General features: G+C 45.1%; 2 non-coding genes and 1 pseudogene across 2 annotated transcripts; 1 reads left to right on the plus strand and 2 right to left on the minus strand.

Moving 5' to 3' along the window:
- The first annotated feature begins 22119 nt into the window (after positions 1-22119).
- Positions 22120-22193, plus strand: trnat-ugu (transfer RNA threonine (anticodon UGU)). The gene has a single exon. It is a non-coding gene; the product is annotated as a tRNA-Thr (tRNA).
- A 27692-nt stretch (positions 22194-49885) lies between these two features.
- Positions 49886-49957, minus strand: trnat-cgu (transfer RNA threonine (anticodon CGU)). The gene has a single exon. It is a non-coding gene; the product is annotated as a tRNA-Thr (tRNA).
- An 11490-nt stretch (positions 49958-61447) lies between these two features.
- LOC137358905 (U2 spliceosomal RNA) lies at positions 61448-61604 on the minus strand (annotated as a pseudogene).
- Positions 61605-72089: the final 10485 nt, after the last annotated feature.

The raw sequence follows: 72089 nt of genomic DNA on the forward strand, positions 1-72089 counted from the left end.
GGATATAAACATTAGTACTGAACACAAAATGGCTCCTTTGGTCATGTGTGAATTATAAAATGGCTTCCTTGACCTTATTAGTTATTACAATGGATACATTATAAAAATGGTCAAGTTAAACTGAGATCGAACTGTGTCAGCTTCCCTCCATCCTCCAGTCCTTTGGCATCATTCCCATATTAGAATTAGAATTAGAATTAGAATTAGAATATTACAGCGCAGTACAGGCCCTTCGGCCCTCGATGTTGCGCCGATCATCTGACCTACACTATTCCATTTACATCCATATGTCTATCCAATGACCACTTAAATGCCCTTAAAGTTGGCGAGTCTACTACTGTTGCAGGCAGGGCGTTCCACGCCCCTACTACTCTCTGCGTAAAGAAACTACCTCTGACATCTGTCCTATATCTTTCACCCCTCAACTTAAAGCTATGTCCCCTCGTGTTTGCCATCCTCATCCGAGGAAAAAGACTCTCACTATCCACCCGATCTAACCCTCTGATTATCTTGTATGTCTCTATTAAGTCACCTCTCCTCCTCCTTCTCTCTAACGAAAACAACCCCAAGTCCCTCAGCCTTTCCTCGTAAGACCTTCCTTCCATACCAGGCAACATCCTAGTAAATCTCCTCTGCACCCTCTCCAAAGCCTCGACATCCTTCCTATAATGCGGTGACCAGAACTGCACGCAATACTCCAGGTGCGGCCTCACCAGAGTTTTGTACAGCTGCATCATGACCCCGTGGCTCTGAAACTCGATCCCCCTACTAATAAAGGCTAACACACCATATGCCTTCTTAACAGCCCTATTAACCTGGGTAGCAACTTTCAGGGATTTATGTACCTGGATACCAAGATCTCTCTGCTCATCTACACTACCAAGAATCTTCCCATTAGCCCAGTACTCTGCATTCCTGTTACTCCTTCCAAAGTGAATCACCTCACACTTCTCCGCATTAAACTCCATTTGCCATCTCTCAGCCCAGCTCTGCAGCCTATCTATGTCCCTCTGTACCCTACAACACCCTTCGACACTATCCACAACTCCACCGACCTTCGTGTCATCCGCAAATTTACTAACCCACCCTTCTGCACCCTCATCCAGGTCGTTTATAAAAATGACAAACAGCAGTGGCCCCAAAACAGAACCTTGCGGTACACCACTAGTAACTAAACTCCAGGATGAACATTTGCCATCAACCACCACCCTCTGTCTTCTTTCAGCTAGCCAATTTCTGATCCAAAGCTCTAAATCACCTTTAGCCCCATACTTGCGTATTTTCTGCAATAGCCTACCGTGGGGAACCTTATCAAACGCCTTACTGAAATCCATATGCACCACATCCACGGCTTTACCCTCATCCACCTGTTTGGTCACATTCTCGAAAAACTCAATAAGGTTTGTGAGGCACGACCTACCTTTCACAAAACCGTGCTGACTATCGCAAATGAACTTATTCTTTTCAAGATGATTATAAATCCTGTCTCTTATAACCTTTTCCAACATTTTACCCACAACCGAAGTAAGGCTCACAGGTCTATAATTACCAGGGCTGTCTCTACTCCCCTTCTTGAACAAGGGGACAACATTTGCTATCCTCCAGTCCTCCGGCACTACTCCTGTCGACAATGACGACTTGAAGATCAACAACAACGGCTCTGCAATCTCCTCCCTGGCTTCCCAGAGAATCCTAGGATAAATCCCATCTGGCCCAGGGGACTTATCTATTTTCACTCTTTCCAAAATTGCTAACACCTCCTCCTTGTGAATCTCAATCCCATCTAGCCTAGTAGGCTGTATCTCAGTAATCTCCTCGGCAACATTTTCTTTCTCTACTGTAAATACTGACGAAAAATATTCATTTAACGCTTCCCCTATCTCCTCTGATTCCGCACACAACTTCCCACTACTATCCTTGATTGGCCCTGTTCTAACTCTTATCATTCGTTTATTCCTGATATACCTATAGAAAGCCTTAGGGTTTTCTTTGATCCTATCCGCCAATGACTTCTCGTGTCCTCTCCTTGCTCTTCTTAGCGCTCCCTTTAGATCCTTCCTGGCTAGCTTGTAACTCTCAAGCGCCCTAACTGAGCCTTCACGTCTCATCCTAACATAAGCCGCCCTCTTCCTCTTGACAAGCGCTTCAACTTCTTGAGTAAACCACGGCTCCCTTGCTCGACAACTTCCTCCCTGCCTGACAGGTACATACTTATCAAGGACACGCATTAGCTGCTCCTTGAATAAGCTCCACATTTCGTTTGTGCCCATCCCCTGCAGTTTCCTTCCCCATCCTACACATCCTAAATCTTGCCTAATCGCGTCATAATTTCCTTTCCCCCAGCTATAATTCTTGCCCTGCGGTATATACCTGTCCCTGCCCATCGCTAAGGTAAACCTAACCGAATTGTGATCACTATCGCCAAAGTGCTCACCTACATCTAAATCGAACACCTGGCCGGGTTCATTACCCTTTACCAAATCCAATGTGGCATCGCCCCTGGTTGGCCTGTCCACATACTGTGTCAGAAAACCCTCCTGCACACACTGGACAAAAACAGACCCATCTAAAGTACTCGAACTATAGTATTTCCAGTCAATATTTGGAAAGTTAAAGTCCCCCATAACAACTACCCTGTTACTCTCGCTCCTGTCGAGAATCATCTTCGCTATCCTTTCCTCTACATCTCTGGAACTATTCGGAGGTCTATAGAAAACTCCCAACAGGGTGACCTCTCCTCTCCTGTTTCTAACCTCGGCCCATACTACCTCAGTAGACGAGTCCTCAAACGTCCTTTCTGCCGCTGTAATACTTTCCTTGATTAACAATGCCACACCCCCCCCCCCCTCTTTTACCCTCTTCTCTGTTCTTTCTGAAACATCTAAATCCCGGAACCTGCAACATCCATTCCTGCCCCTGCTCTACCCATGTCTCCGAAATGGCCACAACATCAGGATCCCAGGTACCAACCCATGCTGCAAGCTCACCCACCTTATTCCGGATGCTCCTGGCGTTGAAGTAGACACACTTTAAACCAAGTTCTTGCTTGCCAGTGCCCTCTTGCGTCCCTGTAACCTTATCCCCTACCTCACTACTCTCAACAGCCTGTACACTGGCACTGCAATTTAGGTTCCCATTCCCCTGCTGATTTAGTTTAAACCCCCCCGAAGAGCACTAACAAATCTCCCCCCCAGGATATTGGTACCCCTCTGGTTCAGGTGAAGACCATCCTGTTTGTAGAGGTCCCACCTACCCCAGAAAGAGCCCCAATTATCCAGGAAACCAAAACCCTCCCTCCTACACCATCCCTGCAGCCACGTGTTCAACTCCTCTCTCTCCCTATTCCTCTCTTCGCTAGCACGTGGCACAGGCAACAACCCAGAGATAACAACTCTGGTTGTTCTCGCTCTAAGCTTCCACCCTAGCTCCCTGAATTTCTGCCTTAAATCCCCATCTCTCTTCCTACCTATGTCGTTGGTGCCTATGTGGACCACGACTTGGGGGTGCTCCCCCTCCCCATTAAGGATCCCAAAAACACGATCGGAGACATCACGTACCCTGGCGCCTGGGAGGCAACACACCAACCGTGAGTCTCTCTCGTTCCCACAGAACCTCCTATCTGTTCCCCTAACTATGGAGTCCCCAATGACTAATGCTCTGCTCCTCTTCCCTTTTCCCTTCTGAGCAACAGGGACAGACTCTGTGCCAGAGACCTGCACCCCATTGCTTACCCCTGGTAAGTCGTCCCCCCCAACAGTATCCAAAACGGTATACCTGTTGTTGAGGGAAACGGCCACAGGGGATCCCTGCACTGCCTGCTGGTTCCCTTTCCTTCCCCTGACGGTAACCCATCTACCTACTTCTTTTACCTGAGGTGTGACTGCCTCCCTATAACTCCTGTCAATAATCCCCTCCGCCTCCTGAATGATCCGAAGTTCATCCAGCTCCAGCTCCAGTTCCCTAACACGGTCTGCGAGGAGCTTGAGTTGGGTGCACTTCCCGCAGATGCAGTCAGCAGGGACACTCTTGGCGACCCCTACCTCCCACATTCTGCAGGAGGAACATACAACTGCCTTTACCTCCATTCCCACTATTCTAGATTCCCAATAAATCTACTGAAAAACCAAACGAAAAAAAAAAAGTCAAAACTTGTTCGCTTAGCAATCCGACGGACTGAAGTTTTAAATAAAAAGCTTACCTTATCAACACCCTAGAGTCCTTTTTTTTTGGTTAGAGGAGGAGGGTGGTTGGGAGACACTACACGTGTAGTGTCTCGGGTACTGCCACTGCCCAAATAAATAGTTTTCCCCTACCCAGCAGTCCCCGGTCCTCCGAAACAAAAAAGGGATTAACTTGTAACTCACTGAAATTGACCGCTCAGCTGAAAGTCCGCTCCGCACCCCGTTCTATCAAGGCTGCTCCTCGCAAAAGACAAAAATTTTAAAACTGCCCAAATAAATAGTTTTCCCCTACCCAGCAGTCCCCGGTCCTCCGAAACAAAAAAGGGATTAACTTGTAACTTACTGAAATTGACCGCTCAGCTGAAAGTCCGCTCCGCACCCCGTTCTATCAAGGCTGCTCCTCGCAAAAGACAAAGATTTTAAAGATATTCAAGGAGGATTGAAGATTGTGGATCAAGTCTCCGCTATTTCCACCCTTACTTCCCTCAGCAACCCAGGATGCAGCCCATCCAGACCGGGTGACTTTTCTACTGTGAGCACTACTAACCTTGTAATTATCTCCTCTTAATCTATTTTCATCCCCTCCAATTTCTCCACAACCTCCTCCTTTACTGTGACATTTGCACAATCTGCTTGTTTTGTGATAGATGCAATGTACTTAATTAGTACCTCAGCCACGCCCTCTGCCTCCACAGAATCTCCTAATTGATCCCCCCTTTCATTGACTGTCCATATGTTGGTAAAAGACTTCAGTGTTCGCAGTTATGTGACCCACTAATCTTTTCTCACACACTCTCTTGCTGATCTAATTTCCCTTTTCTGCTGTCCTCTGTACTTTCTGTATTTTGCTTGTTTCTCCTGAATATGAATCCTCACATGATTTCTATATTAATGGTTTTCGAACTATTTTGTTGAAGGATTGAGTTTTCTAAATTTCTCCCCAGCTCCGCAAAGCCTGTCCACTATCTACAAGGCACAAGTCAGGAGTATGATGCAATACTCTCCACTTGCCTGGATAGGAGCAGCTCCAACAACACTTAAGAAGCTCGATGCCATCTAGGACAAAGCAGCCCACTTGATTGGCTCTCCATCACCGATGCACTGTGGTAGCAGTGTGCACCATCCACAAGATGCACTGCAGCAAGCCTCCTTCGACAGCACCTTCCAAACCCGTGACTTCTACTACCTAGAAGGACAAGGGCAGCAGATGCATGGGAACACCACCACCTGCAAGTTCCCCTCTAAGCCAGACAACATCCTGAATTGGAAATATATCACTGTTCCCTTACTGTTGCTGGGTCAAAATCCTGGAACTCCCTTCCTAACAGCACCACATCGACTGCAGTGGTTCAAGAAGGCAGCTCGCCACCACCTTCTCGAGGGAATTAGGGATGGGCAATAAATGCAATAAATAAAAATAAAATCAACAAAAAATGACAATATCCTCTAATCCCCAAAAGTAGAAAATACATATGAAAATGAAAACATAATAAAGCACAGTCAGCATGGATTTCACAAAGAAAGACTAGATTAACCTTAACTTTGAAGAATCAACAGCAAGAGTAATACAGCAGATGTAGAAGAGTTTAAGTTAATAAAGCCTCATCCTTTTATGTGCTTAAACCAACAAATTGTGGGTTAACAAACAAGCACACTAACTGACAGAGCTGGGTGTTGTTCTTTCTAGATTGCCCGAAAGCAGGGTGTCAATGAGTTAAATCTTTAGGTTGCTGCAACCAGAATAGCCATTGTCCACTATCAGTTTTACTGTTGCAGATAAAAGGTGGAACATTCATTGTGAATCTATAGAAACAGTCTGGTCCTGCACACTGCAGACACATCCACGTCATCACCAACTTGCTCTCCGATAATTGATGCAGTTATTTGACTTTTCCCCATTAGCTCCATGGAATTACTTTTAAAAGATTTAAATTCTAAGAAGTTTTGTTAATATTCAGCCCTTGAGAAGAAATCATTCCCTGGCCAAAGTGGAGAGAGCATTGAATATAAAACAGTAGACTACCAGGTAACACAGAGAGAGCTGATCAGCTAATCTACAATTGCTTAGTTTTCTTACTTTTGCTCTTGCTATTCGTTTTTCATCCGTTTCAGCTCCTGACTGTGGATATTGTTGTGATTAAATGTGAAACGATGCACTGTGTCTCAGCCCCGGTATATTGGCTCTTTCTCTGTGCAGTGCTGGATACACTCAGATACTGACAGTGTCTCTCCCTCCCTCAACTTTCCAGCCCTGACGGTGCAGAAAGCGCTGCTCAAAGTTTCACATTCTGACTGTTTGCAGTTGATTAGTGAGATATTATTAACGTATCCTTCTGCAGCGCTGCCTCGGTTAATAACAGCAGATCTAAGTCACATTTCAGATACAGAAACAGATGCATCAATTATTCACTCTTTCCCAGAGTGAGTGAGGCCGGGACAAGTAGCAACATTCCAGCCCCACGCTCTGAAATTACCCAGCACCAGCGGAAAGCAGTGAAAACAGATTCTATCAGTGGGTTAATGTCCATTACAGGGATGCAAGATTCCACGGCCCAGGACAAACATCCCCATACACCGAGAACAAGCTCAGGAAAACCCGGGGGAGTTAATATCCCAATCACTAAGCATTCCAGCAACATTGAACAAGTTCCTGAACTGAGTGAACCTTTCAAAGTACAGAAGTGATGACGAGGTCAAAAAGGTCTGAACAGTTGAGGTGACTGAGCGGTTTCAGCTTCTCTGTTCAGGTTGCAGCTTTCACTGGAGGCATGTGTTTAAATCCCACTTCTGACAACTTGATTTTCAGTTACTTTGCAGAGATTCCTTGAAGGTTTGAGGTAGAGTAAATACTGAGGAACTGTTTCTAACTGCTGAACGGTCAATAACCGAAGGTTACAGATTTAAGGTGACTCACAAAACCAGAAGGAACTTGAGGAAAAATTCCTTTCAGTTAGGATTTCAGTTATGTGGATAGATTGGAGAAGCTGGGGTTGTTCTCCTTAGAGAGGAGATTTGATAGAGGTGTTCACAATCATGAGGGGTAGTGACAGACCCGATAGAGAGAAACTGTTGGTAGAAGGATTGAGACTCAGGTAAAAGATGTAGCTCAGTTGGTCACACTCACCTCGAAATCACAAGCTTCTGGGTTCAGATTTCACAGCTGACACTCCAGTGCAGCACTGAGGGTGTTGAAGGTGCTGCCTTTCAGGTGTGATAGTTTAGTTTAGAGATACAGCACTGAAACAGGCCCTTCGGCCCACCGAGTCTGTGCCGACCATCAACCACCCATTTATACTAATCCGACACGAATCCCATATTCCTACCACATCCCCACCTGTCCCTATATTTTCCCAACCACCTCCCAAGACTAGGGGCAATGTCTAATGTCCAATTTACCTATCAACCTGCAAGTCTTTGGCATGTGGGAGGAAACCGGAGCACCCGGAGAAAACCCACGCAGACACAGGGAGAACTTGCAAACTCCACACAGGCAGTCCCCAGAATTGAACCTGGGTCGCTGGAGCTGTGAGGCTGCGGTGCCAACCACTGCACCACTGTGCCATTAAACCAAGACCCGGTCTGCATGTTTGGGTGAATGTAAAAGATCCCATGCTGCAATTTCAAACAAGTGAAGAGCAATTTTCCCTGGTGTTGTGATCAATATTTGCCCCTCAATCAGATCAGTTAGACATTATCACATTGCTGTTCGTGGGTATTAGCTGCTGCATTTCTGACATTGCAACAGTGATTGCACTTCAAAAGTATTTCATTGTCTACAAAGTGCTTTGATATGTCCAGTGGTCTTGAAAGGTGCTATATAAATGCAAGTCTTTTCTTTCTTTATCACAACACATGGCTGTGTAAAACATTGTTCTTCATGTCACCTCTGGTTCTTCTGCCAATCACCTGATATCTGTGTCCTCTTCTTACTGGCCCTTTTACCACTGGAAACAGTTTATCCTTATTTAAACTATTGAAAACCTTCATGATTTTGAACAAATGTGTCAAATCTCTTCTGAACTTTCTCTGCTGCAAGGAGAACAACCCCAGCTTCTCCAATCTCTCCACATAACTGAAGTCCCACACCCTGCTACCATTGCGGCAAATCTCTTTTTTATTCTTTCATGGGATGTGGGCATTGCTGGCAAAGCCAGCATTTATTGCACATCCCTAATTGCCATTGGGAAGGTGGTGGTGAGCCGCCTTTTTGAGCCGTTGTAATATGTGCTGTTAGGAAGGGAGTTCCAGGATGTTGATCCAGTGACAGTGAAGGAACCATGATATAGTTCCAAGTCAGGATGGTGTGTAGCTTGGAGGGGAACTTGCAGGTGGTGGTGTTGCCATTCATCCAATGTCCTTCTAGGTGGTCGAGGTGGTGGTCAATAAAGTGCTGATCAAGTGAGCTGCTTTGTCCTTTAGTTTAGTTTTTTAGTTTAGTTTAGAGATACAGCACTGAAACAGGCCCTTCGGCCCACCGAGTCTGTGCCGACCATCAACCACCCATTTCTACTAATCCTACACTAATCCCATATTTCTACCACATCCCCACCTGACCCTATATTTCCCTACCTATACTAGGGACAATTTATAATGGCCAATTTACCTAACAACCTGCAAGTCTTTTGGCTTGTGGGAGGAAACCGGAGCACCCGGAGAAAACCCACGCAGACACAGGGAGAACTTGCAAACTCCACACAGGCAGTACCCAGAATTGAACCCGGGTCACTGGAGCTGTGAGGCTGCGGTGCTAACCACTGTGCCACTGTGCCGCCCTGGATGGTGTTGAGCTTCTTTGGTGTTGTTGGAGCTGCACTCATCCAGGCAAGTGAGGAGCCTTTCATCACACTCCTGACTTGTGCCTTGGAGATGGTGGACAGGAGGTGAGTGATTCACAGTGGAATTCCCAGCCTCTGACCTGCTCTTGAAGCTATGGTATTTATATGGCTGTTCCAATTCAGTTTCTGCTCATTGGTAACCCCCAGGATGTTGATAGTGAGGGATTCAGCAATGACAATGCCATTGAATGTCAAGGGGAGATAGTTAGATTCTCTCTTGTTGGAGATGATAATTTTGGGAATTGATAGGAAGCTGCTTCATGGTTGGTGGAACAAACGCCCGCCCTTGGGGTGGAGCCAACAGCTGCATCCGTCCAATAACAGACAGAGTAGAAGTACTGTATCAGGCCTTGTTAGCTCAGTTGGTAGAGCAGGAGACTTTTAATCTCAGGGTCTTGGATTTGAGACCCATGTTGTGTGGTTGTTCTTCCCTTTTTCAGACTTCGTCAGCAGAGAGTTCAAGGAGTGTGTCTGGTCCATTTCCCACACATCTGCCCTCCCCTCTTCCCCTCCCTCCCAGAAACGCCACAGGTTTCCCCTTGTCCTTCCTTTCCACCCCACCTGTCTCCACATCCAAAGGATTATCCTCCGCCATTTCCACCACCTCCAGCGTGATGCCACCACCAAATGCATCTTCCCCTCACCTGTCAGCATTCCGAAAGGATCGTTTCCTCCGCAACACTCTGGTCCACTCCTCCATTATCCCCAATACCTCTTCCCACGGCACCTTCCAATTCAATCGCAGGAAGTGTAATAGGTTCCCTTTTACCTCCTCTGTCCTCACTATCCAATGCCCCAAACACCCCTTTCAGGTGAAGCAGTGATTTACTTGTACTTCTTTCAATTTAGCGGACTGTATTTTCTGTTCACAATGCGGTCTTCTCTAAACTGGGGAGACCAAACGCAGATTTGCTGACCGCTTTGTAGAACACCTCCACTCAGTCCGAAATCATGGCCCTGAGATTCTGGTTGCTTGCCATTTCAACATTCCCCCCTGCTCTCATGTCAACATTTCTGCCTTTGGCCTGCTCCAGTGTTCCAGTGAACATCAACGCAAGCTCGAGGAACAGCACCTGATCTTTCCATTCGGCACTCTACAGCCTTGTGGACTTAACCTTGAGTTCAATAACTTCAGAACATGACTGGTGTCAGGCAAACCCCCCCACCCCACCTGCCAAGACTGAGGCACACATGAATTTTGCCACATGAACATTAAAACTTAAAATTGCAAGCGCCTGACTGGAAAGAAATTCGCATAGTAGCAAACAGCATTGAAACAAAGGGACGCAGTCTTTTGCTTCCCCAATACACAGCAGAAGTGGTCAGACCAGTTTTAGTCACATGACTAATTGGCTGTTGGTTTTTTGAACTTGCCACAGATTTGAACTCAGAACACCGTGTGCTCCCGGATGGGGCAGACCCTCTCCAGTCCTGCCTGCCTCCATCTCTTTCCCACAGAACTGAACCTTGTGAAAACATGTGAATCTCAAATAGACAAAAATCTCCAACATGTACAAAGTTTAAGTAGAATACTGGGCCCCACGAAATGCAAGAATTACCTACAAAAGTGCTATACCGTGAGCTCGAAGCACAGGAACAAGATATTGCCTCAAACTGTTCCACTTTATCTTTTCTTCTTTTTTCTGTCCCTAGCTGCATCTGTATATCACGTGTGCATGCTAGCATGGGTGCATTGTATATCTGTAGGCATGAACCGTATTAAAGTTTAAGCAAGTTTCATAAGTTTCCCTTTTCTTCTTTAAACCAAAGAAAGCCTGTTTCTGTTCATTTCTTTGCATTATAATTGGAAAGCTGTGAACAAGGATTCGCAAAAGGGGGAGCACAAAACACAGTGTGTTTGAAACCATGTGCCTGTTTTTCATGTCGTCGGAGCTGCTCATTATTCTGCTATTAACACTCTCTCTGGACAAATGCTTTGTCTTTGACCACAAGCATTAACGGACTCTTTGCCTTTGTCCCAGGACAACTTTGTTATTTAATCTTTCCTGCCCTCTGCCCCATCAAACACCTTCTCCTTTGTTCTCTCCCACACGCCCCTCTCCTTCACTTGTTTAAAACCTAATTCTTTTCTAACCTTTGCCAGTTCTGATGAAAGGTCACAGACTTGAAACGTTAACTCTGTTTCTCTCTCCACAGATGCTGCCAGACCTGCTGAATATTTCCAGCACCTTTGTTTTTATTTCAGATTTCCAGCATATGCAGTATTTTGCTTTTACTATATCAGAAAGTCTCTCCTTGATTCAGGACTCTTCCGTCTCTCCAGCGTCTCACTGCTAAAGATTGAACTTTATCTCATTTCACTCACAACTCGGGGTCAGTGCAGCTCAGTGGGACTCCTGGCTGTCTCCCGCTTCACAATCCATCAGTGCTGAGAAAACAATGGGAAATATCACTCATGTTGTGTTCTGTAAATTTTGACAAACACTTGAATGTAAACATTGTCTTCCAAAGCAATGAGCGAAGGCTGGTTTTGGTGTGTGGCTGAAATAGTTCAGCTGGATTTGCATAGTACTAAAAATCACAGTTCTTGGTTCAATACCAGGTTTGGTACTTTCAACCTCTCCTGCCTTTTTCTTTGACTCCAATTGTCAAGCTGCATGATTTACTCTGAAATTAGCACCAGAGAACCAAGGCACCAGCGAGCATGAGGAGCTGAAATTAGCACAGATCGAAACCACTTAATATTTCTGACTGAAGATGGTTGCAAATGATTCAGTTTTGCCTTTTGCACTGACGTGCTCGGCTCCACCATCATTGAGGTTGGGGATGTTTTTGGAGCCTCCTCATCTTGTTAGTTATTAAATTATCCACCACCAGTCACGACTGGATGTGGCAGGACTGTGGAGCTGTGATCTCATCCTGAGGGAGATATCCGTGCGTGGAGTGGCGGGATGTATGGACAGTGATCTTGAAGAGGGTGTCCGAGCCTGGAGTGGAAGCTTTCCGTGGAGGTGCAGGAGTAGGCCATTCAACCCCAGTGTTTTATAAAGGTTTAGTATAAGTTATTTGCTTTTACTCTATGTCTCTAGTAACAAAGCCAAGTGTCCTGTTTGCTTTTAGCAACATTTTCAAACCTTCTAAGATTCATGCACATTGTCTCATTCTTCCTCCCAAACCTTATCACTTTACACTTCTCTGTGGAAAATGTTATCTGCCATGTGAAAGCCCATTTTGACAGTTTTTTAATCTTCTCCTGAAGTGTGTTACTGTCACTGGCATAAGACGAAATTCCCCAGCATTCTTTGATGCTATCTCCATGGAAAGAGCAATCTTACACGCTAGCTGAAATGTAGGATTTTGCGTGTTTAGTATCTTTTCTCATCCACCAATAAAAGCACAAATCTGTCTCATAATGCACGGTCTAAGAATGTGCCAAAGTTGCAATGTAGTAATAAATTCTTCAGTGCCATAATGTACTCACCAACTGTTTCACTACTTTTCTGCTTTCTGGTTCCAAATCTCTCGCTTTCTCCGATCTCTAGTGGCTTCGGGTTGAAATGTTCCTACAACTTGGTGATGATTGTTTTGAATTCACATCTTTTGCCTTGATGGGAGCAGGAAGATTTGTTAGCATGTCATACACTTCCAGGATAATTTCCATTCGCAAAATTACTTTCTTGCCCTCAAGAATTGCCTTATTCTGAGTCTCGACCTCTTCACTTTGACCTTCAAGTTCCAAAAAGTTATTATCTCTGAAAAACATGTCCATTCTTTCAATATATGAACTGAATGGGTCTCGCGCCCTCTCATATGTTCATCGCCTTCCAATGTATCCCTTGGGTGCAGCCATATTGTCCCAAATAATCACTTTCAATCAGATGCACACTAAGACCATGTGGTAAAGGCCTGCTCATTCATGAAATTGAAACCCAACCCGGCCCGACCTGACCACATCCAACGTGAACTCAACCCGGGCCCGAGTCCTTTGATTTTTTTCCCGCACCCGACCCGACCCGACCCGACCCGACTACCATAATAAAGTTAATTATATCAAACATACCTTGTCCAAATGTTGTGATCCTCCATTCCGAAAGTTGGCTATTCCTGCGGAATCATGCAGAAGTTCCCTCCCTGAGCAAGGCAGCACTGTGTCCGCCTCCAGCCTGACCCATCACGAACCCGAATGCCGGACATGGAAGAGAGACCCGACCCGAACCTGACATGTCATCGGGTCTGGTCGGAGTCGGGTCGGGTAGCCATGCTTTACCCTAGGGCATCTCATTCAACTGAGGAGACAGTCTGTAGTAAAGGCTTCACACAATCCACCCAAAATCTCCACCATCCGAGCAGGTAGGTCACCAGGAGCTGGCTGTTCTTGTTCACTGCAGTCGCTGCTGCTGTTTGCTGCCTATATTTACAGACTTTTATCTCATCCTCATCACCATTTTCTCCAATATATTCAGGGGGCATCAGCAGAGAAAATGGAGACCAAATGTGACAAGTGCAAGGAAATGTTTATTTGCAATATTACATCATAAACGTAATATACAAAAACATTACATGTGTGAATCATGTCCTGATCAAGATGTATCTGAATAAATGGATCCCCAAACACTGTAACCTTTCAATGTTCAGTGGACGAGTGTGAGGGCCAGATGTGTGTGATTCCCACAGTAATGTGTTTGTTCAAAGTTCAGGAAATGATGGAGATATGAATAATTTACAGGGAAATCTTTGAAGCATATCTCCATGTCTCTCACTCACAAAGATCTGCAAACTTATGGATTCAGAAAGAACCCAGAGACAGATAGTCCTGCAATAACCTGTAACTCCAGCAAAGGATGTGTTTGAGGTTTTGCCCTGTAGCTTAGTTGGTTAAAGCCTCTGTCTAATAAACAGAAAAACCTAACTTCAAACCCCAACAAAGCCTTACTGCAGTAAAGAAACGGAAAGTTATGATTGAAAGATTACTCTGTCAATCATTCACATCTCTGTCTTCCCCTGAACTTCGAGTTTAAATTTGTTTGTGAAGTTGAGGGACACGTTAAGACAGCACAGTCTTTGTCTTTGTGAAAGAAGTGATTCGGGAATGGCTGTTTGAAACTGTCCCTCCTTGCACAGAAATTCAGTGCAAATACTCAAATCACCCACAATTTCCACGAGAGAAATTTGTTCACAATTGCATTTGACGTGAAACCGCCTCAACATTAATCTCACTGAAGCAGAGTGTGACCATGTTGTATGTTTCAGAGTGTTGGTGCCATTATGTGTCGCCTTTAACCGAGACTGGGACACAGGGCAATGTTGATCCGAGGTTTAGAATATATTATCAATCAGGAGCAAGAAAAATCAAAAGGAACCAAATAAGAAAACCCAGTCCCCAGAATTGAGAATCTGTAGATCCGCTTTGGGAAAGTGAATCACAGCAGAATGAGGGGTGAACTGTCCGACTGCCCAGAAGAGATGAAGACACAACTCAGTCAGCACGTTCCCCTGGTTTATGATGCTGGAACATTCCTCACACAGAAATTATTCAACCCAATGACAAACATTCTTACAGCCGATAATTTATGCTAACGATTGAAGGACTTTCTCGTGTGGTTCCGAGTGGTGAGAAGATATTAAACTTAGTTTCAATCAATCCAGCTGCGATGAACTTTGAATTTTTCTGCCTTTTATAAACATTATTTGAAGGGTCTCAGTGACAATGTTCAATATTGATGAGAGTGGGGTCTGGGTGAGCAACTGCTGAGCGTGACAGGGTCAGGACTGGATGCAGGAAGTTCTCTGACACTCTCTCTCTCTCTCTGATGGGTTTGAGTTGGTTGACAACTGGCAGCTGTTTGGTGTTTCGATAAATGAAGGAAGTTCCCTCTAACCATTTTTTATGATTAACAGTGTAGTATAAGGATGTAAAGGGTTAATGCTGAAGACAGTGGGATCAACCTCTCCCACTGTCATAGTGATGATGTAACAGTCACATGGGATGAGGTTTGGGAGAAGAGAGAGCAGCACCAAGGATGCCAGCTTAGGAGGCGTGATGAGTGTGCATGTCGTACTGTGTAAATTCGAAAAGAGTTCTTAGTTCTTTCAGCAGGAAATGTGTCCAGATAATATCTAGAAACTCACAATTTTATTATTCAGGATTCGGAACACAGATATTAACTCCAAGTGACAGTTCTGGGTTCATTCAACAAAAAAAATAGAGAATAATATTGCTTACTGATTGAAATCCCCCATTGAGGAGACAGTTAAACAGTTGGGACATCCTTCGATCCAAGGTTTTGGCAGCATTTGCAATTTTTGCAACTTTTTTTTCTCCAGCTTTGATGGACGAGTGAAAAAACTGAACAGTTCCATTCTTCCTTCTTCCCTTCTTTCTATCAGTTTCTCTTTTCTGTCCCAGATCAATATCATGATGAGAATCCCAATTTAATCTGCTGTTTCTGGTGTTTTATCGATTCCAATCAAAATTCAACATTCCAATCAAATCTATTTGTTATTCCACAGTGTCTCTCCATGTGTTTTATTCTGTTGTATTCTCTCACAGTCTGTTTGATGATCGATGTTACATCTCACTCTCTGTTCTGGTGAAGATCAGAAGCAGTAATATTTGTTTCCACCAGCTGACAAGTCGGCTGAGGCTGTGCCTCGCTGATCACGTGGAGTTGAAGCAATTCTTCCAGTCAGTTTTCTCAGTTGTCATTTCATGAGAAATTCGAAGTCACCATGACTTCGTCAGTGACCTAATGGTTCTGGTGTCTGAGTGATGTTAATCATGATGTGATCAAATGATTGTATGTTCCAGTGTTTCCGTGGTGGATTTTCACACTGAGTCGAAACGTGTTGGACATGGTCTGGAAATGTTTCACACCGCTCCATTCCCAACAGGCCATGACCTGATGTGATGGAAATTTCATTTACTTACAGAAGCCACATTTCCATCATTGCACATCTGGCTGCACAGCCAGGATCTGAGCTGAAGGTGATGATTGTGCTTTACTTGTTTGCTGGGTGGCGAAAGGCTGAGAGGTTAAGACAATGGATTATTAATCTATCGTGATGTGCACGCGTGGGTTCGAATCCCATCCTTGTCGTTAGTTTATCAGCTGCCTGTTGCATTCTTGTTTACAGCTTCGATGTGTAGTCGGCCTGGAAACCTGTTCTTGTCAGTATCTTGACTGTGATTCCAGAGTTGTTTATACTATATTAAAATTGAGACAGACAATTGGAATTCTTCACCCAAATTGGACTGGAATGAAGATCAAATAGGGATCACGAAATGGAGCAAGATTTTCCCTCCCTCCCTTCCTTCCATCTATACTTTCTCTGGATTTACACCAAGTGAAAGACTAACGGGAAAAGCAAACGGCGAGGGAGCAGAAGCAGAACATTATCCTTTGGCAAGAAATTTATTTTCAAATCTTCTTGATAGATTAAGTGAGTGAGCAATGTTTTGGCAGATGGAGTTTAAAATGAGGGGTCATCTGGTACCTAAGAAAGATAGAGCAGAGTGTTTTTTGTTAAGTGGTGAGATGATAGAAACTGCGGAGGTGCAGAGACCCGAGTACTGAATCACTAAAAGCGAGTGGACTGGTAGAAAATAATGTGAAAAGTGAACGGAATATGAAGATTGGAACTCATGTTGCAGTTATATAAAGCTCTGTGCTCCTGAAGTAAATGTCCAAGCCCAGATTGTGGGAATCTGTGGAGAGTGATTTGGTTTTTATTCATTAATGGGCGCGAGTATCGCTGATAAGGCTGGCATTTATTACCCATCCTTAATTGCCCTTGGGAATATGGTGCTGAGCTGCCTTCTTGAACTGCTGCAGTCAATGTGGTGCAGGAACACGCAGAGTGCTATTGGGGAGGGAGTTCCAGGATTGTGACCCAACAACAGTGAAGAAATGGCGATACAGTTCCATGTCAGGATGGTGAGTGACTTGGAGGGGAACCTGCAGGTAGTGAGTTCCCATGCATCTGCTGCCCTTGTCCTTCGAGGTGGTAGTGGTCACGGATTTGGAAGGTGCTGTTGAAGGATACTTGGCGAATTGCTGCAGTGCTTATGGAGATGGTACACACTGCAGCCACTGTGTACTGGTGGTGGAGGAAGTGAATGTTTAAGGTGGTGGGTTAGGTGACGATCAAGTGGGCTGCTTTCTCCTGGATGGTGTTGAGCTTCTTGAGTGTTGTTGAGTGGGATGTATTCCATCCCACTCCTGACTTGTGCCTTGTACATGGTGGACAGGATTTGAGGTGGCAGGAGGCTAGATACTTGCTGCAGAATTCCTAATCTCTGACCTGCACTTATAGCTGCAGCATAGATGTGACTGGTCCAGTTTAGTTTCTGGTCAATGGTAACACCCAAGATGTTGATGGTGGGGGATTCAGCGATGATTATGCTGATGAATATCAAAAGGTAGATGGTTTGATTCTCTCTCAATGGAGATGTTCACTTCTTCGTACTTGTGTGGCCAGAAAGTTGCTTGTCACTTATCAGCTCAAGCCTGAAGTTTGTACAGGTCTCGCAGCTTGTGGGCACAGACTGCTTCAGTATCTGAAGAGTTGTGAGTCATCAGCGAACATTCCCATTTCTGACTTATGTTGAAGGGAAAGTGATCAATGAAACAGCTGAGGATGTTTGGGCCGAGGACACTTCCCTGAGAAACTCCTGAGGCAATGTCCTGGGCTGAGATGATTGGCCTCCACTAACCACAACATCTTGCTTTGTGCGAAGTATGACTCCACCAAGTGGAGAGTGTTCCCCCTGATTCCCATTGACTTCAATTTTGCTCGGGATCCTTGATGCTACACTCTCTCAAGGGCAATCACTCTCACCTCTCCTCTAGAACTCCACTCTTTTGTGTCTGTTTGAACCAAGCTGCAATAAAAAATAAGAAAAGAAGAAATATTAGCAGGAGCAGGCCATTTGGCCCCTCGAGCCTGCTCCACCATTCAATAGGATCATGGCTGACCTGATCATGGCCTCAACCCCACTTTCTTGCCTGCCACCCATAACCCTTGACTTCCTTGTAGATAAAATTCTGTCAAACTCAGTCTTGAAGACATTCAATGACCCAGCCTCCACTCCTCTCTGTGGAAGATAATTCCAAAGATTAATGACACTCTGAGAGAAGAAATTCCTCCTCATTTCCTTCTTAAATGGAAGACCATTATTCTGAAACTGTGTCCCCTAGTTCTAAATTCCACCATGAGGGGAAACATCCTCTCAGCATCCTCCCTGTCAAGCCCCCTTAACATCTTAAATGTCTCAGTACGATCACCTATCATTTTACTTAACTCCAATGAGTATAGGTCCAACCTGATCAACTCTCCACATAAGACAACCACTTCATCACAGGAATCAATCCAGTGAACCTTCTCTGAACTGCCTCCAATGCAAGCATATCCCTCCTTAAATAAGGAGACCAAAACTGTACACTGTACTCCAGGTGTGGTTTCACCAATACCCTGTACATTTGCAGCAAGACTTCTCTTCTTTTATACTCCATCCCCGTTGAAATAAAGGGCAATATTCCATTTACCTTCCTAATTATTTGCCCTACCTGCATGGTAACTTTTTGTGATTCATGTGCGAGGACACCCGGATCCTTCTATACCGCAGCATTCTGTAATCTCTCACAATTTAAATAATGTTTTGCTTTTCCATTCTTCTTACCAAAGTGGATAACCTCACATTTTCCCACATTATACTCTACCTGCCAAGTATTTGCCTGGAGTCGAGGAACCCTGGCAGAACCTAAACTGAGCATCGATGAGCAGATTATTGCTAAGTGTCTGGTGCTTGATAGCACTGTTGATGACATCTTCCATCACTTTGCTGATGATTGATAGTTGACTGATGGGGCGGTAATTGGTCAGATTGGATTTGTCCTGCTTTTTTTAATGGAGTGGGCACACTTGGGTAATTTTCCACATTGTCGGGTAGATGCCAGTGTTGCAGCTCTACTGGAACAGTGTGGCTGAGGGCGCAGCTAGTTCTGGAGCACAAGTCTTCAGTACTAGAGCCGGGATGTTGTTGGGGCGTATTGTCGTTGCTGTATCGAGTGACTTCAGTTGTTTCTTGCGATCATGTGGAGTGAATCGAATTGGCTGAAGACTGGAAACTGTGATGCTGGGGACCTCAGGAGGCCGAGATGAATCATCCACTGAGCAATTTCTGATGGAAGATGGTTGTAAATGATTCAGCTTTGGCTCCACCATCATTGAGGATGGGGATTGTTTGGAGCCTCTTCATCTGGTTAGTTATTTAATTGTTCACCATCATTCATGACTGGATGTGGCAGGACTAAGGACCGATGATCTGATCATGAGGGAGATATCCATGCGTGGAGTGGTGGGATCTATGGAAAGTGATCCTGAAGAGGGTGTCCGAGCCTGGAGTGGCGGGATCTGTGGAGAGTGATCCTGACGAGTGTGTGCAAACCTGGAATGGAAGCTTTATGTGGAGGTACAGGAGTAGGCCATTCAGACCCAGTATTTTATAAAGGTTTATCATAACTTATTTGCTTTTACTATATGTCTCTATTAATAAAGCCAAGTGTCGTGTTTGCTCTTTGAAGCCTTTTCAAACACTCTAAGATGGGTGCACATTGTATCTCTGTTCCGGTACCCACTTTAGAATTGTAACATTTCATTTATATGGCCTCTCCTTATTCTTCCTCCCAAATTGTACCTCTTCACAATTCTCTATGTAAATTTTATCTGCCATGAGAAAGCGCATTTTACCAGTTGTTTTAAGCTCCCCTGAAGTGTGTTACAATCACTGGCACAGGCTGAAATTCTCGAGCATTCTTTGATGCAATCTCCATGGAAAGAGCAATCTTACATGCGAGCTCGAATGTGAGATTTTGTGTGTTTGGTATCTTTTCTCATCCACCAATAGAAGCACAAATCTGTCTCCTAATGCACGGTCTAAGAATATGCCAAAGTTGCAATGTAGTGAAAAATTCTTCATGCCACAATGTACTCACCAACTGTTTCACTACTTTTCTGATTTCTGCTTCCAAATTTCTAGCTTGCCGTGATCTCTAGTGGCTTCGGGTTGAAATGTTCCTCCAACTTGGTCATGATTGTTTTGAATGGCACATCTTTTGCCTTGATGGGAGCAGGAAGCTTTGTTAGCTGGTCATACACTTCCAGGCTAATTCCAATTGGCAAAATTGCTTTCTTGCCCTCAAGAATTGCCTTATTCTGAGTCTTGACCTCTGCACTTTCACCTTCAAATTCCAAAATGTTATTCGCTCTGAAAAACATGTCCATTCTTTCAATATATGAACTGAATGGTTCTCAAGCCCTCTCATAAGTTCCTCACCTTCTGATGTATCCCATATGTGTGCAGCCATATTGTCCCAAATAAGCAATTTGAATCAGATGCACAGGAAGACCCTGAGGAATCTCATTCAACTGAAGAGACATTCTGTGGCCCAGGCTTCACACAATCCACCTAAAATCTCCACCATCCGAGTAGGTAGGTCGCCAGGAGCTAGCTGATCCTGTACACTGCTGTCCCTGCTGCTGTTTGCTGCCTATATTTACAGACTTTTATCTCATCCTCATCACCATTTTCTCAAATATATTCAGGGGGCATCAGCAGAGAAAATATACACCAAGCGTGGCAAGTGCAAGGAATTGTTTATTTGCGTCATTATGTCATGCACATAATATACAAATACATTACATGTGTGAATCATTTCTTGAGCACTTTTATACCAGATGTGTCTGAATAAATGGAACCCCGTCACAATAAACACTGTCACCTTTCAATGTTTAACACATTAATGTGTTTCTACAAAGTTCGGAGAAAGATGGAGATATGAATAATTTGCAGGGAAATCTTTAAGCATATCTCTATGTTTCTCACTGACAAAGTTCTGCAAACACATGGATTCAGAAAGAACCTGAGTGCAAAATCAACAAAAATAAACACAGCCAGGGAGACTTGCAATAACCTGTAGCTCAGGGAATGTACATGATGTAATGGAAGTGATTTTGAATTTTTTTTTTGTGAAATTTTTTTTGAGGAATTCATCGTCAAACTTAATAAATGTCAGACCAGTTCTTTTTCAAGAGGGTACTGAAAGTACTAATTTGGCAGCTATGTTTACTGGTTGTCACATGACTCAAGTTAAATGTAGAACAGAAACCCTGGTAACAGGGGGAAATGTGGACGGAGAAGTCAGTTGCGCCTCTTGATTGGACAAACCCGGCAGCAGCAGCAAACACCGAAGAGGGCAGAAAACTAACAAGCTTTTATTTGTAGCAGTCATTGTGTTTTACCTTCTGGAGTGAGCAGCTGATAAAGTTAGCCTGAAGAAGTGTCAAGAAAGGAGAGAAGATCACAACCCACGTTGTTTTGCAGCAAATCTTTAAAAGACCCTGAGAACTTCACTGTGTCAATTCATCTCTTCTCCTGTCTTTGAAGAAAGCCTGCTAAAATTAATTCTCAACACTGCCTCTAAAAAACTGTTCGAAAAGACCCTAGTGACCTGTCTACGCATACTCAGAAGATCGACTGTATGCCAGTTTTGGAACAACATATCTCAGCTGCTGTTTTCTTCAGGAATGAACAAGTAATCAGCCCAAGTGTTGTTTTTGTCTTTAACAGAACTCAGAATTGTAAAAAATAATTCTTTTTTTTCAGTTAACCGGTGTATGTGTGTGTGCGTGTGTGGGGCTGTGGGAAGAAAGGGACTTTAAATGTTGGTTAAGGAAAAAAGGGAACTTTTAAAATTTCTACCTGTGTATTTATGCTTTATTTCATGACTAGTTCTGCAATAAACTCATAATTTTGCTGTTCATTAAAGAAACCTGGTCAGTGTCTTCTATTCTGGGAAGAATAGAGTATATGATTGACTGTTTCAGGAAGTGGGAAAAGATAAAATATATGTGGTGACCTGTGGAGAAGTGGGATGAGAATATATAGAAGGGTCTGAAGAAGAGTCATTGACCTGAAACGTTAACTCTGCTTCCTTCTCCACATATGCTGCCAGACCTGATGAGTATTTCCAGCATTTCTTGTTTTTATTTGAGATTTCCAGCATCTGCTGCATTTTGCTTTGATATTGATATTATATGAGAATAAATAGTGTACTCCTCTAATTTTAATTGTATCAACATCTGGCTCTGTAGCTAAGTTGGTTAAAGCACCTGCCTTGTAAACAGGAGAGCCTGGGTTCAATTTCCAGTGGAGCCTTGCTTCTCATTTGTGATGTAGAAGTTACCTTGTCAATCACTTCCATCTGTGTCTTCTCAACTTGAAGTGAGAATTCAAATTACATGATGAATTTTCATCACAGGAGAAAACAGCCTTTGTGTCGGATGTGAGTTTGGAATGGCTGTTCCTCCTTGCACAGAAATTCAGTGCTGATATTTCAAAGGCAACTTCTTTGATCCAAATTTGTTCACAGTTGCATTCAACCAGGAAAACAGCTCGACATTAATGTCACAAAGGAAAGTGTGACTGCGTTGTATGTTTCAGAGTGTTTGTGTTGTTATCTGTTGCTTGTGACTGAGACTGGGACATGATGCAAGTGGGAGGGTTGATCTGATGTTTGGAACATTTGTCAGTCAGGAACAAGAAAAATCAAAGGAACCAAATAAGAAAACCTGTGTCTCATGTGGTTACCGAGAAACAGTCAGAAGATATTAAACCTTGTTCTGTTCAATAAAGCTGTGTGAACTTTGACCTTTCCTGCCTTTTATAAACAGTATTTGAAGTGTCTCGGTATCAATGTTCAGTGTTGATGAGAGTGGGGTCTGGGTGAGCCTCTGCTGAGTGTGACAGGGTGAGGACTGGATGCAGGAAGTTCTCTGACAGTCTCTCTCTCACTCTCGCTGATGGGTTTGAGTTTATTTTCAACTGGCAGCTGTTGGTGTTTCGATAAATCAAGTTCCCTCCACCCATTTTTTTGGACAGACAGTGTAGTATAAAGATGTAAAGTGTTAATGCTGAAGACATTGGGATCAATCACTCCCACTGTCAAAGTGATGATGTAACAGTCACATGAGATGAGGTTTGCGAGGAGAGAGCACCAAGGATGCTAGTTTAGGAGGCTTCATGAATGTGTATATAGTATTGTGCAAATTAGAAAAGAGTTCTTAGTTCTTTCAGCAGGAAATGTGTCCCGAAAATATCGAGAAACTCACAATTTTATTATTCAGGAGTCGCAACACAGATATTAATTCCAAGTGACACTTCTGGGTTCATTTGACAAAAAAAGGTAGAGAATAATATTGCTCACTGATTGAAATCCCCCAGTGAGGAGACAGTTAAACAGGTGATCTGTTGGGGCATCCTTCGATCCAAGGTTTCGGCAGCATTTCATCTCCCTTTTTGGTGAAATTCTCTGTTATTTGCAACTTTTTTTTTATCCAGCTTTGATGGGCAAGTGAAAAAACTTTAAAAACTGAACAGTTCCATCCTTTCTTTTCTTCCTTCTTCCCTTCTTTCCATCAGTTTCTCTTTTCTGTCTCAGATCAATACAATGATGAGAATCCCAATTTAATCTGCTGTTTCTGGCGTTTTATCCATTCCAATCAAAGTCAAAGTTCCAATCAAATCTATTTGTTATTCCACAGTGTCTCTCCATGTGTTTTATTCTGTTGTATTCTCTCACAGTCTGTTTGATGATCAATGTTGCATCTCACTCTCTGTTCTGGTGAAGATCAGAAGCAGTGATATCTGTTTACACCACCCGACAAGTCGGCCTGAGGCTTTGCCTCGCCGATCATGTGGAGTTAGGAACATAGCAACATCGGAGCAGGAGTCGGCCATTCAGCCCATCGAGCCTTCCCCACCATTCAATATGATCATGGCTGATCATCCGCTTCAATGCCCTTTTCCCCACACTTTCCTCATATTCCCTTATGTCATTTGTATTTAGAAATCTGTCAATCCCTGCTTTAAACATACTCAACGACTGAGCTTCCACAGCCCTCTGGGGTACAGAATTCCTAAGATTCACAACCCTCCGAGTAAAGAAATTTCTCCTCTTCTCTGTCCCAAGGAGCTTCCCCCTTATTTTGAAATTGAGCCCCTGGTTCTCGACTCCCCATCCAGATGAAACATCTTAGCTGCATCTACCCTGACTGTCCTTTAAGTATTTTGTAGGTTTCAATGAGATCACCTCTCATTCTTTGAAACTCTAGAGAATACAGCCCCAGTTTCCCAATCTCTCTTCATAGAACAGTCCCACCATCCCAGGAACAAGTCTGATGAACCTTCGTTGAACTCCCTCCATGGCAATAATATCCTTCCTAAGGTAAGGATACCAAAACTGCACACAGTACTCCAAGTGCGGTCGAACCAAGGTTCTATACAATTGAAGCAAGAATTCACTTTTCCTGTACTCAAATCCTCTTGTGATAAAGGCTAACATACTATTCGCCTTCCTAATTGCCTGCTGCACCTGCATGTTAGCTGTCAGTGACTTATTGACATGGATACCCAGATCACCCTTATATTCTATACCTCAGCTAATAAAGGAAAGGATTCCATATACCTGCTGAACCACCTTATTGACCTGTCCTGCTACCTTCAGGGATCTGTGGACATTCACTCCAACGTCTCTCACTTCCTCTGCACCGTTCAGTGTTCTACCATTAATTGTGTATTCCTTTGCCTTTTTTGACCTCCCAAATGCATCACCTCACCCTTGTCCAATATGAATTCCATTTACCACTTCTCTGCCCACCTGACCAGTCAATCGATATCTTCATGCAGTGCACAGCTATTCTCCTCCCTATCAACAACACGGACAATTTTTGTGTTATCTGCAAACATCTTGATTGTGCCCTCTACATTTTTGTCCATATCATTAATATATGCCACAAAAAGCAGGGGACCTAGTTCTGAGCCCTGTGGAACACCACTGGAAACAGTCCTCCAGTTGCAAAAACACCTGTAACCAATTCCTTCTTGTTTCCTGCCACTGAACCAATTTTGTGTCCAGCTTGCTACATTCCCCTGGATCCCATGTGCTTTTCTTTTTTTTTAACCAGTTTGCCATGTGGGACCTTGTCAAAAGTCTTGCTAAAATCCATGTAGATCAGATCAACTGCACTATCCTCATCAATCCTCCTTGTTACTTCTTCAAAAACATTCAATCAAGATAGTCAGACAGGAGCTTCCCTTAACAAATCCATGCTGACGATACTTGATTAATCTGTGCCTTTCTAAGTGACAGTTTATCCTGTCTCTCAGAATTATATCCAATAATTCGCCCACTATTGAGGTTAGGCTGACTGGCCTTTAATTATCTGGTCGATCACTCGCTTATTTTTTCAAGAATGGTGCAATGTTAGCAATAAAAACAAAAAGTGCTGGACATACACAGCAGGTCTGGCAGCATCTGTGGAGAGAGAAGCAAAGTTAACATTTCAGGTCAGTGACCTTTCATCAGAACAGAAACGTTAACTTTGCTTCTCTCTCCATTGTTGCTGCCAGATCTGCTGTGTATTTCCAATGCAACTAGTTTTTATTTCAGATTTGCAGCATCTGCAGAATTTTGCTTTTATTGCAGTGTTACGAGACCTCCAATCCTCTGACATCACACCTGTATCCAGTGAGGGATTGGAAACTGATGGTCAGACCTTCCACTATTTCCTCCCTGACTTCTTTTAGCAGCCTGGGGTACATTTCATCGGGCCCTGATGATTTATCCACTTTCAAGGATGCTAATCCCATTTATACTTCTTCTCTCCCTCAGTTTATCATGTCCAATACTTCACACTCCTTCTCCTTAATTACAAAATCTGCATCACCCCCCTCATTTGTGAAGACAGTAAAATATTCATTAATAAACATACCAACATCTTCCACCCTGACACATAGGCTACATTTTTAGGTCTTTGATGGGCCCTACTCTTTCCTCAGTTGCCTCTGACTGCAATGTATTGATGAAACATCTTTGGATTTGTTTTGATTTTGCTTGTCAATATTCTTTCATGATCTCTGTTTGTTCTTCATTGCTGCTCCCAAATACCTCTAGTCATGTCCATACACAACTTATCAGAAGGGGAATTTGAACCCACCCCTGCAGAGAGAATTGTGATCTGAATGAACCGTCTCAGACTGCTCGACCATCCTGACTACCCCATGTGTATGTTTAATGCTGACGAAATTATCCATTCATTGTGAAAGTATTTGTGAGATTGTGTAAATGTCTGGAAGAGGAAAGACCAACGGGAAAGGTCGGTCCAAGGCCAAGTCTCGCTCCTCCCGGGCTGGACTGCAGTTCCCGGTGGGCCGTGTTCACAGGCTCCTGAGAAAGGGTAACTATGCTGAGCGTGTGGGGGCCAGAGGCCAGGTCTATCTGGCTGCTGTGCTCGAGTATCCGACCGCTGAAATCCTCGAGCTTGGCGGTAACGCGGCCCGGGACAACAAGAAGACCCGCAGCATCCCCAGACACCTACAGCTGGCCGTCCTCAATGACGAGGAGCTCAACAAGCTGCTGGGAGGGGTGACCATCGTTCAGGGTAGGGTGCTGCCGAATATCCAGGCTGTGTTGCTGCCCAAGAAAACCAGCGCTCCGGGCACCAAAACCAAGTCAATCTGCCAGGATTTTTTCAAATACTCAAAGGCTCTTTTCAGAGCCACCCACAGTATCTGAAAGGGCTGATTACTGTCTGAAGTCTGCTGCACCCACACCTCTGTCTATCCCTCTTCATCTGGAACAACCAGCGTCATCTTCCATTCCTTTCACCATTATGTGTTTCGCTTGCTTCTCCTATCAGTCAGTCCAATATCAATGTAATAATGAAATGATCTGTGTCAGTGCTGGCAATTTCCATAGAATTATAGAAAAACTAGGGCACAGAAGGAGCCCATTCAGCACATCGCGTTTGCTCTGGCCGAAAAATCTAGCCACCCAATCTATTCCCACCTTCCAGCACCTGATCCGTAGACTTGCAGATTTGAGCACTTCAGGTGCATGTCCAGGTATTTTTAAATGGGTTGAGGGTTTCTGCCTCCACCACCATTCCTGGCAGCGAATTCCAGACACCCTCCACCCTCTGGGTAAAAACGTTTCCCCTCATGTCCCCTCTAACCCTTCTACCAATCACCTTAAATCTGTGCACCCTGGTAACTGACCTGCCCACCAGGGGAAACAGGTCCTTACTGTCCACTTGTCTAGGCGCCTCATAATTTTGTACACCTCATTCAAGTCACCCCTCAGACTCCTCTGTTCTAAGGAAAACAACCCGAGCCGCTCCAATATTTGCTCATGGCTGCAACTTTCAAGCCCTGGCAACGTTCTTGTAAATCTCCTCTGTACTCTCTCCAGAGCAATTATGTCCTTTCTGTAATGTGATGACCAGACTCTACGCAATGCTCCAGCTGTGGCCGAACCGCCGTTTTATACAGTTCTAGCGCTACATCCCTGCTTTTCTATTCTATCCCTTGGCCAATAAAGGAAAGCATTCTATATGCCTTATTCACCACTCTATCTACCTGTCCTGCCACTTTCAGGGACCTGTGGACATGCACTCCAAAGTCTCTCACTTCTTCTACACCTCTCAATATCTTCCTGTTTATTGTGTACTCCCTTGCTTTGTTTGCCCTCCCAAAATGCATTCCCTCACACTTCTCCAGATTGAATTCCATTTGCCGTTTTTCCGCCCACTCAATCAATCCATTCATCTCATTCTGAAGTCTACAGCTATCCTCCTCACTATCAATTACACGGCCAATTTTTGTGTCATAGGCAAATTTCCCAATCATACCTCCCACATTTAATTCCAAATCATTAATATATATCACAAACAGCAAGGGACCCAACACTGAGCCCTGTGGAATGCCACTGAAAACTGCTTTCCATTCGCAAAAACATCCGTCGATAACTATCCTTTGTTTCCTGTCACTGAGTCAATTTTGGATCCAACCTGCCACATTCCCCTGTATTCCATGGGCTTTCATTTTACTGACCAGTCTGCCATGTGGGACTTTACTAAAATCCATGTAGACCACATCCACCACACTATCCTCATCAATGTTCCTTGTTACTTATTCAAAAAACTAAATCAAGTTCGTGAGACATGACCTTCCCTTAACAAATCCATGCTGACTATCCCTGATTAATCCGTGCCTTTCGAAGTGGCAGTTTATCCTGTCCCTCAGAATTGATTCTAATAATTTACCCACCACCGAGGTCAGACTGACCGGCCTATAATTATTGGGCCTATCCCTCACATCCTTTTTAAATAATAGTACAACATTCGCAGACCTCCAATCCTCCGGCACCTCCCCCATATCCAGTGAGCATTTGAAGATGATCCTCAGCGCATCCACTATTTCCTCCCTGGCTTCCTTTAACAACCTCAGATGCAAACCATCTGGCCCTGGTGATTTATTCATTTTGAAGGATGTCAGACCCTCCAGTACTTCCACTCTCATTATGCTTATCGTATCTAATATTTCACACTCCTCTTCTTTGTCTGCATCATCCCTCTCCTTTGTGAAGGCAGAGACAAAAACTCATTAAGAACCCCACACACATCTTCTGCATCCACTCATACGTTCCCTTGTACATCTCTTTTATGCCGTACCCTTTCCTTAGTTATCCTCTTGCTCTTAATGTACTGATAGAACATTTTTGGGGTTTCCTTCAAGTAGTTGTATCCAGTCCACATCCACCAAGTCGCCTCTCAGTTTTGTAAAATTTGCCTTCCCCCAATTTAGAACTTTTACTTCTGTTGTAACTTTGTCCTTTGACATGATTATGCCAAAACTAATTGCAGTATGGTCACTAGGGGTGGTGGTGGCGTAGTGGTCTTGTCAGTGGACTTGTCAGTGGATTAGTACCCCAGACACCTAGGGTATTGCTCAGGGGACGTGGGTTCAAATCCCACCATTGAAATTTAAATCCAAATAATAAATCTGCAATTAAAAAGCAAGTCTAATGATGGCCATGAAACCATTGTTGATGGTTGTAAAAACACATCTGGTTTACTAATGCCCTTTAGGGAAGGAAATCTGCTGTTCTTGTCTGGCCTGCATGCGACTGCAGACCCACAGCAATGTGGTTGACTCTTACATGCCCTCTGAAATGGCCGAGCGAGCCACTCAGTTGAAACTAAACACTACGAAGTCAATAAAAAGGAATGAAACCAGACGGACCACCCGGCGTCGACCTGGGCACCAGAAATGACAATGGCAAACCCAGCGCTGTCGATCCTGCAAAGTCCTCCTTAGTAACATCTGGTGGCTTGTGTTAAGTTGGGAGAGCAACAGCCTGACGTCGTCATACTCACAGAATCATACCTTACAGGCAATGTCGCAGACACTGCCATCACCATCCCTGGGTATGTCCTGTCCCACGGGCAGGACAGACTCACCAGAGGTATCGGTACAGTAGAAAGGGAATTGCCCTGGAAGTCCTCAACATCGACTCTGGACCCCATGAGGTCTCATGGCATCAGATCAAACAATGGACAAGTTAACCTCCTGCTGATTACCACCTACTGCCCTCCCTCAGCTGATGAGTCAGTACCCCTCCATGTTGAAAAGCACTTGGAGGAAGCACTGAGGGTGGCAAGAGCACAGAATGTACTCTGGGTGGGGGACTTCAATGTCCATCACCAACAGTGCCTCGGGAGCATCTCTGCTGGCCGAATCCTAAAGGACATATCTGCTAGTGCTGCTTGATGGCAATGTTGATGACACCTTCCATCACTTCAGGCCCCATCAGTCTACTCTCAATCATCAGTAAAATGATGGAAGGTGCCATCAAGCGGCACTCGCTTAGCAATAACCTGCCTCAGTGGCACTCAGTTTGGGTTCTGCCAGGGCCATTCAGCTCCTGACCTCATGACAGCCTTGGTTCAAACATGGACAAAAGAGGTGAGGTGTGAGTGATTGCCTTTGACATCAAGGCAGTATTTGACCGAGTATGGCATCAAGGAGCCCGAGCAAAACTGAGGTCAATGGGAAAACCCTCCACTGGCTGGAGTCATACCTAGCGCAAAGGAAGATGGTTATGTTTGTTGGAGGTCAATCATCTGAGCTCCAGGACATCACTGCAGGCGCTCCTCAGGGTAATGTCCTCAGCCCAACCATCTTCAGCTGCTTCATCAATGACCTTCTTACAATCATAAGGTCAGAAGTGGGGATGTTCGCTGATGATTGCACAATGTTCAGCACCATTCATGACTCCTCAGATACGGAAGCAGTCCGTGTAGTAATGCAGCAACACATGGACAATATCCAGGCTTGGGCTGATAAGTGGCAAGTAACATTCGGGCCGCACAAGTGCCAGGCAATGACCATCACCAACAAGAGAGAATCGAACTAACTCCCCTTGACATTCAATGGCATTACCATTGCTGAATCCCCCACTATCAACATCCTAGGGGCACCATTGACCAGAAGCTGAACTGGAGTAGCCATATAAATGCCGTGGCTACAAGAGCAGGTCAGAGGCTAGGGATCCTGAGGCGAGTAACTCACCTCCTGACTCCCCAAAGCCTGTCCACCATCTACAAGGCAAAAGTCAGGAGTGTGTTGGAATAGTCTCCACTTGCCTGGATAGGTGCAGCTCCAACAACACTCAAGAAGCTCAACACCATCCAGGACAAAGCAGCCCACTTGATTGGCACCCCATCTACAAACATTCACTCACTCCACCACCGACGCACAGTGGCAGCAGTGTGTACCATCTACAAGATGCACTGCAGCAATGCACCAAGGCTCCTTGAACAGCACCTTCCAAACCTGTGACCTCTACCAACTAGAAGTACAAGGGCATAAAATGCATGGGAACACCACCACCTGCAAGTTCCCCACCAGGACACACACCATCCTGACTTGGAACTATTTCGCTGATCCTTCACTGTCACTGGGTCAAAATCCTGGAACTCCATTCTGAATAGCACTGTGGGTGCACCTACCCCAAATGGACTGCAGCGGTTCAAGAAGGCAGCTCACCACCACCTTCCCAAGGGCAATTAGGGATGAGTAATAAATGCTGACCTGGCCAGCGACGCCCAAAATCCCATGAATGAATAAAAAAAAGCTATCTCCAAAATGGTCACCCACTGCTATTTGCCCAGCTTCATTACTGAAGACTCGCTCTCGAATTGTGCCCCCTCTCATTGGGCTTGTGATGTGCTGGCTATTAAAGTTCTCTTGAATGCAGTTCAAGAATTTTGTGCCCTCTGTGCCCTTCACTCTGTTTGTATCCCAGTTGATATTGGGATAGTTGAAATCCCCAACTATTATTTCCCTATAGTTTTGCACTCAGCAATTTGCCTACATATTTGTTCTTCTATCTCTCTCTCTCACTATTTGGGGGTCTACAGTACACTCCTAGTAGTGTGGCTGCCCCTTTTTTATTTCTGAGCTCCACCCATATGGCCTCATTTGATGATTCATTTAGCATTTAATCCCTCCTCAAAGCTGTATGCCTTCCTGGACTAATAATGCTACACTCCCACCTCTTTATCCCTCTGCCACATGAAAACTCTATATCCAGAGATGTTGAGCTGCCATTCTTGCCCTCTTGAAGCCAAGTTTCCCTTATTGCAATGATATTGTGTTACCATGTGTGGGCACAATGGCGCAGTGGTTAGCACCACAGCTCCAGGAGCCCGGGTTCGATTCTGGGTACTGCCTGTGTGGAGTTTGCAAGTTCTCCCTGTGGATTTTCGCCGGGTGCTCGGGTTTCCTCCCACAGCCAAAGACTTGCAGGTTGAGAGGTAAATTGGCCATTGTAAATTGCACCTAGTGGAAGTAGGTGGTAGGTAATATGGGATTACTGTACGGTTAGTCTAAATGGGTGGTTGTTGGTCAGCACAGACTCAGTGGGCCAAAGGGCCTGTTTCAGTGCTGTATCTCTAAATAAAAAGAAAAAGTGTGATGTTACTTTATCAGCACAGGCTTGGAGGGCCGAATGGCCTGTTCCTGTGCTGTATTATTCTATGTGTCTGTCTGTGCCCTCAGCTCATCAGCTTTATTTACTATATGAATATACATACAAGTATAAAAATTAGGAACAGGAGTAGGCCATTCAACCCCGAGACCCTGCTTCCCCATTCAATAAGTTCACGGCTGAACTGATTACTCCATATTCCCGCCTACCCCCGATAACCTTTCACCCCTTTGCTTATCAAGAATCGATGTCCCTCTGCCTTAAAAATATTCAAAGTCTCTGCTTCCACCGCTTATTGAGGAAGAGAGTTCCAAAAACTCACGACCCTCTGAGGGAAAACAATTCTCCTCATCTCTGTCAGAAATGGGTGACCCCTTATTCTTTAACAGTTACCGCTAATTCCAGATTCTCCCACAAGGGGAAACATCCTTTCCACATCCACCCTATCAAGACTCCTCAGGATCAGATATGTTTCAATCAAGTTGCCTCTTTAAATAAATAAATATCCTTTAACACTGCCAAATTCCTCTGCTGCACACTTTTTAAACTTTGCTTCTTCTGTCTTTCAGAGTCATTCGCTAATGTTCTGCCTCCCTTTCCCTGCCCTGAAATTGCCCTTTCTGAAACTGCCCTCAGGTTCCCATCAAGCTGCCAAATTAGTTTAAACAATCCCCAACAGCACCTGCAAGGATATTCATCCTGGTCCTGTTCAGATGTCGACCGTTCGACTTATATAGGTCCAACCTTCCCCCGAACTGGTCCCAATGCCCCAGAAATCGGAAGCCCTCCTTCCTGCACCATCTCTTCAGCCATGCATTCATCTGGTGTATTCTCCTATTTCTATGCTCACTAGCATGTGGCCTTGGGAGTAATTTGGAGATCACTACCTTTGAGGTCCTGCTTGCTAATCTCTTTCCTAACTCCCTAAACTCAGCCTGAAGGATCTCATCCATCTTTCTTCCTATGTCGTTGGTACCAATGTGGACCACGACCTCTGGCTGTGCATCCTTGCCCTCCAGAATGCTCTGTCGCCACTCAGTGATATCCATGATCCTTGCACCAAGGAGGAAACTTGGTTTGCGAGCACTGAAATACCTATCTGTTCCTCTAACTATACAATCCCCTACCAGTATTGCTCGCTTGCATTTTCTACTCCCTCCCTGCACAGCTGAGCCATCCATGGAGTTCTGGTCATGACTCTCACTGCACTCTCCAGAGGAACCCTCTCTCCCATCAGTACACAGAACTGAATACCAGTTGGAAAGTGGGATGCCCTCCAGGGACTCCTGCACTACCTGCCTTGACCTTCTTGTCTGTCTGGCAAACTCCCAATCCCTCTCTGCCTGTGCTCTCTTCAGCTCCGGGGTGAGAACCTCCTGAAACCTCCTATCCAGGACGCTGAGGGCAGGGTGCTGCCGAATATCCAGGCCGTGCTGCTGCCCAAGAAAACCACCGCTCTGGGCACCAAAACCAAGTCAATCTGCCAGGATTTTATCAAATACCCAAAGGCTCTTTTCAGATCCACCCACAGTATCTGAAAGGGCTGATTACTGTCTGAAGTCTGCTGCACCCACACCTCTGTCTATCCCTCTTCATCTAGAACAACCAGCGTCATCTTCCATTCCTTTCACCATCATGTGTTTAACTCGCTTCTCCTGATAGACAGTCAGACATCAATGCAATAATGAAATGATCTGTGTCAGTGCTGGCCATTTCCCTGTCCTGATTTCAGACCCCACTCTGGACACTTGTTTCCCTTTCCAGGACCTTCTTGTATTAATATTCAGCACCACCTGTCACTCAGAAACTTGTCTCAATGAACCGATCCTTTTACTGAACTTCCAACTGCTGCTGTCTATTTCTCGAGGGAAAGAGCTGCTCACTGTGCAAGGATGTGAGGGGAATGTAACCCGGCTGCTGGTGAGAAGGTCCCGTCTTCTCAATCAAAAGCCTTTTATTTTACTATAGTGATTCCCAGATTCCCAGCTGGTCCGTTGAGGATTTTGTTTTCACAGAAATAACTTGCTAAATACAAATCTGATTCCAACATGTCAGTAACAGGACAGAATGGGAACCTTTTAAAAGGATGAAGCCACTATTTCAGTGGCTTCTCACTGTCCCCCTGAAGCCTGTGTGAAGGGGAATTAGCAATAGTCTGTAATTTATTACTTCCACACCGAGTTTGAGTTATTTGTCGTGTGAAAGATTGCTGAACGGAGTCTTTTACTGTCAGTTACCGATGAGAAGTTGACAAAAATGGGCAAAATAAAGCTGTTCATAAAATAGCGCCAGCAATTTGAGTCGGTAAAAGCAAAATTGTGTTTTAAAAGCTTTTTTTTTTAATTGTGATGGGAAAATAGATTTTTATGTACTTTTCCAGACGATCACTTCTTTTCCACAGTGAAATTGGCGGCATTCACGAATTCAAATATTCTGCCAGGTTGACAGGTTCAGCCAATGATTTGCTGTATTTTGTACTTTGAGGTTCTCCGATTGGATCATTCATTTTATCTAATGGCCGTGTGGCCGAATGGATAAGGCGTTTGACTTCAGTGTGTTTTATGAAGTTATTGGAAGATTGTCGGTTCGAGTTCTGCCACGGTCATTTTGACCCAAAGGGGTTATGCAGGGCTTTGGGGATCGAGTCGGGGACAGAACAGATTGGAAACCCGACATGGAATTGATGGGGCGAATGGCCTCTTCATGTGGAAAGAGATGCAGTGGTTTTTGTCGAGGTTCATCCCAAGCAGCTCTGTAACACAGGAGTCTGTGCTCTACGGGCTGTTCCCAGGGACGCACACCGAGTTAAACATCAACTGCTGTTGGAGGACTATCAATTCGGTGAAAGACGCCCTTTGGTCTGCCCGAAACTTGCTGGTCTTCCAGCGCAAAGAGTTGTCCACCACCGAATGTTGCAGACTGGCACATTCCAAGGTCCAGGACTACGTGCTTAGGGACGCACTAAAGCTTGGGGCAGCCGCAGCAAAGGCTCAATGGGGAAAGACCACAGTGTAAGGACCCCCCACCAAGTTGAACTGAGGGGCTGGATCCATGGGAAACCCCTCGAACTGTATTGTTGATATTTTCATTTGCTGTAAATGTGAAACTGTAATTGGCATGACAATAGTGAAATGGAAGGATTGTGAAGAAAGTCATGATAGTATAGAAGGAAACTGATCTCCCTTGCAATGTTTGTATTTTTTGGTGCTGTTTGAAACTGTTTGGCAATGTAATTTTTGCAGATTTTTATGAATAAAGTATATTTTGGAAATTAAAAAAAAGTGCTGTCACTGACTTTATGAGAAGAGGGTGACCAATCACAAGTGGGCTGGGGTTACAGCAGGTTCAAACTGCTGCAATTCCAGGTCCCTGAATGACTGAGCTGAAACTGATCAGTTTCACAAACCCTGTCAGTTTCACTGCAGGAAGCACCGTCTCGGGGGAAATAACATCACAAATAATTCCATTTGACTAATTATTCAATTATAAAACAATGGGCAGATGTGAAGGTGCGATGTTACTTTTCACTGTGAGGGGAGAATCCGCCATCTGGATAAATCAGCAACTTTATAACATCGTCTGTACGTTTGGAAAAGAAACGATGAAAACTCTCCCCATAACCCTGGTGCGGTGGAAAGGCTCAATTCAGAGATTGGAATATAAAGAGAGCACAACATAAATCATTAACTGATATTTCCGGCATAAAACACACCCCAGCTCCCGTTCCCATGTCACTGCTGTCCCTATGAGGCGGTGGGTGACTCTGAAAAGAGACTTTGTTTTGTGTTTCTGCAGGAAAACCACAAAGATCCTCCCAGGCAGTGAAACTCACCTTCCCAGAATCTCCATACCAGATTGAAACAGAAAACACAAAGACAGTGAGAAAGTTCCAGAGAGTTACTGAGCATTAAAACCAATTAAATAAACCAATTCTAGAGAGATGTTGGTGCAGCTTTTTCAGAGAGATTGTGGGTGGCTCTTAAAAGAGCCGTTGTGTTTTGAGTGTTTTCACTTCATGGTGGAGTTTTACTTGGAGTTGATGTACTTGGTCACTCACTTTGTCCCTTCTCACATTCCGAGCGCTTTGTTGGGTGGAACTATTTATTCAGGCAGTTTCAACAGCTCAGAGCCGACATTGAGTCAGAAACCAGAAATGGGAGTACGGGACACAGACAAGGAATTGAGGCAGAACCTTTATAAATCTCACTGGTTATAGGCCTCAGCTAGAGCATTGTGTCTAATTCCATGTTCCACACTTTAGCAGGAATGTCAAGGCCTCAGAGAGAGTGCAGAGGAGATTTACTGGAATGGTATCAGAGATGCAGGAATTCAGCTAATGTGGAAAGAATAGGGGTCTGGGGTGTGTGAAGCTGGGGTCCTTCTTCTTAGAGCAGAGGTGTTAATGAGGCAGTTAATAGTTGTGTTCAACATTGTGAAGAGTTTTTATAAGAATAAAGAAGTTTGACTACAATTAGACAGAGCCTTGGTGAGATCACACCTGGAGCACTGTGTACAGTTTTGGTTCCCCTGACCTAACGAAGGACATTCTTGCCTTAAAGGAAGTGTAACAAAGTGTCACTCGATTGCTTCCTGGGATGAGGGAATTGTCCTATGAGAAGAGATTGAGTCGACAAGGCCGATATTCCTCGTACTCGGCCCTGTGAGTCTGGGTCGGCCCGGACCTGCTGGAAGTATACGAGAGTACGCTCCTGGCCGGCAGCATGTCAGAATCCATGAGGAAAGGCATCATCACCCTCATTGACAAGCGAAAGGGGTAGAGGGCAGAAATGAGAAATTGGCGGCCCATCTCACTGCTTAATGTTGACTACAAGATTCTGTCCAAAGTCATAGCCAGTCGAGTCAAGTCTGCTCTGGAGTTGGTGATTCACCCTGATCAGACCTGTACTGTACCTGTCAGGAAGATCTCTGATAGTCTCGTGCTACTCAGGGATATGATCGCCTACGTACGGGACAGGAGGGTGGACACCTGCCTTATCAGCCTGGAAAAGGAGAAGGCTTTTGACAGGATATTGCACACCAACATGGTGGACGTGCTTTCCAAAATGGGGTTTGGGGAGGGAATCTGCAATTGGAACCAACTGCTCTACACAAACATCAGCAGCGCAGTCTCAATCAACGGGTGGGAATGAGTGTTTGTTGTATTGAACCCTTTGCTGAGTCTATTAGGAAGGATGCGAGCATAAGAGGGGTGACAATCCCAGGTAGTGGAGGCACTCAGGTTAAAACCTCCCTGTACATGGATGACGTCGCCGTCTTCTGCTCGGATCCGTTGTCTGTGCACAGACTGATGAGCATCTGCGACCAGCTCGAACTGGCCTCGGGAGCCAAAGTTAACCACGGCAAGAGCGAGGCCATGTTCTTTGGGAACTGGGCTGAACGATCCTTTGTCCCCTTCACCGTCAGGTCAGACTACCTGAAGGTGCTGGGGATATGGTTCGGAAAGGCCGGGGCGTGCACCAAAACATGGGAGGAGCGGGTAGCCAAGGTACGAAAAAAGTTGGGCATGTGGGGGCAGCGATCTCTCTCCATTGTGGGTAAGAACCTGGTCATCAGGTGCGAGGCGCTCACGTTGTTGCTCTGCGTGGCGCAGGCCTGGCCCATACCCCACTCCTGCGCTGTGGCAGTCACCCGAGCCATTTCCTGCTTCATCTGGGGATCTAAAATGGACCGGGTCCGGAGGGACACGATGTTCAAATCTCTGGACAAGGGCGGGAAAAATGTACCCAACGTGGCCCTCATCCTGATGACCACCTTCATGTGCGGCTGCATCAATCTGTGTGTAGATCCCCAGTACGCAAACTCCAAGTGTCACTACGTGCTGAGGTTCTATCTGTCCCCGGTGTTGTGAAGGATGGGCTTGGCCACATTGCCGCGGAACGCTCCATGCAGTTGGACCGTGCCGTACCACCTATCCTTCGCAGAGCAGTTTCTGCCGGAAAACACCTTTGACCACCGGTCCATCAGGCGGTGGTCTGCACGGAATGTCCTCAAGGCCCTACGGGAAAAGGAGACGGTGGATCCTGTCGGATGGGTCCACGAGCAGACCGTCAAAGTCATTTGGCGGAATGCCTCATCAGCAGAACTTTCAAACAAGCCCCAAGATGCAGCTTGGCTGGTGGTGAGAAGGGCCCTCCCCATCAGATCGCTCATGCACACCCGACGTCTCGCCCCCTCCGCACAGTGCCCCCGCGGTGGCTGTGGTGGGGAAGAGACGGTCGCCCACCTCCTCCTGGAATGTGTTTTCGCAAAGCAGGTGTGGAAAGAGATGCAGTGGTTTTTGTCGAGGTTCATCCCAAGCAGCTCTGTAACACAGGAGTCTGTGCTCTACGGGCTGTTCCCAGGGACGCACACCGAGACAAACATCAACTGCTGCTGGACGACTATCAATTCGGTGAAAGACGCCCTTTGGTCTGCCCGAAACTTGCTGGTCTTCCAGCGCAAAGAGTTGTCCACCACCGAATGTTGCAGACTGGCACATTCCAAGGTCCAGGACTACGTGCTTCGGGACGCACTAAAGCTTGGGGCAGCCGCAGCAAAGGCGCAATGGGGAAAGACCACAGTGTAAGGTCTCCCCCACCAAGTTCAACTGAGAGGCTGGATCCATGGGAAACCCCTCGAACTGTATCGTTAATATTTTCAATTGCTGTAAATGTAAAACTGTAATTGGCATGACAGTTGTTAAATGGAAGGGTTGTGAAGAAACTCATGATAGTATAGAAGGAAACTGATCTCCCTTGAAATGTTTGTATTTTTGGTGCTGTTTTGAAACTGTTTGGCAATGTAATTTTTACAGATTTTTATGAATAAAGTATATTTTGGAAATAAAAAAAAATATTCCTCAGAATTTAGAAGACTGAGAGGTAATCTTACTGGCACCTAAAAAATCTTAAGGGATTTAACAGGGTAAATGCTGGGAGGATGTTTCCTCTGGCTGGGGAATCTGGAACTCGGGATCACAGTCTCAGTACAAATGGCTCAATGATTTAGGACTGAGAAGAGGAGAATTTTTTTTACACTCAAAGCATTGTGAATCTTTGGAATTTCTCTGTGCACAGTGGTTATCACCGCAGCCTCACAGCTCCAGTGACCTCGGTTCCGCTCAGGGTATTGCCTGTGCGGAGTTTGCAAGTTCTCTCTGTGACCGCGTGGGTTTCCGCCGGGTGCTCCGGTTTCCTCCCACAGCCAAAGACTTGCAGGTTGATAGGTAAATTGGCCATTGTAAATTACCCTGAGTGTAGACAGGTGGTAGGAGAATGGTGGGGATGTGGTAGGGAATATGGGATGAATGTAGCATTAGTATAAATGGGTGATTGTTGGTCGGCACAGACTCGGTGGGCTGAAGGGCCTGTCTCAGTGCTGTATCTCTCTATGACTCTAGAGCTGTGGATGCTCAATCATTTGGTATATCCAAGAGAGAGATCGATAGGTTTTTGGATACTAAGGGAATCAAGGGATCTGTGCTAGTGTGGTAAGATGGAGTTGATGTAGGAGATCAGCTGTGATCTTATTGAATGGCAGAGCTATTTCGATGGGCCGAATGGCCTACTCCTATTTTTTTTATGTTAAGTTCCATTCCTCTTAGGGAATATTTTATTTTCAAAAAGAGAAATACTGCACACACTGGAAATCTGAATAATAACAGAAGATTCTGGAAACACTCAGCAGTTCCAGCAGTATCTGTGGAGAGAGGAAGGTAGGAGCAATGGTTCAGGTCTAGTGAAGGGTCACATAACTGGACCACTAACCCGAGCTTCTCTTCTCCACAGTTGTTTCCGGACTGGCTGAGTGTTTTCAGTATTTTAGGCTTTTTCTTTCTGTATTTCATCCTTTTCCCATTTGACTATTTGCTGTGAAACTTTCAGCGTTGTGCTCAATTCTTTGTGTCGTTGTGTTTTCCTTATTTGAAGTAATGCAAATAGTATCCTGAAATGAATTTGCCAAATGGTTGGGCAAATTGTTACAACCAGTTTTTGAGCAAGTTCTCCACATACACGGCAAAGGATTCCTTCACATTTGTGAAGACCATACAGGATTTGCATATCGATAGCAATGCCGTGTCCATGTGCTCATTTGACATTGCTAGCCTATTCACCAATGTACCACTTCAGGAAGCCATAGATATTTGCACTGCAGTGCTATATCATGGTGATCTAGACCAGTCACCATTGTGTAAATCCATATTCATTGAACTTATGAACTCGGCAACTTGCACAGTTGAGTTCAGTTTTATTGACACCATGTATCGCTGGTGTTGCCATGGGATCCCCTCCAGGCCCAGCTCTCACAAACATCTTTGTTGGATTCCATGACAAACCTTTTTTTAAGGGAATGACACCTAACCTCCGACCTCTTGCATATTACCAATATGTAGATGATACATTTGCTATATTTGAATCCGCAGCTGCATGAAATAATTTCCTTGCACAACTTCATGGGCTCCATCCTGCACTCAAATTCACCTTTGGAATGGAGCAGTCAAAGAGCTCCCTTTCCTTGATGTACGAGTTGAGAAATCTGCTAAGGGGTTTTCTACCACGGTCTACCGCAAACCTACCTTCACTGGTCAATACACGCGTTGGGATTCTTACAGTTCCACGGGCTATAAGATTGGTCTTATCGGCAACCTCATAAATAGGGCTGAGCCATTTGCTCACCATGCAAGCTTGATGCTGAAATAGGACGAATCAAAGACATCCTGCATTACAATGGCTACACTGATCAGATCATTTCTCACTGTATATCACACAAACCTATAAAAGGGCTGAAGGACGTCATTTTGAGCCCTGAAATGTGCCCAGTCTCCCTCAAATTACCCTGGAAAGGTAATATATCCCCAGCATTTGAGTAACAGGTGAAGCGAGCTGTTTCCTGCTGTTACTATGCAGGGGCAACAAGTGTGGTGTTCGCCACTAACAGGATGCTGCTGTCAAGCAAAAGAGACGTCCTGCCTATCACATAAATAAGTAACGTGATATATGAATTTCAATACCAGTGTGATGCTAGGTTTCTAGACCGTACATCCCAAAACTGGCGGATTGTATCAAATAACATGTCCCTTCCGCTGTTCGCAATGGGCCCTACCCAACCAACCCGCGCTTGCAAAACTCAAAACACAGTATCCAACATGAGATGTGATTCCACAATAGGACAACATTTGCTAAATAATTCTCAGTGTGCTAAGAATTACACTGACAACTGATTTAAGACTGTCAGTAGGGCTCACAGTGTGGTGCATTGGTGTATACTGTAAGCAACATATATTAATACACAGGGCCCTGTTCTTTGCAGACAGAAAGAACATGCACACACATTGTGCCAGTTTCAGCTAAACAAAATAAGTGACAGCCATTCACTGGCTCATTCCTCAGGGCAATGCCTTGACCAATCAGAGTCAAGCTGCCTGGTTTAAATTTCAAACAAAGCTGGGCAGTTATCTGTCAGTCACCATAAACTGTTGCATTCTGAATGGCAATGCCTCTACCAATCAGAGTTCACTTGCCAACCAATCAGCACTCTCTTCTCATACAGAAGAAAGTTGTTGTTTTCCCTTAAATTGGTATTCTTGTGGATTGCCCTGCTGAGTGCAAGACGAAAACAACTGGCTACCAAAGTTTGGACAACATGTCACTATTTTCATGAAATGATTACTTTTATTTTCAATATAAAAATATAAAGCAATATGAGTGTAACATTTACAGACAAATTCTATTACCTCACATTGCCTGATTCTTTCACACTGACAGACTTTGTGAACTACTGTCCCGATTTTGCAGTTCTCACTTCCAGTTAGCAAATGTCAGCAATCTGTGACACAGTGCAGTTTACAGACCAGACCGTCAATCACAACATGCAATAATTGTTTAGCTTATGTTGGTCTGGTGGGATTTAGAAATACTAGGAATTGAGATGAGCTGTTATTGTATTTAATTATTTGTTTCATGGGATGTGGACGTCGCCAGCCAGGCCAGCATTTATTGCCCATCCCTAATTGCCCATGAGAAGGTGGTGGTGAGCTTCCTTCTTGAACCATTGCAGTCCATGTGGGGTAGGTACACCCACAGTGCTATTAGGAAGGGAGTTCCAGGATTTTGACCCAGCGCCAGTGAAGGAATGGCGATATAGTTCCAAGTCAGGATGATGTGTAGCTTGGAGGAGAACTTTCAGGTGGTGGTGTTCCCGTGCATCTGCTGCCCTTATCCTTCTAGGCGGTAGAGGATGCAGGTTTGGAAGGTGCTGCCTGAGTAGCCTTGGTGCATTGTTGCAGTGCATCTTGTAGATGGTACACACTGCTGCTACTGTACGTCAGTGGTGGCGGGAGTGAATGTTATGGACTGGGTGCCAATCAAGCGTGTTGCTTTGTCCTGGATGGTGTCGAGCTTCTTGAATGTTTTTGGAACTGCACCCATCTGGGCAAGTGGATAGTATTCCATCACACTCCAGACTTGTGCCTTGTGGTGGACAGGCTTGGGGAGTCAGGAGGTGAGCTACTCACCGCATGATTCCTACCCTCTCACCAGTTCTTGTAGTCACACTATTTATAAGGCTACTCCCGTTCAGTTTCTGGTCAATGGGAACCCCCAGGAAGTTGATAGTGGGGGATTCAGCGATCGTAATGCCGTTCAATGTCAATGGGAGATCGTTAGATTCTCTCTTGTTCGAGATGGTCATTGCCTGGCACTTGTGTGGCGCGAATGTTACTTGCCACTTATCAGCCCAAGCCTGGATATTGTCCAGGTCTTGCTGCATTTCTGCACAAACTGCTTCAGTATCTGAGGAGTTGTGAATGGTGCTGAACTTTGTGCAATCATCAGTGAACATCCCCACTTCTGATTTTATGACTGAAGGAAGGTCACTGATGAAGTAGCTGAAGAAGGTTGGGCCGAGGATACTCCCCTGAGGAACCCCAGCAGTGATGTCCTGGAGCTGAGATGATTGACCTCCAACAATCACAACCATCTTCCTTTGTGCTAGGTACGATTCCAACCAGTGGAGAGTTTTCCTCCTGATTCCCATTGTCTCCAGTTTTGCTCTGGCTCCTTGATGCCATACTCAGTCAAATGCTACCTTGATGTCAAGGGCAGACACTCTCACCTCACCTCTTGAGTTCAGCTCTTTTGTCCTTGTTTGAACCAAGGCTGTAATGACGTCAGGAGCTGAATGGCCCTGGCGGAACCCAACTGAGCGTCACTGAACAGGTTATTGCAAAGCAAGTGCCCCGTCGATGACATCTTCCATCACTATACTGATGATTGAGAGTAGACTGATGAGGCAGAAATTGGCTGGGTTGGAATTGTCCTGCTGTTTGTGTACAGGACATACCTGGGCAATTTTCCACATTGCCGAGTAGATGCCAGTGTTGTAGCTGTACTGGAACAGCTTGGCTAGGGGTGCAGCAAGTTCTGGAGCACAGGTCTTCAGTACCATTGCCAGAATATTGCCAGGGCCCGTAGCCTTTGCTGTATCCAATGCCTTCATTCATTTCTTGATATCACCTGGAGTGAATTGAATTGGCTGAAGACTGGCATCTGTGATGCTGGGGAGTTCAGAAGGAGGCCGAGGTGGATAATCCACTCGGCACTTCTGGCTGAAGATTGTTTCAAATTCTTCATCCTTGTCTTTTGCACTGATGTGCTGGGCTCCCCCATCATTGAGGATAGGGATATTTGTGGAGACACCTTCTCCTGTTCGTTGTTTAATTGTCCACCACCATTCATCATTGGATGTGGCAGCGTGTAGATCTGATCCGTTGGTTGTGGGATCACTTAGCCCTGTCTATTACATGCTGCTTCTGCTGTTTGGCATGAAAGTAGTCCTGTGTTGTAGCTTCATCAGGCTGACGCCTCATTTCAAGGTATGCCTGGTACTGCTCCTGGCATGCCCTCTTGCAATCTTCATTGAATTAGGGTTGGTCCCCAGCTTGTTGGTAATGTTAGAGTGGGGAATATGCCGGGCCATGAGGTTACATATTGTGGTTGAGTACAATTCTGCCGCTGCTGATGGTCCACAGTGCTTCAAAGATGCCCAGATACGCATTGCTAGATCTGTTCAAAATCTATCCCATTCAGCACAGTGGTAGTGGCACACAACACAATGCAGGGTATCCTCAATGTGAAGACGGGACTTCATCTCCACAAGGACTGTGCAGTGGTTACTGCTACCAATACTGTCATGGACAGATGCATCTGCGGCAGGCAGATTGGTGAGGATGAGGTCAAGTATATTTTTCCCTCTTGTTAGTTCCCTCATCACATACTGCAGACCCAGTCGAGCAGCTATGTCCTTTAGGACTCGGCCAGCATGGTCAGTAGTGGTGCTACCGAGCCACTCATGGTGATGGACATTGAAATCCCCCAGCCAGAGTACATTCTGTGCCCTGTTCCAACTCAGTGCTCCCTCCAAGTGGTGTTCAACATAGAGCTGAGGGGCTGGGGGGGGGGTGCGGGGGGCGGGGGAGGTGGCAGGGTGGTAGGTGGTAATCAGCAGGAGGTTTCCTTGCCCAAGTTTGACCTGATGCCATGAGTTAGCCCAAACATTAGTTACACCGTAACAAAAACAAGAAATGCTGGATTCACTCAGCAGGTCTGGCAGCATCTGTGGAAAGAGAAGCAGAGTTAACGTTTCGGGTCAGTGACCCTTCTTCGGAACTGACAAATATTAGAAAAGTCACAGATTATAAACAAGTGAGGTGGGGGATGGGCAAGAGATAACAAAGGAGAAGGTGCAGATTGGACCAGGCCACATAGCTGACCAAAAGGTCACGGAGCAAAGGCAAACAATATGTTAATGGTGTGTTGAAAGACAAAGCATTAGTACAGATTAGGTGTGAATATACTGAATATTGAACATCAGCAAGTGCAAACCTGGAGAAAAACAACCTGAAAAAAACAGTGGGTAAGCAAACTGAACAAACTAAGATGAAATGAAATAAATGCAAAAAAAGATTGTAAAAAATGGAAAAAGGAATGCAAAAAAAAGGGAAGAAAAAATAACTAAAAATGACTAAAAATGAAAGTAAAGTGGGGGGCTGTCATGCTCTGAAATTATTGAACTCAATGTTCAGTCCGGCAGGCTGTAGTGTGCCTAATCGGTAGATGAGATGCTGTTCCTCGAGCTTGCGTTGATGTTCACTGGAACACTGCAGCAATCCCAGGATTAGTTACACCGTTATGCCAAATCAGTCAGTCTGTTTCCCTGTACATGTCAGTGAGAATCATTCTCAGCGCTCAGAACTCCCAGAAAAAGTAAAGTGGAAAAATGTCATTTCATAACCCAAAGGCTCTTTTCAGAACCACCCACAGTCTCTGTGAAAGGACTAGTTACTCTCAGGAGGGAGTCAGAGATGGAGTTATTGTAACAGTGGATTGATCAGTTTCTCATCTGATGAAAGTTCACTGACCTGAAAAGTTAACTCTGCTTCTCTCTATACAGATGCTGCCTGACCTGCTGAGTAATTCCAGCATTTCTTGTTTTCATTATAGCACATAGTTCCCATTTCAAAGTTACAGAATTAACCACAATAATGTACTCTGAGATTCAAGTTAAATATCAGCCCAATATTTACACACGTTATGAGTTTATAAGTTTCAGTATTAATTCCCATAGTGCATCCTGACGTATACATTAGATATAACATAACATAAGAAATCGGAGCAGGAGTAGGCCATTCGGTCCCTCAAGCCTGCCCCGTCATTCAGTAAGATCATGGCTGATCTGCCCCAGACCTCAACTCCTCTTTCATGCCAGCTCTTCATAGCCCTCAACTCTCCAATATTTCAAAAATCTATCTACTTCCTCTTTAAATACTTTCAGTGATCTAGTCTCCACAACTGTCTGGGGTAGATAATTCCAGACATTCACTACCCTCTGAGAGAATAAATTCCTTTGCATCTCAGTTTTAAATGAGTGTCCCCTTATTCTGTAACTATGTCGCCTCGTTTGAGATTCCCCCACTAGTGGAAACATCTTCTCAACATCTACCCTGTTAATAAAAACAAGAAATGCTGGAAATACTCAGCAGGTCTGGCAGTATCTGTGAAGAGAGAAGCAGAGTTAATGTTTCAGGTCAGAGACCCTTCTTGACCCTGTTAAGCACGCTCAGAATCTTGTTCGTTTCAATAAGATCACCCCTCATTCTTCTAGGCATGAATGAATAACCTGTTTAGCCGTTCTTGATAAGTCAACCCCTTCATCCCAGGAATCAGCTGAGTGAATCTCTTTTGAGTTGCCTCCAATGCCAGTATATCCTTTCTTAAATCAAAATCTCAAGTGCGATATCAGATTGAGAGAATCTGAAAGATAGTATAACCTGAGATACAAACTGAGAATTCAGTTTAAAACTCCCCCGGATTGTGAAACTGAAAGATACAATAGCAATTTAATTTGTATAGACTGTGCTTTGGATCACATTCCAGCCCTCATACAGTATCAGACTAGAAGATACTGTAGCAATTCCATTAGTGCAGACTCAGCTCTACATTACATTATTTAAACAACCGGGAACACTTTTACACAAGACGGATCATATTTACACAACTGAGAAGATTTTTACACAACAGGGAACCATTTTACACAATAACAGAGAACATATTTACACAACAGAGAACATATTACACAGCAGGAAATATCTTTAAAAGAATACAGGGGACATCTTTACACAACAGAGAACATGATTCCATCAATCATTGGTCTTTCACTGTCTCTTGCTGGTTTGCTCAGTACCTTTCTCTGCCTGTTCCTTTCTGGATCCTGATAATCTCTTCCTGGTTTTCTGTGTGTCTTTCTCTGTCTGTTCCTTTTTGGGTCCTAATGATCTCTGCCTGGTTTTCTGTGTGTCTTTCTCTGCCTGCCTCATTTGCGGTGCTGTTACTCACTGTCCTTGTGTGTCATCAGGTGGCAGGACCGTATCTCCAACACAGAAGTCCTCGAGGCGGCCAACATCCCCAGCATATACACACTACTAAGCCAGCGGCGCCTGAGATGGCTTGACCATGTGAGCCGCATGGAAGATGGCAGGATCCCCAAGGACACATTGTACAGCGAGCTCGTCACTGGTACCAGACCCACCGGCCGTCCATGGCTCCGCTTTGAAGACGTCTGCAAACACGACATGAAGTCCTGTGACATTGATCTCAAGTCGTGGGAGTCAGTTACCAGCGATCGCCAGAGCTGGCGGGCGACCAGAAAGGCGGGGCTAAAGTGTGGTGAATCGAAGAGACTTAGCAGTTGGGAGGAAAAAAGACAGAAGCGCAAGGAGAGAGCCAACTGTGTAACAGCCCCGACAACCAATTGTATCTGCAGCACCTGGAAGAGTCTGTCACTCTAGAATTGACCTTTATCACCACTCCAGGTGCTGCTTCACAAACCACTGACCACCTCCAGGCGCTTACCCATTGTCTCTCGAGACAAGGAGGCCAAAGATTGTGTCATTGCGCGGTGAGGGTGTGTCCGTCAGCACATTTTACACAGCAGGAAATATCTTTAAAAGAACACAGGGGACATCTTTACACAACAGAGAACATGATTACATAAATCATTGGTCTTTCGCTGTCTCTTGCTGGTTTGCTCAGTACCTTTCTCTGTCTGTTCCTTTTTGGATCCTGATAATATCTTCCTGGTTTTCTGTGTGTCTTTCTCTGCCTGTCTCATTGTCGGTGCTGTTGCTCAGTGTCCTTGTGTCATTGTGCAGTGAGGGTGAGTCCGTCAGCACGTGTGTTGCTGAGTCCGGGATTCTTGAGAAATCCGACTGCAATCCTATTTTCATAAAAACATTGGGGAAATGAACATATTTCACTAATGGGCAGCTAAAATTTAAAACAGCAGTTCGCAGAGTGGCGCAGCAGAAGCGTGCTGGGCCCATAACCCAGATGTCGATGGATTGAAACCATTCTCTGCTATTTATGCTTGGTAATAATACAAACCGTTCACTTTCAAAACATCAAGTGTTTACCCATAATAACAAGATGCTTCCAAAGGCACTCTATTGCGATGAGCTTTTTCCTTCCAGTGAACACATCAATCAGTAACAAATCACTTTTGCTCACACGAACACAAGCTGCAAACATGGACCAGCTGAGTCTCCACCACTTTGTCAACCCCTTCCTGCAGAGCCTCCTTTCCACCACCAGATGGTGATGTTGGCCACAATAAAACCAGGACAAATGGTCACAGTGAGGAGACGGTCAGGAACAGAAAATAAAACAATAACAGGGGAAACCTTTGCACAACAACAGGGTACATCTTTACACAACAGAAAACATATTTACACAACAGGAAATACCTTTAGACAACAGGGAGAATACAATTATACAAATGCCTTGTTTCTCCATCTCAGTCTCGTTGTCTATCTCTCTCTGTCTGTCCCTCACTTTTGCTTCTTCACAGTCTATTGGTTTTCTGTGTGTTTTTCTCTCTGTCCCGTTGTCGATTGTGTTACTCAGCGTCCTTGTAACATTGTGTAGCCAGGCTGAGCCTCCCAACAAATGTGTTGCTGTAATAAAAACAGAAAATGCTGGAAATGCTCAGTTGGTCTGGCAGCATCTGTGGAGAAAGAAACAGTTAACAGTTCAGGTCTGTTTCGTTAGCTCACATTAACTTGGTTTCTTTCTGCACAGATGCCGCCAGACGTGCTGACTATTTCAAGCATTTTCTGTTTATGTTTCAGATTTGCAGCATCTGCAGTATTTTGCTTTTGTACGTGTGTTGCGATGTCTGGGACGGTTTGAGTGCAATGCTATTGTTTTATAAACAGCGTTGAAACAAACATTTTTCTTGCTAATACACAGCACTAATACACAGCTGGATATAAACAGCAGCCTGCAGCAAAGGGCGCAGTGGAAGTTTATGAACACAAATAATTCACCAACACAATATTTACTGCTATCCTCAATCACACCACGCTTCATCTTAAAACGTTTTACTCTTTATTTTTACATCAACTTCTTGCTTCCAATAAACACTTCAATTTGGAACACAGCTTCCAAATCACCTTTATTCACAAACCCGAACACACACCAGCCCAGACTTTCCCCTTTCTGTCAACCCATTCCTGCATCACTGCCTCTCCACCAACAGTTGTTGCTGGAATCATACAATCATAGAATGGCTGCAGCACAGAAGGAGGCCATTCAGCCTGTCGAACCCATGCTGGCTCTCTGTTAGAGCAACTCACCTCGTCTCACTCCCCAGTCAGTTCAATTTCGGAGGTGGGAAAACTTCTCGAAAGAATAATTCGGGACAAAATTAATAGTCCCATGGACAAATGTGGGTTAATTCAAGAAAGCCAGCATGGATTTCTTAAGGGAAAATCATGTTTAACTGTCCTGCTGGAGTTTTCTGATGAGGTAACAGAGAGGGATGATGAGGGCAATGCTGTTGATGTGGTGCACATGGACTTTCAAAAGGTCTGGCAGCATCTGAAAGTTCACTGACCTGAATCATTAACTCTGTTTCTCTCTCCACAGATGCTGCCAGATCTGCTGAGTATTTCCAGCACTTTTTATTTATATTTCAGATTTATAGCATCTGCAGTATTTTGCTTTTATTGACTTTCAAAAGGAGTTTGATACAATGCAACACAACAGACTTGTGAGCAAAGTTATAACTCATGGAATAAAAAGGACAGTCGTAACATGGATATGGAATTGGCTGAGTGACAGGAAACAAAGAGTAGTGAGCAATGGATGTTCTTCGGGCTAGAGGAAGGTTTGTAGTGGAGTTCCCCAGGAGTCAGTGTTGGGACGCTTGCCTTTCCTGATGTATATTAATACCTTGGTGCACAGGGCAGAATTTCAAAGTTTATGGATGATGCAAAAATTGGAAGCATTGTGAACTGGCAGAGAAGGTTCGAGGGACCATGTGGCTACTCCTCATGTTCTTCCCAGTGTCCAGGATGAAGTGCGACATGACACGTATTTCCAGATGGTCAAAAGAATCAGGGGAAAGCAAACGCAATGGGCATCCTTCAGGAAAACATCACATTTAAAGTGAGAAACTAATCATAAGGCATGAACAGGGATTGAACCAGTGATCTTCAGTTTACGAGACTGACGTCTTACCGCTTGGCCACCATGCCTTCTGCCAATGAATATCTGAGGCTCCAGAGGAGGATTTGTGATTCTTTTTCAATTTGGTTGAAACAACATCGAGAAACATGCACAGAAATGAAGAGGGATTGTGGAATGGGTAACAGATCAGCCTCATTTACATCATCAGCATCATGAAATCTTCATTCAGACGTTCCATTCCCATCCTCAGCTTTTCTCACATCTGTACAATCATATAAGAGTGGACATTGTGTTGTAACTGGGCAGATTATATAAATAGACTATGTGCACCATCACAGGAAGTGTTGTAATATAATCTGGACGGCACCTCATGGAGAGTTGTGGATGAAACATTCAATGCAAGGTGTGCAGAGTAAACTCAGGTTATTTTAACCGTCAGACTCTTATAAATTGTTGACAGATATCAGAATATTATATGGGGGCCGCAGTAAACCAAAGTGAAGATGGAGAAATCTTTGCCTGTACCTTTGAAAAGGTCACTGGACTGAACCAAGCCGAGGAGTGGCCGAGATGGTTCCAGAGGTTTGCAAGGTATCTACTGCATCGGGTCTCGTGCAGAAGCCAGACATGGAGCAGGTCAGTACACTATTGTCTGAAATGGAGGGAGTGTGTATGCAACATCCTCATGAAGAACAGAAGGCTATGTGTGAAGAAGTTATTAAGGCACTCAAGACCTATTTTAATTGAGGAAAAATATGTCATCGTGGAGCCAAAGTTAAAACGCTGCGTTTGCTGACAACGCAACCACCAGGTGACGCTGTACTAGCACATGCGCAAATGCAGCCTCTTCCACTGAAATGTCACTGTCTGTGACATTCAGGCAGCTGCCAGGATTAAAGATGGAGCTACTCAATTTATCACAGAAAACAACTTCGACCCAAAAATCCCCTCAAAGGTTGACATCGCCGCCTCCGTCCCACCCCCAACAGTCCCCCGCTCCTTCTTGTGCATTCACCAGTTATATAGAACCAAGTCATCTTAATTCACCTAAAGTGAATTACTTTCGGAGCAGTGACTGTCATTTCATAAGCAAATATGGCACATATCTACACAATGGACATGTTTTGGTTGATACTCGGAGAACGTTGCGCTGTTTGAAGTCTCATCGGAAGGACAGCACCTCTGACAGTGCTGCACACCCTCTGTAATTCAGTGAGGTTTCATAGAGTCATAGAGTTATACAGCACAGAAACAGGCCCTTCGGCCATCATGTCCGTGCCGGCCATCAAGTACCTATCTATTCTAATTCCATTTTCCAGCACGTGGCCGTAGCCTTGTATTTTGTGGCGTTTTGAGTGCTCATCTAGATTCTTCTTAAATGTTGTGAGGGTTCCTGCCTCTACCACTCCTTCAGGCAATGTGTTCCAGATTCCAACCACCCTCGAGGTGAAACATTTCTTCCTCAAATCCCCTCTAAACAGCGCCATCCCATTCTCCGGTCGATCATTCCCCGCTTCCCCCATCCCACTCTCTGACTGCTCACTCCCCGCTTCGCCCACCACCACCCCCATCCTGCTCTCTGGCCGCTCACACTCCAGGCCATGGGCTCTGCCGCTTCCCTCCTCTCGGCCACTCGAGCCAACATTGCCCCATCACCCCGCGAGGCTCGCCTTGCTTTATCGGGTGGTGCGGTGAAGAATGATCGAATGTTGGAGCGAGAGGCCGAGAGGAGGGAAGCAGCATGGCTTAGAGCAAGTGTCTGGAGGGACGTGGGGGGGAAGCGGGGCGTGAGTGGATGGAGAGAGGGCAGTGCGGGGGTGGGGGTATAGCAAGCGGCTGGAGGGCGGGGGAGCGGGGCAGCGAGGAGCGGGCAGTGAGCGGCCTGGAGTGAGTGGCTGAGAGGGGGTAGAGAGTTTTCCCGCGCATGCGCCACTTCGTCCTGGAAGACGTAGGCTGAGCATGCGCAGCATCTCAGAGCGCAGGAGACTGTTTGTGCATGTGCGCAGCTTGGAGCACTCTGATGACGTCGGCTGGCTGCTGCATTGTCAGGAATCACTTTGAATTTAATAAGCGTACAAAACAGAAAGGGGAGAGCATTCATTCATTTATCAATGACTTGTACAATCTCACGGAGGATTGTGAATACCGCAACTTAAGGGAAGAGCTGAAGGGAGACAGGATTGTGTTCGGGGTATTAGACAACACCCTTTCAGATCATCTACAGTCCAGGGCTGATCTCACATTAACGAAAGAGTTTCAACTGAGCAGACAAACAGAGGTTAGAAAGTTTAACCAATCCGTTGTTCGAGGGGACAGGGAGAGTCTGATCTCGAGAGTTGCAGACTCAATTGAATTTGTTCAGAAAACAAAAGGAAAAATTAGGGGTAAAAGACAAGAAAGACGGGAAGAGCATCTCGTGGTAGCTGCAACAAATTGCAGTAGGTGTGGCCGAGAGAGGCACAAGTGGGAAAACTGCCTCGCCAAAGAAGCTGAGTGTTTTTCCTGCAGAAATATGGGACACTTTCAGTCAGTGTGTGGCAGTAAAATACCAGCGCTGAATATAATTAAAGGGAAATCCCCAGGGAGCAAAAACATTAATAAAGTAAAGGATATCTAAAGTGTGGAAATACATTTTTTAGGTGAAATCCAGGAAATAAAGTGAGAGTTGCTGGACGGCAGAAATTCTGAAATATTTTAAGGCTTTGGTAGATAGATTCTTGAGAAACAAGGGGGTGAAAGGTTATCGGTGGCAGGTGGGAATGTGGAGTTGAGGTTACAATCAGATCAGCCATGATCTTATTGAATGGTGGAGCAGGCTCGAGGGGCCAAGTGGTCTACTCCTGCTCCTAATTGGTATGTTTGTATGTAAGAAAACATGTTCTCGATACAATGAGAACTATCATTTGTTTGGAAATGGATTTAAACCCCCTTTTATCAAAAGGTTATAGAGCTTTAATTTTTCTACAATTAACAGGCAAATCCTTGTGGAGTTGAGATTGACAGAAACAATGGGCTGGATTCTATAGAGCCCTCGACGTCGAGATCTGTGGTGGGGGTGGGGTGGGAGCCGCCTGAAGATGGCCCCGGATGAGGCCCGCCACGGACCTCAACGCCGGCAGGGCCTGGCTCGATATTGCCGGCGACGGCGAGGCCTTGTGGGGGACCCCCACCGCTCGGCAACGGGACCACAAACCTGCATTAATTATTATCCCATCACTTCCTGATATCCAGCTGCGATCTTCAGCCCAGTGGCCGGCACTGCCGTGCCTTCGGAGCCCCATCCGGGGAAATGAGGTGCAACACTGGTGGGGAGGGGGGAGAAGTTGAATTTCTCAGTGTGGGGATGGGGGGCCGGAGTCAAATTAATGTCATGGGTGTAGGGGATGGTGGGAAGGGTTATAGCTTACAGTTTGTGCAGTTTTGGGCTGAAGGTCAGATGGTAAAGGTAGGTTTTGGGAGGGAAAGGGCAAATAATTAATTTAACTGTTATTGGGGGGATAGGAGAGACGCAAAAGCAATGTATTTATTTCATTTCATTTAATCTTCCTTTAAATATTTTCCAGTGGGACTAACAGCCTTTAAAAATGGCTGACACTCCAGTACAGTACGAAGGCAGTGCTGCACTATCAGAAATGCTGTTTTTCAGGTGAGACAGAAAACTGAGGATCCCTCTGCCCTCTCAGGTGGATGTTAAAGGTACCATGGCACTATTTCAGAGAATAGAAGGGGAATTATTTCTGGGATGCTGGTCATTGTTTAACCCTGAATCAACATCACTTAAAAATAGATTATCTGGATTTTATCACATTGTTGTTTCTGGGAGCTTGCTGTGCACACATTGGCCACCATGTATCCTACATGACTCCAGTGACTACACTTGGAAAGTCCTTCATTGGCTGTAAAAGGCTTTGCAACGTCCTGTGGTCGTGAAATGCAAGTCTTGCTTTTTCCATTGTTATCAGTGTCATTGTGATCAAAATATCGGATTCGTGAACACAAAATTTAAATCAATTTCGATTAAAATAATGTAAAAGCATCTATATTCTTGCACTGTAGTTAATAATCTCCATCTTCCTATCCTTACAGAGTGTAATGTCGTCGACCCTGAAATTGATTCCAGAATCTCATAGAATCTTAGACTCATAGAAAGTTTAAGGCACAGAAAGAGGCCACTTGGCCCATCGTGTCTGTTCCACAAACAATTTCAGCCCTGTTCTGATGAAAGGTCACAGATCTGAAACGTTAACTCTGTTTCTCTCTCCACAGATGCTGCCAGACCTGCTGAGTATTTCCAGCATTTTCTGTTTTTACTTCAGATTTCCAGCATCTGCAGTATTTTGCTTCTGTGTTAATTTGAAAGTTAAAACTGACCCACCTGTCTACAATTCACACTGGGGTCTCCCATGAAATGATTCTGTATAATATTGATATAATGAATACATATTACCGACACAGAGCTTCCCATGGGGAATTGGGGTTCTGAAAACCAGCAAACTCTGCAGGAATTTCCACTGGGAGCACAAATGCACAAAATCTCCCTTTAATATATCGATTAATTTTAATTGTCCTTCTGGAAAATTATTTTGAAACAATTTAAACATCAACCCACAGCTCCATGACTGGGTCAATTATGAGGTCATCCTCTGACAGGTCATGTGACAGCTGGAGCCACAAGACATCAGAACCAGATTTGTGACTGGATTAAAACCCGGAATCCTGTCATAATGGCTTTTCAAATAAAGCTGTTGCTGTTTGAAAACACAGCAGGTAAACTTTCTGCCTGACCATGAGGGGAGCTAGGGAGAAATTTGCAAAACTCAATCCTTCAACAAAATAGTTCAAAAATCATTAATATCGAAATCATGTGAGGATTTATATGCAGTAGAGAAACAAGCAGAATAAAGAAAGTACAGAGGAGAGTGGAAAAAGGAAATGAGATCAGCAAGAGAATGTATGAGAAAAGATTAGCGAGTCACATAACTGGGAACACTGAATTCTTTTACCAACATATGGACAGTCAATGAAAGGGTGGGTCATTTCGGAGATCCTGTGGAGGCAGAGGGTGTGGCTGAGATACTAATTAAGTATCACAAAATAAGCGGATGCAGCAAATGTCACAGTAAAGGAGGAGGAAGTGAAGAAATTGGACAGGATGAAAATAGATAAAGAGGAGACAATTTCAAGGTTGGCAGCACTCACAGTAGAAAAGTCACCCAGTTTGAATGGGCTGCATCCTGGGTTGCTGAGGGAAGTTGCTGGGTTGCTGAGACTCGAACCACAATCTTTCAATCCATTGTAATGACTAACAAGGTCAAGAAAGCTATTTTATAATTAACACATGACCAAAGGAGCCATTTTGTGTTCAGTACTAATGTGCCGTGTGGAGGACACTATTTGTGCTTAAACATTAACACAACGCGGGAAGAAACGGTTACCGATTATAAGCTCTCACTCACTTGGTGCAGAGTATGAGCACCAGGGGTTACTTATGACAGTGGAAGATAACATGGCATCTCATTGGATAGCTACCACCCACTCCAAGCTGGGTAGCCCCCAATCAGTTAGGTGCTGTCCTGCCACGACCTGCTTGCTTCAATGGGTGCTTGGAGCTTAGAGAGTCATCTCTCAACAGGCGGATCGATAATCAATGCACCAAGAAAAGCAAGCTCAACAAAGAAGACACCAGTCCTTCGCATCGCAAGCTGGAATGTGAGGGCCATGTGTCCTGGCCTTACTGACACCCTTCTGCAGGTTGATGACACACACAAGACAGCTGTGATAGACAAAGAACTCACAAGGCTCAATGTGGACATTGCTGTGCTGCAAGAAACTAGACTCATTCAAAGTGGATCCCTCAAAGAGAAACACTACACTTTATTCTGGCAGGGGAAAGCCCAAGAGGCAACTCGTGAGCATGGAGTGGGTTTCACAGGAAAATACACGCCACTTGAGATGAGTGAACCACCCACAGTAGGCTCAGAGAGACTTCTTACTCTTCACGTGTCAATAAGCGTGGGCCCAGTTAATCTCATGTGCATCTATGTCCTGACACTCACCTCCACCCCAGATGTCAAGGATCAATTCTATGTGACACTTGACACTGCCATCAGTAGAATTCCCAGCACGGAGGGACTGTACCTTCTTGGAGACTTCAACGCAAGCTTGGGTACTGACTACAGCTAGGCCAACGAGCATAGGGCACCAGGGGATTTCCAAGATGAATGAAAATGGACAGAGGTTGCTGGAGCTATGCTGTCACCATGGACTCTGTGTGATAAACAGCTACTTCCAGGTCAAGCTGTGCCACAGGGTGTCCTGGAGCCATCCAAGATCACGCCACTGGCACCGGCTAGACCTTATCATCACCAGACATACCACCCTCAGCAGTGTCCTCATCACTCGCAGCCATTACAGCGCTGACTGTGACACTGACCACTCCCTGGTGTGTAACAAGGTCAGGCTTCAGCCAAGGAAGCTTCATCTATCCATGAAGAAAGGTCGTCCTCTGATCAACACTTGACGAACCACTGATCCAGAAAGGACCCAGGAGTTCCTCAACATCCTCAAGCAGGCTCTTTCCGACAACAATGCTCAAGGCCTCAGTGCAATGTCAAAGTGGAATCATCTGTTATCAAGCAGATGGAAAGGTGAGTGGAGCATTACCTTAAACTCTACATAACAGAGAATATTGTCATTGAAGTGGCTCTCAGCGCCATTCCAGACTTCCCTGTCATGGAGGAGCTGGACAATGACCCCACCATAGTAGAGCTCAATAAGGCCATTGACCGTCTTGCCAGTGGTAAAGTCCCGGGAAATGATGGTATTCCACCTGGAATCACCAAAAGTGGAAAAGCGGCTCTGCTGCAGCATCACCATGAACTTCTGTGTCTCTGTTGGAAGGAAAGATCTGCACCTCAAAACATGCATGATGCAAACATTGTCACCTTGTACAACAATAAGGGGGAATTGCAGGGACTGCAGCAATTACCGAGGCATCTCCTTGCTAAGTATTGTGGGGAAGGTCTTTGCTCACATTGCTCTGACCAGATTGCAGACCCTGGCATCACACATCTATCCTGAGTCTCAGTGCAGCTTCAGAGCTGGTAGATCGACAGTCGACATGATTTGCTCACTTCGGCAGTTACAGGAGAAGTACTGTGAACAGTACAGACCACTCTACATTGTCTTTACATATGAACATACGAATTAGGAGAAGGAGTGGGCCGCTCGTCCCTTCGAGCCTGCTTCACCATTCAATAAGCTCATGGCTGAACTGATTACTCCACATTTCCATCTCCCTCCGATAACCTTTCACCCCCTTGCAGATAAAGACTCTATCCATCTCTCCCTTAAAAATATTCAAAGACTCTGCTTCCACCGCCTTTTGAGGAAGAAAATTCCAAAGACTCACGACCCTCTGAGGGGGAAAATTGCTCCTCATCTCTGTCTTTAATGGGTGACCCCTTATTTTTAAACAGTGACCCCCTAGCTCTAGATTCTCCCACAAGGGGAAACATCCTTTCCACATCCACCCTGTCAAAACCCCTCAGGATCTTGTATGTTTCAATCATGTCGCCTCTTTCTCTTCTAAACTCTAGTGGATACAAACCTAGCCTGTCCAATCTTTCCTCGTAAGACAGCCCGCCCATTCCATGTATTAGTCTAGTAAACCTTCTCTGTACTACCTCAATGTATTTACATCCTTCCATAAATAAGGAGACCAGTACTGTACTCAGTACTGCAGAAGTGGTCTCACCAATGTCCTGTCTAGCTGAAGCATAACCTCGCTAATATTGTATTCAATTCCCCTGGCGATAAATGATAACATTCTACTGGCTTTCCTAATTACGTGCTGTACCTGCAGACTAATCTTTTGCGATTTGTGCACTAGGACACCCAGATCCCTCTGCATCTCAGATCTCTGCAATCTCTCACCATTTAGATAATATGCTTTTTTATTCTTCCGGCCATAGTGGACAATTTCCCACTTTCCCACATTACACTCCATTTGCCAGGTCTTTGCCCATTCACTTAACCTATCTATATCCCTTTGTCGCCCCCTTATGTCCTCTTCACAACCTACTTTCCTCCCTATCTTTGTCATCAGAAAATTTAGCAACCATACTTTTGGTCCCTTCATCAAAGTCATTTCGAGAATTGTAGAATATTGAGGCCCCAGCTCAGATCCTTGTGACACACCACTCGTTACTTCTTGCCAACCAGAAAATGACCCATTTATGCTGACTCTCTGTTTCCTGTCAGCTAGCCAATCTTCTATCCATGCCAATATGTTACCCCTGACACCATGAGCTTTTATTTTCTGCAATAACCTTTGATATGGCACCTTATCCTTCTGGAAATCGAAGTACAATACATCCACCGGTACCCCTTTATCTGCAGCACATATAACTCCCTCAAAGAACTCCAATAAATTGGTTAAACATGGTTTCCCTTTCACAAAACCATGTGACTCTGCCTGGTTACCTTATTTTTTTCTAAATGCCCTGCTATAACATCTTCAGTAATCGCTCCTAACATTTTCCCTAAGACAGATGTAAAGCTAACTGGCCTGTCGTTTCCTCCTTTCTGTCTCCCTCCCTTTTTCCCTAGTTCAAGAGTGAACTATACAGTAAATGGAAAAGTCCTGGGGAAAATTGATGTCCAGAGAGATTTGGGTGTTCAGGTCCACTGTTCCCTGAAGGTGGCAACGCAGGTAAATAGAGTGGTCAAGAAGGCATACGGCATGCTTTCCTTCATCGGACGGGGCATTGAGTACAAGAGTTGGCAGGTCATGTTACAGTTGTATAGGACTTTGGTTCGGCCACATTTGGAATACTGCGTACAGTTCTGGTCGCCACATTATCTGGATGCTTTGGAGAGGGTGCAGAGGAGGTTCACCAGGATGTTGCCTGGTATGGAGGGCGCTAGCTATGAAGAGAGGTTGAGTAGATTAGGATTATTTTCATTGGAAAGACGGAGGTTGAGGGGGGACCTGATTGAGGTGTACAAAATCATGAGAGGTATAGACAGGGGGGACAGCAAGAGGCTTTTTCCCAGAGTGGGGGTTTCAATTACGAGAGGACACGAGTTCAAAGTGAAAGGGGAAATGTTTAGGGGGATATGCGTGGAAAGTTCTTTACGCAGAGGGTGGTGGGCACCTGGAACACGTTGCCAGCGGAGGTGGTAGACGCGGGCACGATGGAGTCTTTTAAGATGTATCTAGACAGATACATGAATGGGCAGGAAGAAAAGAGATACAGAACCTTAGAAAATAGGCGACATGTTTAGAGAGAGGATCTGGATCGGCGCAGGCTTGGAGGGCCGAAGGGCCTGTTCCTGTGCTGTAATTATCTTTGTTCTTTGTTCTTTGTTCTTCTTTTTGAATAAATGAATTACATTCGCTACTTTCCAATCTAACAGAACCTTCCCGAAGCGAGGGAAGTTTGGAAAATTAAAACCAGCGCATCAACTATCTCACTAGCCACTTCAGGACCTGGCGACTTGTCAGCCCGCAGCTCCAACAATTTGTTTAGTACCACTTCCCTGGTGATTGTAATTTTCTTGAGTTCCTCCCTCCCTGCCATTTCCTGACTTACAGCGAATACTGGGATGTTATTTGTATCCTCAATAGTGAAGACCAATCCAAAGTATCTGTTCAATTCATCTGCCATCTCTTAATTATCCATTATTAATTCCCCAGACACACTTTCCATCGGACCAACACTCACTTTGTTCACACTTTTCTTTTTAATATATCTATCGAAACTCTTACTAGCTGTCTTTATATTTCTCGCTCGCTTTCTCTCGTACTCTAATTTTACTTTCCTTCTCAATCTTTTAGTCATTCTTGCTGTTTTTTATATTCTGTCCAGTCTTCTGACCTGCCTCCCATCTTTGCACAATTATAGGCTTTTTCTTTAAGTTTGATAGTATCTTTAACTGTTTTTGTTCACCACGGATGGTGAGTCCCACCTTTGGAATTTTTCTTTCTCGTTGAAATGTATCTATTCTGTGTATTCTGAAATTTTCCTTATATGTCTGCCACTGAATCTCTATTAACTTATCCCTTAACCTAATTTGCCAGTTCACTTTAGCTAGCTCTGCTTTCATGTCCCTATAATTACCCTTATTTAAGTTTAAAATACCAGTCTGGGACCCACTCTCCTCTCCCTCAAGCAGAATGTAAAATTCAATCATATTATGATCGCTACTACTTTGGGGCACCTTCACTATGAGGTCATTACTTAATCCTATCTCGTTGCACAATGCCAGGTCTAGTAGAGCCTGCTCTCTGGTTGGCTCCAGAACTTATTTTTCCAAGAAATTATCCCAAAAACATTCTATGTACTCCTCATCTAGGCTACCTCTGCCCATCAGAATTTTCCAGTCTATATGGAGATCAAAATCCCCCATAATTATTGCTGTACCTTTCTGACAAGCTACCATTATTTCTTTTTTATACCCCATCCTGCAGTGTGGTTAATGTTAGGTGTCCTGTACACCATTCCCACAAGTGACTTCTTGCCCGTATTATTTCTCATCTCAACCCAAACTGCTTCGACATCCTGATCTCCAGAACTCAGGTCATCCCTCTCCATTGCGCTAATACCATCATTAATTAACAGAGCTACACCGCCACCTTTTCCAAGCTTCCTGTCCTTCCTAAATCCCATGTAACCTCCAATATTCACATCCCAATCTATGTCGCCCTGCAGCCATGTCTCTGGAATGACTATCAGATCGTCCTTATTTATTCTATTTGTGCTCTCAGTTCATCTGTTTTGTTTCGAATGCTCCATGCATTCAGATACAGAACATTTAGTTTTGTCCTTTTATTATTTTTGTAACCTCTAGCCTTATCTGTTGATTTACTCTTTGATTTGTATGCTCTGTCCCTTCCTGTCACAGTCTGATTATCATTTCCCATATTTATTCCGTTCTCTCTTGCCTTGTCTCTCCTCCTTGATTCACCAGATCTACCCAATTTTGATCCCATGCCCCCGCTATTCAGTTTAAAACTGTCTCTACTTCCCGAGTTATGTGGCTCGCTGGAACACCGCTCCCAGCACGGTTCAGGTGCAGACCGTCCCAATGGGACAGCCACCTCTTTCCCCAGTACTGGTGCCAATGCCCCACGAACCAGAACCCACTACTACCACACCAGTCTTTGAGCCACGCATTAATTTTTCTAATCTTATTTGTCCTATGCCAATTTGCACATGGCTCAGGTAATAATCCAGAGATGATGACCTTTGAGGTTCTCCTACTTAATTTGCCGCCTCGTTCCTCATACAGACTATGCAGAACCTCTATCCTTGTCCTGCCTATGTCGTTGGTACCGACATGGACCACGACAACTTGCTCCTCCCCCTCCCATTTTATGTTTCTCTCCAGCCCTGAGCAGACGTCCTGAATCCTGGCACCGGCAGGCAACACAGCCGTCTGGCCTCTTGCTCTTTGCTGCAGAGAACAGAGTCAATCCACCTCACTATGCTGTCTCCTACTACCACTACATTCCTTTTTTCTCACTCTTTGAGCCGCAAACTTTTTTGTTAATTTTTTTTTTCACCAGGTGGATGCATGGAGTGGACGGGGCAAGCCCCTGTTCCATTTCCCTGTCCCAAAAATCAATTTAATATTTGGGCCCCAGATAGGGGACATATCAGATATTAAACTGATAAGAACAGATATCTTTTATTTTTATTTCCAAAATATACTTTATTCATAAAAATCTGCAAAAATTACATTGCCAGACAGTTTCAAACAGCACCAAAAAATACAAACATTGCTCGGGAGATCAGTTTCCTTCAATACTATCATGAGTTTCTTCACAACCCTTCCATTTCACTCTTGTAATGCCAATTACAGTTTCATATTTACAGTAAATGAAAATATCAACGATACAGTTCGAGGGGTTTCCCATTTATCCAGAACCTCAGTTCAGCTTGGTGGGGGGACCTTACACTGTAGTCTTTCCCCATTGAGCCTTTGCTGCGGCTGCCCCAAGCTTTAGTGCGTGCCTCAGCACGGTGTCCTGGACCTTGGAATGTGCCAGTTTGCAACATTCGGTTGTGGACAAGTCTTTGCACTGGACGACCAGCAAGTTTCGGGCAGACCAAAGGGCGTCTTTCACCGAATTGATAGTCCTCCAGCAGCAGTTGATGTTTGTCTCGGTGTGCGTCCCTGGGAACTGCCCGTAGAGCACAGACTCCTATGTTACAGAGCTGCTTGGGATGAACCTCGACAAAAAACACTGCATCTCTTTCAACACCTGCTTTGCAAAGACACATTCCAGGAGGAGGTGGGCGACAGTTTCTTCCCCACCACAGCGAACGCGGGGGCACTGTGCGGAGGGGGCGAGACTTCGGGTGTGCATGAAGGATCTGAACAGAAGGGCCCTTCTCACCACCAGCCAAGCTACATCTTGGTGCTTGTTTGAAAGTTCTGCTGATGAGGCATTACGCCAAATGACTTTGACGGTCTGCTCGGGGAACCATCCGACAGGATCCACCATCTCCTTTTCCCGTAGGGCCTTGAGGACATTCCGTGCAGACCACTGCCTGACGGACCAGTGGTCAAAGGTGTTTTCCCGCAGACACTGCTCCACGAAGGATAGGTGGTACGGCACGGCCCAACTGCATGAAGCGTTCCGCGGCAATGTGGCCAAGCCCATCCTTCGCAACACCGGGGACAGATAGAACCTCAGCACGGAGTGACACTTGGAGTTTGCGTACTGGAGGTCTACACACAGCTTGATGCAGCCGCACACGAAGGTGGTCATCAGGATGAGGGCCACGTTGGGTACATTTTTCCCGCCCTTGTCCAGAGATTTGAACATCGTGTCCCTCCGGACCCTGTCCATTTTAGATCCCCAGATGAAGCGGAAAATGGCTCGGATGACTGCCACGGCGCAGGAGTGGGGTATGGGCCTGACCTGCGCCACGTAGAGCAACAACGTGAGCGCCTCGCACCTGATGACCAGGTTCTTACCCACAATGGAGAGAGATCGCTGCCCCCACATGCCCAACTTTTGTCGTACCTTGGCTACTCGCTCCTCCCATGTTTTGGTGCACGCCCCGGCCCTTCTGAACCATATCCCCAGCACCTTCAGGTAATCTGACCTGACGATGAAGGGGACAAAGGATCGGTCAGCCCAGTTCCCAAAGAACATGGCCTCGCTCTTGCCGTGGTTAACTTTGGCTCCCGAGGTCAGTTCGAGCTGGTCGCAGATGCTCATCAGTCTGCGCACCACAGCGGATTCGCGCAGAAGACGGCGACGTCATCCATGTACAGGGAGGTTTTAACCTGAGTGCCTCTGCTGCCTGGGTTGTCACCCCTCCGATGCTCGCATCCTTCCGAATAGACTCAGCAAAGGGTTCAATACAGCAGACAAACAAGACCGGGGAGAGAGGACAGCCCTGTCTGACTCCAGATTTGATCGGGAAACTTTCCGATTCCCACCCGTTGATTGAAACTGCGCTACTGATGTTTGTGCAGAGTAGTTGGATCCAATTGCAGATTCCCTCCCAAAACCCCATTTTGGAAAGCACGTCCATGATATAGGTGTGCGATATCCTGTCAAAAGCCTTCTCCTGGTCCAGGCTGACGAGGTAGGTGTCCACCCTCCTGTCCCGTACGTAGGCGATCGAACCCCTGAGTAGCGCGAGACTATCAGAGATCTTCCTGCCGGGTACAGTACAGGTCTGATCGGGGTGAATCACCAACTCCAGAGCAGACTTGACTCGACTGGCTATGACTTTGGACAGAATCTTGTAGTCAACATTAAGCAGTGAGATGGGCCGCCAATTTCTGATTTCTGCCCTCTCCCCCTTCTGCTTGTAAATGAGGGTGATGATGCCTTTCCTCATGGATTCTGACATGCTGCCGGCCAGGAGCATAGTCTCGTATACTTCCAGCAGGTCCGGGCCGACCCAGTCCCACAGGGCCGAGTACAACTCGACCGGTAAGCCGTCGCTCCCGGGTATTTTACTCGTCTCGAAGGACTCGACGGCCTTTGTCAGCTCGTCCAGAGTTAGCGGCTTGTCCAATCTCTCCCTCCTGCTGTCGTCTAAGACCTCTGTGATAGATGACAGGAAGGACTGGGATCTTCTGCTGTCTGTGGGCTTCGCGTCATACAGCCCAGCATAAAAGGATCTGCTGATCCTTAGTATGTCGGACTGCGAAGACGTTACCAAGCCATCTTCTTCCTTCAGGCTGCTGATAACAGAGCTCTTTCTGTGTACCTTTTGGAAGAAGTAACGCGAGCACGTCTCATCCTGCTCGATGGAGTGGACTCTGGACCGGAAGATGATCTTGGAAGCCTCCTTGGCAAAGAGCGAGGCCTGCTGGCTCTTCAGCTCTTGGAGGCCCTCTTTGACCTCGACCCCCATAGACTGCAACCGGAGTAGATTTTGCATAATTTTCAGGAGTCGGGACATTTCCCTCTGTCTCTCTCTCGCCCTCTGAACACCTTTGTGGATGAAGAACCTCTTGATGTTCTCCTTGATCGCTTCCCACCAGTGAACTGGAGACTCAAAGAGGGGTTTCACGGTCCTCCAACCTTTGTAATCCCTTTTGAGTTCCTCAACGTTCTCTGGGGTCAGCAGTGTAGCATTGAGCTTCCACGTCCGTCTGCCAACCCGCTGGTCGTCCTGTAAGTGACAGTCGGCCAGTGAGAGGACGGCTTGACGTCGGTGGATCCCACTGTGACAGCACGGGACACAAACAGGAAGTCAAACCTGGAACGGGCAGACCCGTCCGATCTTGACCATGTGTATCTGCGCTGCGCTCCGTCTGCAGGCTTACTGAAGACGTCGTGCAGTTTGGCATCTTTAACTGTTTCTATTAGTAATCTGGACGTAGCGTCCAGTTTGCTGTCGTCACTGCCGGATCGTCCAGCCGCATCGATGATGCAGTTGAAGTCACCGCCTAGGATGACCGGCCTGGACGTCGCCAGCAACAGTGGGAGCTGCTGGAAGACGGTCAGCCGCTCGCTGCGTTGTACCGGGGCGTACACGTTGATCAACCGGAGCGGAGCGTTGTTGTACATCACGTCTGCTACGAGGAGGCGACCGCCCACCACCTCCTTAACTTCGGAGATAGTGAAGTTACCTCCCCGCAGCAGAATACCCAGGCCGGCGGAACGGCAATCATTACCCCCCAACCAGATCGATGGCCCGTGGGACCACCACCGCGACCACTGCCTGTAGGTGCTGAGGTGTGGTATTCCACACTCCTGCAGAAACAGTAGGTCAGCTTTGACCTTGGCAAGGTAATCCAAGGTTGAAACACATCGCGTAGTAGATTTAATGCTCCGCACATTAATGGAAGCAATTCTTACACCCATTTTTTTCTAAAAATTAGTTGTTGCTTCCCATACATTTGTCCTCGTTAGTCCCAGTCCTTCGGGATGTTCCTGCATACACATCGTGTGCGCAAGCAGTATCACGTTGGTTGGGCTCAGAAACCCCTCCTGATTTTTTCATGCAGGCTCTTTGAGCCTTAAACACTTTTTTTTATTTCCAAAATATACTTCATTCATAAAAATCTGTAAAAATTACATTGCCAAACAGTTTCCAAACAGCACCAAAAATACAAACATTGCAAGGGAGATCAGTTTCCTTCAATACTGTCATGAGTTTCTTCCCAACCCTTCCGTTTCACCATTGTCATGTCAATTACAGTTTTACATTCACAGCAATTGAGAATAACACTTACTGCAGATGTGCTTGCCCTGGATCACACTGGCATCCAGGAGCTCCCACATGCTGCAACTGTGACACATCACCTGTCCTGTCATCCTGAACGTGTTTCAATTAACTACTTAATTATTTTATTCAATTGTTTATTTTATTAAGCTTACTACTAGTTTGTTTACTATTTTAAACATTAGGACGAAAATGGACCTTAATCACTTGCCAGATACTCATCAAACATGCAGCTTCTTCCAAACCAATCAACGACCTGCTTGCCTGTGATGTCATAGTTTAACAGATCCTCACCAAACAGCTCCTTCCACTGCACCGAAGCAAGAACCAAATCCTGTCAGCTCACCCCAGCGGCTCTCTGTTTCCCTGCTCTCACTCTCCATTGTGATGTCACTCCTGCTGTGCTCCTCTCTCTCTTGCTCTGTCTCTGAGTCGGTGCTTTTGACACACTTGTTAACTCTCTGTTCCGTCATGCTCTTCTGTCTCTGGTCCAAAATCTGACTCTGGAGGGATTTGAACCCACAACCTTTGAATGCTTTACTTTATCATTGCTCAGAATTCCAACACGCTATCCATTGCGCCACAGAACCACACCAACTTCGATGAACATCACCAAGGCCTTTGATCTTGTCAGCAGAGATGGACTCTTCAAACTGCGATGGAAGCTCGGCTGCCCTCCTTAACTCTTGTTCCACGAGAACATGCACAGTTCCATCCGTTCCAATGGAGCAACATCAGACACTTTCAAGATCAGCAGTGGGGTAAAGCAGGGCTGCACGCTGGCGTCAACTCTCTTAGGAACAGAGGAACATAGGAGAAGGCCATTCAGCCCATCGAGCCTGTTCTGCCAATTAATTCGATCATGGCTGGTCATCTACCTCCACGCCCCTTTCCCGTGCTATCCCCATATCCCTTGATGTCATGAGTATCAAGATTTCTAACAATTTCTGTCTTGAACATGCTCAATGATTGAACTGCCACAGCTCTCTGGGATACAGAATTCCAATGATTCACCACCGTCTGAGTGTAGAAATTCAACTCTATCTCAGTTTTAAATGGCCTACTCCTTATTCTGATACTTGGTCCCCTGATTTTAGACTCACCAACCAGGGCAAACATCCTATCTACGTCCACACTGTCACGCCCTGTAAGAATTTTATCAGTTTCAATGCGATCACCTCCCATTCTTCGAAACTTGAAGGAATATAGGCCCAGTTTCCTCATAGGACAATCCCACCATCCCAGGGATTAGTCTGCTGACCCTTTGTTTCACTCTCTCTATGGCAAGCATATCCTTCCTGTTGGAGAAATTTTCTTAGCTTTGCTAATTATTACTTACTTTGTAGAAGCAGTAGAGCAGGACACAGCTTGTAGCTAATCTAACCACAACCAACGGTCATAAATTGTAGACAGAGCAGCTAACCACAATCAGACGTTACGGTCAGATATGGTGTCTGGAGTGGGCATTGAATTAAGGAACTAGCTTGTTATTGTTGAAACTGATGTTTTGCTGACCTCGGACCCTGCATGGTGCACCGTTACGTAGGAAGTCTTGTGGGTGCTTATCTAATTGTGAAATTGTTAGCTCTAACTTTTTTATACTATATAAGTCCACGGCGATCTGTCGCTCTTTGGGAGTAGTGCTGGACCGCATTTAGGTAAGGTGTTATTTCCTTTGATATCATGCAATAAAGTGTTTGTTCTCAACGTCTGAGTCCGGAGAATTTGTTCAACAATTGGGCACAAGCTGGATTTTCTCCAACACTTCCTTAGATGAGGAGACCAAACTATACACAATACTCCAGCGCGGTTTCACCAAGGCTCTATACAATTGCAACAAGACATCTTTACTCCCGTACTCAAGACCCCTCGACCCTCGTGTGAAGGCCAACATACTATTTGCCTTCCTAATTGATTGCTGCACCTGCACAAGAGCTTTTAGTGTCTCAGGAACAATGACACCCAGCTCCCTTTGGACATCAACACTTCCCAAACTCTCACCATTTAAGAAATACTCTGTCTTTCTGTTTATTCCACCAAAGTGGATAACTTCACACTTATTCACATTATATTCCATCTGCCATGTTCTTTGCCATTCACTTAGCCTCTCCAGGTTCCCTGGAAGCCTCTCTGCACCCTTCTCACAGCTCACACTTCACCTAGCTTTGTGTCATCTGCAAACTTGGAAATATTACATTTAATCCCTACATCCAAATCATTTATTTCGGTTATTAACAGCTGTGGCTCCAACACTGATCCATGCAGTACCCCAATAGTAACAGCCTGCCATCCTGAGAAGGACCCGTTATTCCTGTTCTCTGTTTTCAGTCTGTTAAACAATTCTCAATCCATCCCAGTATATTATCCCCAATCCTATGTGCTCTAATTTTGTTTACTCACCTCCTGTGTGGGACATTACCAAAGCATCCACTGGTTCTCCTTTATCTGTTCTGCAGGTAACATCCTCAAAAAACTCAACAGGTTTTTTCAAACCTGTTTACTTTTAATAAATCTATGTTGACTCTGCCCAATCATATCATTATTTTCTAACTGTCTAGCTATCACATCCTTTATAATTGGTGTATTCTTCTCCATGCTGCTATGGAACACTTTCAGTGACTCAGATGGGGGTGTTCATCTGTATATCAGAGCTGACGACAAGCAGTTCATCTTGGCAAGACTCCACTTGGACGTAGAGTCTTGGACGTAGAGACTCCACTTTCCATCAACATTGACATCACTGTGGAGGTTGTCAACAGCTTCCCATACCTTCGATCAACAATCACCAGCAATCTGTCCCTTGATACTGAAATCAGCACCAGGATTGCCAATGCTGCAGCTGTCATGTCAAAGTTGAGAAGACAAGTGTGAACCGACAGCAAACTGACCGAAAATACAAAGCTCCACGTGTACTCGGCTTGTGTTCTCAGCACATTCCTTTATCGTAGAGAAGCATCAACAACTTATACAAACCAAAAAAAGCGGCTGAACAGCTTCCACCTCCACTGCCTCAGATGGATACTGGGCATCTCCTGGCAGGACAGAGTGCCGAATGTGGAAGTGCACCAGCGTGCAGCGATCCGCAGCATGTTTGCCTTCTTGAGTCAGCGGTGACTCTGTTGACTGGGCCAAATGGATGACGGTCACATTGCCAAATACATGCTCTATGGTGAGCTTGCTATCAGCACGAGACCAACAGGTCTGGGAAAAAAATCAAGTCCTTTGGAGAGGTTTGAGTTAATTAAGGAGAGTGGGCATGGATTTATAAATGGGAGTTCATGCTTGACGAATCTAACTGCATTTGTTGATAAGCTATCTGAGAATGCTGATGAAGGGAATGCAGTGGATGTTGTTTATATGGATGTTACGAAAGCATTTTATAAAGTACCACATAAAAGGGTGGTTAACAAAATTGAGGTTCATGGATTAGGAGGGTCAGTGTCCATTTGGATAGTAAATTGTTTTAAAGACTGAAAACAGCGAGTCATATTAAATGGTTCTTGGTCAGACCGGAGGATAGTCGACAGTGTGTTCCCCAAGGGTCAGTGCGAGAACCACTGCTTTTTTTGCTAAAGGTAAGTGACTTGGATCTTGGAATACAGAGCAGAATCTCAAAATATGCCGACAACACCAAACTTGGAGGAGTGGCAAACAGTGAGGATGATATGAACTGCCTGCAACAGGACAGTGATGGGCTAGCAGAATGGGCAGACAGGTGGCGGATGGAATTTAATAGCGACAAGTGTGAGGTGATGTATTTTGGCACAAGGAGTAGGGAGAGGCAATATATACTTAATGGCACATTTCTAAAGAGTGTGCTGGAAGAGAGGCACTTGGGGTTCATGTGCATCGATCTTTGAAGGTGGCAAGACATATTGCGAGAGTGGTTAGCAAAGCATATGGGATCTTGGGCTTTATAAATAGAGGCATTGAGTACAAAAGCAGGGAAGTTATGCTGAACCATTATAAAACTCTGGTTAGGCCCCAATTGGAGTGTTGCTTCCAGTTCTGCTCAGCAGACTTTAGAAAGAATGTGAGGGTCCTTGAGAGGATGCAGAGGTGATTTGCCAGAATGGATCCAGGGATGGGAGATTTTAGTTACAAGGTTAGGTTGGAAAAGCTAGGATTATTCGGCCTACATCAAAGGAGATTGAGTGGAGAATTGATAGAGGTGTATAACAACTCTAGAGAACAGGACATCATGGGCTGGGTATTGTGTAATGAGAAAGGATTAGGTAACAATCTTGTTGTGTGGGGTCCCTTGGGGAAGTGCGCCCTTAATATGATAAAATTCTTCATTAAGATGGAGAGTGAGAGAGTTGATTCCGAGACTAGGGTCATGAATCTAAACAAAGGAAACTTTGAAGGTATGAGGCGGGAGTTGGCTCTGATAGATTGGGGAACGTTACTTAAATGGTTGACAGTGGATAGGCAATTGCTAGCATTTAAAGGGCGCATGGATGAATTACAACAATTGTTCATTCCTGTCTGTGCAAAAGTAAAACAGGAAGGGTGCTCAACTGTGGCTTACAAAAGAAATTAAGGAAAGTATTAGATCCAAGGAGGAGAAATATAAAATGGCCAGAACAAGCAGCAAACCTGAAGATTGTGAGCAGTTTGGAATTTAGCAGAGGAGGACAAAAGGATTGATTAAGAAGGGGGAAATAAAGTATGAGAGTAAGCTAGCAGAGAACATAAAAACTGACTGTAAAAGCTTCTATAGATATGTGTAGAGTAAAAGATTAGTGAAGACAAATGTGGGTACCTTACAGTCAGAAACGGGGGAATTTATAATGGGGAACAAAGAAATGGCAGACCAATTAAATACATACTTTGGTTCTGTCTTCACAAAGGAGGATACAAATTACCCCCCAGAAATGTTGGGGAACATAGGGTCTAGTGAGAAGGAGGAACTGTATGAAATCAGTATTAGTAGGGAATGTTTGGGAAATTGATGGGATTGAAGGCCGATAAATCCCCAGGGCCTGATAATCTACATCCCAGAGTACTTAAGGAAGTGGCCCTTGAAATAGCAGATGCATTTCTGGTCTTTTTTCAAAATTCTGTAGACTCTGGAACAGTTCCAATGGATTGGACGGTAGTTAATGTAACTCCACTATTTAAAAAAAGAGGTAAAAAGAAAACAGCGAATTATATCCCGGTTAGCCTGACATCAGTCGTGGGGAAAATGCTGGAGTCCATTATAAAAGATGTAATAGCAGAGTGCAATAATAACTCGTCTCCACTCCTAGTATTTCTCAATCCCACACATTCACTTTAATGTGAACAATTATTTCCTGTTGTGTCTCTATCAGATTTGTAAACTTCACTGGATTGGAGTGAGGTGACATCTACTGGCGGGAAGCAAGAACTGCAATCAAGCAGCAGAAACTCCACAGTCTGTCAGGGTTAAAGAAACATTGCAATGTGAGGATACAGCGAAGTGGTTTGATTGGGTAGATGGAGACATGATTCCACTTGTGGTGGTGTCTGAAGCAAAGGCCAGAAATACAAAATTGTCATTAATAAAAGAAATGAGGAATTCATGAAAAATGTAGTAACGTCGTGAGTGGTTAGAATGTGGATCGAATAGAAAGTGAGATTGGATGGACAGAAGCAGTCTGAAAGGATGGCTGAAACAAAAGTTGAGTGCCTTGAAACGTTAACTGTGTTTCTCTCAGCACTGATGCTGCCAGAGCTGCTGAACGTTTCCAGCACTTTCTGTTTTTATTTCAGCATTTGCAGGATGTTGCTTTGATCTGAAAAAAAATGGATGATTGACTGGGGTGTTCCAGTGAAATTCCACAGCAGCTAAAGAAACCAAACTGATCAGTGGCTCGTTGGTCTAGGGGTATGATTCTCGCGTCGGGAGTATGGTTTATTAACATGCGAGAGATCCCGGGTTCATGTGCCGGACGAGCCCTGGGCTGCTGGCATTTATAGATTAAGGTTATCTATTGGTTTCAGCCTTGCAGAAGGTGGAATTGACTGCCAAACGGAGCTGGCTTGAGGACCAGACAACTGGATTCAAAGAGCTTGTCGACAAAATTGTAATGAACTAAATGTACAGATAGCCAAGTGGGAATATGAAGTTGTTGCAGTAATTGAGACCTGACACCACAAACAACATGACTGGATTGGAATGGAATTCGTCAGTGTTTCTGTTGTTTGGCTTGCATTGACTCATCGATTTTCTTGTTTTTCACTTTGTCGATGCCTTTGAATAATTGTGGATCCTTCTTCAGAGTGTCTTCTTTCACCACGTAGTTCTGACCTCTGATGATGTTGATCGTAATCAGCTTCAATTCGCTGATAGTTTTGGAACTGAGCAGATTTCCTTTGCTTGAGTCTACAACATGGAACTCAGTCTGATATGTGGACCCATGGGAGGATTTGAATGCCACCCCTGCGTTGGAGTTGCATCCATCCAATAAGAGACCGAGTAGAAGTGACAGTTCTGTCAGTCGAACATGAGACTTTTAATGGCAGGGTT

The sequence above is a fragment of the Heterodontus francisci genome, unplaced genomic scaffold, assembly GCF_036365525.1.
Source record: "Heterodontus francisci isolate sHetFra1 unplaced genomic scaffold, sHetFra1.hap1 HAP1_SCAFFOLD_240, whole genome shotgun sequence".
NCBI lineage: Eukaryota > Metazoa > Chordata > Chondrichthyes > Heterodontiformes > Heterodontidae > Heterodontus > Heterodontus francisci.